General features: G+C 42.4%; 1 protein-coding gene across 1 annotated transcript; it reads right to left on the bottom strand.

Moving 5' to 3' along the window:
- Positions 1-43,335: 43,335 nt before the first annotated feature.
- Positions 43,336-50,778, bottom strand: LOC116583937. The gene is given in 5 exon segments (XM_032331958.1): positions 43,336-45,011; positions 45,084-45,754; positions 45,757-47,457; positions 47,460-48,530; positions 50,481-50,778. Coding segments are annotated over 5 exon segments (4,866 nt in total). The 3' UTR covers positions 43,336-43,886.
- Between the last annotated feature and the right edge of the window lie 21,311 nt (positions 50,779-72,089).

Genomic DNA, 72,089 nt, shown 5'->3' with positions numbered 1-72,089 from the left:
AAGCATATTAACAGAAAGGAAGGGAGATGGTCAGCACATTCCAATATTGTTGAGGACTACGTTATCCACTTTTGGCACAGAACAAATAATTCAGATGTAAAGGTGGTAAGTAATAACAGACGTCATCATGTTCTCTCTAGACCACCTGAACTTTGGGGAAACATGCATAAGATTGTGTCTCTGAGGACCATAAGAGAAGTTCTTACCAAAGGCTGATTGAGCATTGTCTATCACAGATCTTGTGCTGGAATCCAATGCCAGTCTTAATTAATAGAAGATAATTTAATTCCTATCAGGTGTACTTATGACCAGGAAGGTATGAAAATGGAAGGAAATCACTTACGAAATGGAAACACAGCCAGAAACTAATAGGTTGAAAACACAACACACTCCCATAATAGCTAGGAAGCAATGAAATAAAATCAGTAAATATCTTTAACAAAAGAAAGTAAAGAAATATTTAGGATGATACCAAAAAATTTTATTGGGGGGGGCAAGATGGCGGGGAAGTAGGAGGAGGTGCCTGTACCCTAACGTGAGCTGATTACCTACCAAAGAACTCTGATCACCCATGAAATCAGCCTGAGATCAGAATTATACATGTCTGGATCTCTACAGGGACAGAAGATGCCAGTGAGCAGGTACAGTGGAGTGGGAATGGCCGACTGAAATCGGAAGATAAACAAAAACCCAGAGGCACCGGTTGGAAAGTAATACTTCAATCCGAGACTGCCCTGCATCTGGGAACCAACATTAACTTGGAGACTTGTTGAAAGCACTCAAATAGAGCAAAGATCACGGGAGTGGAAATTGTGGGAATCAGGGCGGATGAGGACATGTGCTTAAGTCCCTTGTCCCAGGACAGCCTCCCCTGGTGATGAGCCAGAGAGAGTGAGGCAGAGAAACCAGGTCTTGGTCCCTAAGCCGCCAGCGCACCCGATAATGCGTGGGTTCTGGCTTCTATGAGGGGATGGGAGACACTACAAACAGCAGAATGTGGGAGCCCTGCTACAAAGCCTGAGATACGCACATCCCTCATCCTCCCCTGAGAGAGTAACAAAGGCGCTCTTTAGCGCATCTTTAAAGATGGCGCTCTTTAATCCGCACCATTGTTTCAGACCCTAAGACTCATGCCCCAATCTCTCCCCTGACAGAGGTGCGCAAAAGCCCAGCCTGGTGCTTTCGGACCTGCGCCCTGTTCTCAGTGCATGAGACATGCGCGTGACCCATAGCCTCCCCTGAAAGAGGTGCACGCAAGCTGGGTGCTCTTAGACCCAGAAAGACCAGGAATTCCCAGCCCAGGCCAGCAGGAAAATCTCAGTGTGCGATCGCTGCTTGGAACGTATTTGGCGGTCTGGAGCTCCCAAACTGCCGCCGCTGCTGTGGCTTTGGGTACAAGCAAAAGATCCTGCATCCCCAGGGACTACAACATGGATCCTGCTCTGCCAGCAGCAAAGGGGGAACTCATTTGGGATCTGCGGCCAGTCTGAGGCTTCTCTCTGAGGGGGAGGTCAGGGTGCAGTTTGTTTTCCTCTAAAACTACAACAATCATCAAAAGCGGTCAAGGTGAGAGAAAAAAAAAGTGAACAAACATAAAAACCGCGAGAGAACAAAAGCCTGAAAAAAACTTGTTTCCTCAGAGGACACGCCCTTCAGTGGGGCGGAAGGACTTAACTCAGGGAATGTCATTGACTGAAAACCCACGTGACAGGCCCCTCCCCCAGAAAACAAACCAAGAAAAAAAAAAAGACTGCAAGAGAATAACCACCACTACTTCATAGGACAACTTTTATTTTCAACTCATTCCCACTATTCTGGTATATATTTTTTATATAGATAATTTTTTAACCTATTTACCATCACAGTGAGCTGTCCAGTACATCAAATTCCATAATATCCTTCTACCTGAACTTTTTGATACATACACCTGTGTTTTTCTTTTACATTTCTATTTTTTTATTTTCTTTTTTAAATTGTAGTTTAGTTTAGTCTAGTTTATTCCTTTTTATTTTTATTTTCTAATATTAATATAGAGTTAAACTTCAAAGTAATCTCCTTTCCACAATCAATACTACCCCTATAGGTAAACCAATTTTTAATCCAGCTTTATCTTAAGAACGCTTAGTCTTTTAAAAAAGATATCAAGATACATCCAGGAAGAATCAAAACAACCTTCCTCGCCCACACTGAGAATTTATAACCACTCTTCCTTCTTTTACTTCCACTACTGTTTCTGTGTCTTTGTGTTTGTCCTGATGGTATATAAATCTTATACGTGAGGTTCTTTTTGACAAGGTTCTTCTTTCATTTGCATATCTATATATATATATATTTATCTCGTATTATATAATTTTTCCAGTCTTTTTGTTTGTTTTTGTTTATATACTTCATAAATCGTACACTGGGGCCCATTAGGGCTAAACCTTCTCTTTCATCTTCCCTTTCTTTCCTGTCTCTCTCTTTTTTCTTTTTCTTTTCTTTTGTCTCTCATTTGGGTGGGGAATCCTGATTGCTCAGAAGTGTTCCAGGGTGCACCTTGACTGCACCACGGTTAATATATTGAAATACATCTGTTTAGTCATCTCCCACTGAAATGAGTAAAATGAGTAATGCCCAACACAAGAAAAATACAGAGGATGGACCTTCTGCAACAGAGCTAATGGCTTTCAACATAGACAATATGTCGGAAAGAGAATTCAGGCTAACAATTATCCAGGCAATAGCTAGGTTGGAGAAAGCTATTGATGACCAAACAGAATTGATTAGAGCCGAGCTGAAAGCAACCAGACAGGATGTTCACAATGTTAGGGCGGAGCTTAAAGCTAACAGGGAGCAGGTTCACAAGGCTCTCAATGAGTTCCAATCTAATCTAAATTCTCTCAAAGCTAAGGTAACTGAGACAAAACATAGAATTAGTGATGTGGAGGACAAACAGATAGAATGAAAGGATCAGGAGGAAGCCTGGAACAAATAGCTTGAAACCAAGAAAACAGAATCAGGGAAATAAATGATGCCACGAAATGTTCCAACTTCAGAATTATAGGAATCCCTGAAGAGGAGGAGAAAGAAAGAAGTCTAGAAGATATAGTGGAACAAGTTCTTCACGAAAATTTTCCCAATCTCGCGAATGGAACCAGTGATCATGTACTAGAGGCAGAACAATCTCCACCCGAGATTATAGATTAAAAAAACTCCAAGGCACCTGAGAGTCAATTTGAGGAATCATAATTGTAGGTATAATCTCTTGAAAGCCGCTAGGACAAAGAGGCTCCTTACTTACAGAGGAAAGCCCATCAGAATAATGTCAGAACTGTCCACAAAGACCTAGCAAACCATAAAGGGCTGGCAAGATATATTCAGGTCATTAAATGAGAAGAACATGCAGCCAAGAATACTTTATCCAACAAGACTGACATTTAAAATGGATGGAGAGATAAAGAGCTTTCAAGACCGGCAAGGCTTCAAAGACTATGCAACCACCAAGCCGACACTGCAGGAAATACTAATGGAGGTTCTATAAAAGAGGTAAAATCCTAAGAATAGCATTGAAAAGAAATATAGAGGCAATCTACAAAAAGAAAGACTTCAAAGTTAACACGATGTCAATAATAATGTATCTATCAATAATCACTCTCAATGTGAATGGCCTCAATGCACTCATAAAAACACAGGGTTGCAGATTGGATAAAATGACAGGACCCATCCATATGTTGTCTACAAAAGACCAATTTTGAACCTAAAGATACACCCAGACTGAAAGTGAAGGGATGCAGAAGCATCTTTCATGGCAATGGGCCTCAAAAGAAGCTGGGGTAGCGATTCTCATATCAGATAAATTAGATTTAAATTAAAGACTGTAGTCAGAGATACATAAAGACACTACATAATTCGTAAAGGGACTATCCACCACGATGATCTAACAATTGTAAATATCTATGCACCCAATATGGGAGCAGCTAACTACATAAGAAAACTGTTAATCAAAATAAAGAATTTATATTGATATGAATACATTAATAGTAGGAGATATTAACACACCTTTCTCAGAAATAGACAGATCATCGAAGCAGAAAATCAATAAAGACGCAAGATCACTGAATGACACATTGGACCAGATGAACCTCATAGATATATACAGTACCTTCCACTCTAAAAAAAACAGAATACTCATTCTCCTCAAGTGCATATGGAACTTTCTCCAGAATAGACCACATACTGGGTCACAAATCAGGACTCACCTGATACCAAAAACTGAGATTATTCCCTGCATATTCTCAGATCACAATGCTTTGAAACTGGAGCTCAAACACAAGGAAAAGTTTGGAAGGAACTCAAATACCTGGAAGCTAAAGACCACCTTGCTTAAGAATGCTTGGATCAACCAGGAGATTAAAGAAAAACTGAAACAATTCTTGGAAACCAATGAGAATGAAGACACTTCGGTACGAAACCTATGGGATACAGCAAAGGCAGTTCTACGGGGGAAATACATAGCCATCCAAGCCTCCCTCAAAAAAAATTAAAAAAAAATCAAGAACACACCATCTTTCTGTACACCTTAAGGAACTGGGGAATCAACAACAATTCAAACCAACTTCACACATAAGAGGGGAAATGATCAAGATTAGAGCTGAGAGCAATGAGGTAGAAACCAGAGATACAGTAGAACATATAATTGAAACTAGAAGCTGTTTTTTTGAAAGAATTAATAATATTGATAAACCATTGACCCCACTAATCCAAAATAAAAGAGAGAGAGAAAGCCCCAATTCATAAAATTATGAATGAAAAGGGAGAGATTACAAGGAACACCAAGGAAGTAGAAACAATCATTAGAAGTTATTATCAACAGTTATATTTCAAAAAGCTAAGCAATCTCAATGAAATGGATTCATTCCTGGAAAACTATAAACCCCCAAAATTGAACGAGGAAGAAATTGACAACTTGAATAAACCCATAGCTAGTAACAAGATTGAAGCAGTGATCAAAAACCTCTCAAAAAACAAGAGCTCCTGACGTGACGGATTCCCTGGGGGAATTCTGCCAATCTTTCAAAAAGAAATAACATTTATACTCCTGAAGCTGTTTCAAAAAAATTAAAGTAGAAGTAAAACTTCCAGACTCTTTCTATGAAGCCAGCATTACCCTGAAACCCTTTGCCATTGGTAGGCAAAGACCCTACCAAAAAGGAGAATTTAAGACCAATATCACTGATGAATATGGATGCTAAGATTCTCAACAAGATCCTGGCAAACAGGATCCAACAGCACATTAAAAAGATTATCTGGGGCGCCTGGGTGGCTCAGTGGGTTAAAGTCTCTGCCTTCCTTTCAGGTCGTGATCCCAGGTTCCTGCTATTGAGCCACACATAGGGCTTTCTGCTCAGCGGGAAGCCTGCTTTCTCCTCTCTCTCTCTCTGCCTGACTCTCTGCCTACTTGTTATCTCTGTCTGTCAAATGAATAAATAAAATCTTTAAAAAATAAATAAAAAATAAAAATAAAAATATTATCCACCATGACCAAGTGGGATTCATCCCTTGGCTACAAGGATGGTTCAACATTTGCAAATCAATCAATGTGATACAGCAAATTAATATGAGAAGAGAGAAGAAGCACATGGTCCTCTCAATCAATGCTTTAAAAGCATTTGACAAAATCCAGCATCCATTCCTGATTAAAATTCTTCATAGTACAGGAATAGAGGTAACATTCGTGAACTTCATCAAATTTATCTATGAAAGACCCACAGAAAATATCCTCAATGGGAAAAAGCTTGAAGCCTTTTCGTTGAGATCAGGAACAAGACAAGGATGCCCACGCTCATCACTCTTGTTCAACATAGGATTAGAAGTACTAGGAATAGCAATCAGACAACAAAGAGAAATAAAAGGTATCCAAATTGGCAATGAAGAAGTCAAACTGTCTCTCTTCAAAGATGATATGATTCTTTATATGGAAAACCCAAATGACTCCACCCCCAAACTACTAGAACTCATACAGCAATTCAGCAATGTGGCAGGATACAAAGTCAATGTGCAGAAACCAGTGGCTTTCTTAAGACTAACATTGAAAATACAGAAAGGGAAATTAGAGAATCGATTCCATTTTCTATAGCACCAAGAACAATAAGATACCTGGGAGTAAACCTAACCAAAGAGGTAAAGGATCTATACTCGAGAAACTACAGAACACTCAGGAAAGAAATTGAAGAACTCACAAAAAGATGGAAGACCATTTCATGCTCTTGGATCTGAAGAATAAACATTGTTAAAATGTCAAAAATGCGTACAGCAATTTATACTTTTAATGCCATTCCAATAAATATTTCACCGGTATTCTTCAAAGAGCTGGAGCAAATAATCCAAAATTTCTATGGAATCAGAAGAGACCCCTAATCCATAAAGAAATTTAGAAAAATAAAAATAAAACTGAGGGCATCACGTTACCTGACTTCAAGCTTTATTACAAAGCTGTAATCACCAGGGCAGTGTGGTACTGGCTTAAAAACAGACACATAGACCATTGAAACAGAGTAGATAGCCCAGATTTGGACCCTCAACACTATGGTCAATTAATCTTTGACAAAACAGGAAAAAATATATAGTGAAAAAAAAACAGTTTCTTCAATAAATGGTGCTGTGAAAACTGGAGAGCTATATGTAGAAGAATGAAACTCGACCATTCTCTTACACCGTACACAAAGATAAAATCAAAATGAATAAAAGACATCAACATAAAACAGGAATCCATCAGAATCCTAGAGGAGATCATAGTCAGTAATCTCTTCGATATCAGCCACAACAACTTATTTCAAGATATGTCTCCAAAAACAATGGAAACAAATTCAAAGATGAACTTTGGGGACTTCATCAAAATCAAAAGCTTCTGCACAGCCAAAAAATAGTCAAGAAATCAAAGAGGCAACCCACGGAAAGGGAGAAGATATTTGCAAATGACAGTATAGACAAAAGGTTGATATCCAGGATCTATAAAGAATTCCTCAAGCTCAACACACACAAAACAGACAATCATATAGAAAAATGGGCAGAAGATATAAAAAGACAATTCTCCAATGAAGACATACAAATGGCTATCAGATACATGAAAAAATGTTCATCATCACTAGCCTTCAGGAAGATTCAAATTAAAACCACATTGAGATATCACCTTACACCAGCTAGAATGGCAAAAATTGGCAAGGCAGGAAACAACATGTGTTGGAGGGTATGTGAAGAAAGGGGAACCCTCTTACACTGTTGGTGGGAATGCAAGTTGGTGCAGCTTTTTTGGAGAACAGTATGACGATTCCTCAAGAAATTAAAAATAGCGCTTCCCTATGACCCTGCAATTGCACTACTGGGTATTTACCCCAGACATACTGTGAAAATAAGGTGTAGTGAAAAGAAGGTCCTTCTGTACCCCAATGTTTATAGCAGCAATGGCCATGGTCTCCAAACTGTGGAAAGAACCAAGTTGCCCTTCATTGGACGAATGGATAAGGAAAATGTGGTCCATATACACTATGGTTTATTATGCCTCCATCTGAAAGGATGAATACCCAACTTTGTAGCAACATGGATGAAACTGGAAGAGATTATGCTGAGTGAAATAAGTCAAGCAGGGCGCGCCTGGGTGGCTCAGTGGTTTAAAGCCTCTGCCTTCAGCTCAGGTCATGATCTCAAGGTCCTGGGATCATGCCCCACATCGGGCTCTCTGCTCAGCAGGGAGCCCACTTCCTCCTTTCTCTCTGCCTGCCTTTCTGCCTACATGTGATATCTGTCTGTCACATAAATAAATAAAATCTTTAAAAAAAAGAAATAAGTCAAGCAGAGAGAGTCAATTATATGGTTTCACTTATTTGTGGAGCATAATAAATAGCATGGAGGATATTGGGGGTTAGAGAGGAGAAGGGAGTTGGGGTAAATTGGAAGGGGAGGTGAATCATGAGAGACTATAGACTTTTAAAAACAATCTTAGGGGTTTCAAGTGGCGAGGGGGTGGGATGTTGTGGTACCAGGTGGTGGGTATTATAGAGGGAATGGACTGAATGGAGCAATGGGTGTGTTGAAAAAATAATGAATACTGTTATGCTGAAAAAAAAAAAAAGAATGCTTGTATCACCACACACAAAAATGGACTCCCAAAGGATGAAAGACCTCAATGCGAGAAAGTAATCCATCAATATCCTTGAGGAGAACAGAGGCAGCAACCTCTTTGACCTCAAGTGCAGCAAGTTCTTCCTAGGAGCATCGCAAAAGACAACAGAAGCAAGGAAATAAATGAATTATTGTGATTTCATCAAGATCAAAAGCTTTTGCACAGCAAAAGAAAGAGTGAACAAAACCAAAAGACAACTGACAGAATGGGAGATGATATTGAAAAAGACATACCAGATAAAGGGCTAGCATCCAATATCTATTAAGAGTTTGGCAAACTCAACACACAAAGAACAAATAATCCAATTATGAAATTGGAAGAGGACATGAACAGGTATTTCTGCAAAGAAGACATCCAGATGACCAAAATACAAATAAAAAATGCTCCACATCACTTGGCATCAGGGAAATACAAATCAAAACCACAAGGAGATACCACATCATACCAGTCAGTATGGCTAAAATTAACAATCAAGAAATGACAGACACTGGTGAGGATGCGGAGAGAGGGGAACTCTCCTGCACTGTTGTTGGGAATCCAAGCTTGTGCAACCACTCTGGAAAAGTGTGGAGGTTCCACAAAAAACTGAAAATAGAGCTAGCCTATGACACAGCAATTGCACTACTGGGTATATATCCTAAAGACACAAACGTGGTCCTCTGAAGAGGAACGTACACCTGAATATTTATAGCATCAAGGTGGACAATAGCCAAACTATGGAAATGAACCTAGATGTCCATCAGCAGATGAATGGATAAAATAGATGTGGTATATATACACAATAGAATACTATTCAGCCATCAACAGAAAATAAATCTTGCCATTTGCAATGACATGGATGGAACTTGAGGGTATTATGGTTAACAAAATAAGCCAATTGGAGAAAGACAACTATCATATTATCTCCTTGATATGAGGAAGTGGAGATGCAATGTGGGGGGCTTGGGTAGTAGGAAAAGAATAAATGAAAGAACATGGGATTGGGAGGGAGACAAACAATAAAAGACTCAATCTCAAAAACCAGACTGAGGGTTGCTGGGGGCAGAGGGGATGGGAGAGGGTGGTGGGGATATGGACATTGGGGAGGGTATATGGTATGATGGGTGCTGTGAAATGTGTTAACCTGGCGATTCACAAACCAGCACCACTGGGGATAAAAATAAGTTATATGTTTATTAAAAATTAATTAATTTAAATTTTTTAAAAAAATATAGAAATATTGAATCAACCAGGAGGTCAAAGAAGAACTGAAACAATCCATTGAAAACACATTGGTCCAAAACCTATGGGATACAGCAAAGGCGATCCTAAGGGAATACGTAGCTATCCAAGCCTCCCTCTACAAAATGGAAAAATGAAGAATACACCAGCTGTCTCTACACCATAAAGAACTGGAGAATCAACAACAAATAAAGCCAACTCCACACATAATAAGGAAAATAATCAATATTAGAACTGAGATCAATGAGGTAGAAACTAGAGATACAGTAGAACGTATCAATGAAACTAGAAGTTGGTTTTTTTTAAAGATTTTATTTATTTATTTGACAAAGAGAGATCACAAGTAGGCAGAGAGGCAGGCAGAGAGAGAGGAAGGGAAGCAGGCTCTCTGCTGAGCAGAGAGCCTGATGCGGGACTCGATCCCAGGACCCTGAGATCATGACCTGAGCCAAAGGCAGTGGCTCAACCCACTGAGCCACCCAGGCGCCCTAGAAGTTGGTTTTTTGAAAGAATCAATAAGATCGAGAAACCATTGGCCACACTAATCTTAAAGAAAATAGAGAAAGCCCAAATTAATAAAATTATGAGTGAAAAGGGAGAGATCACAACCAATACAAGGAAAGTAGAAACAATCATCAGAAGTTATTATCAACAGTTATATGCCAATAAGCTAAACAACCTAGACGAAATGCATGCATTCCTGGAAAATTATAAACACCCAAAATTGAACCAGGATGAAATTGACAACCTGAATAGACTGAAATCTAATAAGCAGATTAAAGCAGTGATCAAAAAGTTTTTAAAAAACAAGAGCCCAGCACCTATTGAGTCCCTTGGAAATGCTACCAAACTTTCAAAAAGAAATAACACCTATTATTCTGAAGTTGTATCAGAAAATTGAACCAGAAGGAAAACTTCCAGACTCTTCCTATGAAGCCAGCATTACCCTGATCCCCAAACCAGGCAAAGTCCCTACCAGAGGGGAGAATTTCACACCAATATCATTGATGAATATGGATGCTAAGATTCTCAACAAGATCCTAGCAAACAGGATCCAACAGCACATTAAAAAGATTATCTACCATGACCAGGTGGGATTCATCCCTAGGCAACAAGGATTGTTCAACATTCGCAAATCAATCAATGTGATAGAACAAATCAATAAGAGAAGAGAGAAGAACCACATGGTACTCTCAATTTATGAAGAAAAAACATTTGACAAAATCCTGCCTCCATTCCTGATCAAAATTCTTCGAAGTATAGAGACAGAGGGAACATTCCTGAACTTCATCAAATCTATCTATGAAAAACCCACAGCAAATATCATCCTCAATGGGAAAGAACTTGCAGCCTTCCCGTTGATATCAGGAACAAGACAAGGATGCCCACGCTCACCACTCTTGTTCAACATAGTATTAGAAGTCCTAGAAACGGCAATCAGACAACAACGAGAAATAAAAGGTATCCAAATTGGCACTAAAGAAGACAAGCTCTCTCTGTTTGCAGACGATATGATTTTTTATATGGAAAACCAAATGACTCCACCCCCAAACTACCAGATGTGATACAGCACTTCAGCAACGTTCCAGGATACAAAGTAAATGTATGGAAATCGGTGGCTTTCCAATGCACTAGCAATGAAAATACAGAAAAGCAGATTAGAGAATCAATCCCATTTACTATAGCATCAATAACCATAGGATACCTGGGAATAAACCTAACCAAAGAGGTAAAGGATCTGTACTTGAGGAACTACAGAACACTCATGAAAGATACTGAAGAAGACACAAAAACATGGAAAACCATTCCATGCTCTTGGATCAGAAAAATAAATATTGTTTGAATGTCTATACTGCCTTGAGCAATCTATACTTTTCATGCCATTCCGATAAAAATTCCCTGGTATTTTTCAAAGAACTGGAGCAAATAATTTTAAAATTTGTATGGAATTAGAAGAGACCCTGAATCCCTAAGGTAATCTTATAAAACAAACATAAAACTGCGGGAATCCCTTTACCTGATCTCGAGCATTACTACAAAGTTGTGATCACCAAGACAGTATGGTACTCTCCTAAAAACTGACACATAGACCAGTGGAACAAAGTAGAGAACCCAGATATGGACCCTCAGCTCTATGTTCAAATAATCTTCGACAAAACAGGGAAAATATACAGTGGAAAAAAGACAGTCTCTTCAATAAATGGTGCTGGAAACACTGGACAGCTATATGTAGAAGAATTAAACTCGACCATTCTTTTACACCCTACACAAAGATAAAATCAAAATGGATAAAAGACCTGAACGTTAAACAGGAATCCATCAGACTCCTAGAGGAGAATATAAGCAGTAACCTCTAACATCCACTTTCTGTCCCGCTCTAGTGGCCCTTTGTTGTCACATTGTTCATCCTCTCATGGTTCCATTAGAACATGCCCATCTTCCTAAAGAGGCACTGTTTGCTTATCGCTAGAAACAATTTGGGGGATGGTCATGAAAAGGTGAAGGCAGAATTGTGATGTCACATCTCCATTCAGTTCCCCAGAAGGTAGCTGCTCCACCCTGGGGGAATGCTCAAGGTTCTGTGACATTCGAATCTTTGCCTTGCTTCCTTTTGGAGATACACGTTGTCATACTTAAATGGGCATGAAAGTCTTTCAGATGGTTTCACTTGGGCTATGGTTTTCTTCCAACAAGCTCCATGCTTGCTCCTGTAGACTCCAAGTGCATGAGTCCATAGTGGGTTTCAGGTTCTCAGATGTAGGGTCTGCCCTTGGTGCTTGGTCACTTTTCAAGATTGGGAGACCATTTTGGCATGGTGCCTGGAGATGCTAGGTTTACTTGTGTTCTCACTCTTAGAGTCAAGACATGTCTTTGGCATGGCTCAGGTGTTCCCTGGCAGCTTTCCTTGGTGGCACTTTTCCTGGTCAGAAGCATCCTGATTGGGTGGGAGAACCATAGACATGTGTGGGGCATGGAGTTCCTCCCATGAGTCATTGTTTGACAACTTATTCTTTCTTGGCCAATAGTGGGTAAGACGGAATGGTGGATTATTGCCTTTCCCTGGAGTCCAGAGGGCTAGTGGTGACAGTCATGACCAAAGACTACAAACTGGCCACAGAGAAGGTGACACCACTCACTTTGCAACTGCCTTGGTGAGAGACCCAAGTGGCTCCCGCAGTTTGGGAGGGCTTGGGATCCTCTTGGCCCACCCAGGACTACTTCAGCCAAGAGTCGTAATCAGGCGTGTGTTGTGGAGGAGTGTTTGCTATGACCTCAAACCTTGGTGACATCACAGAAGTTGGTTTCACTGAAACATCAGTCCCTCTCTCATGACCTTTGAATTTTATGGCTTTATGTAGGAAGCCTGGGAAAGACAGAAGAAGAGCCCTCTGAGCCTGGTCAAGAACTCAGGTTGTATTGTGTGTTAATTTCCCTCTTCCCCTTTCTAGACAAAGAGAAAATAAAATTACTTTCAGTATACCATATTTTAGGCACACATTTCTCCAGAGACGGCAAGATATTCCTATTTCCACTGCAATTTCTAGGGATCTCAAGAAACAGTGAGGCCACTTGGGTATCATCAGCCTACTGTGAGATTTGTCATCCTGTGGGTGAGAGAGTCCTTTCTCAATGTCATTTCCTTATGGGTCAAGAAAGACTAAGGGACAGAAAGTCCCTTTTCTAGGAAAAATGTTAGGACATGGATGTATTGTGCTGTCTATGTGCACTTCTCCTAGTGTTTTGAAAAATGAGTCAAAAGGGATTAGGGCTCTGTATACCTGGTTTTACCCTAAACACCTTTGCAAAATCTTCAAGGAGAGTGACATTCTCCATTATAGCTAATCCTTAAGGAAGAGCTCTGGAAAGCACTCCTTGTCATCTTTAGTTAATTTTACCTGCTTTGGTAATGGGTATAGACATGTTGACCATGTCTCTTTAATCAGAAAAAAAGGAATGGCCTATATTTATGGCCTGCGATGCCCCTTTGAGCAGAACTGTGGATTGAGCTGCAATGCCCTTGAAAAGACTCATGGATAAAGAAGGTTGGTCCAAATTTGCAACAGAGTATTCCTCAGGCATTAAGGAGTATGAACACCTGGTACTTGCACTGACATGAATGTCACAGGACTGGGTGATGTGAAATGAAAAAGGCAAGCAGACCAAGGGAAATATCATAGGCTTCTCTCGTATATGCCCCAGGAGGAATAACATGTCCCTTTGTAGAAATAAGGGAAAGCTGAAGGGGAAGAAGTCTGAGGAGACAAACCAGGAGTCAACTCAGGACTCTGAGGAACCAAGCTTAGGGTTACAGAAAAGAGAGACATGCAGGGAATGAGGGAACTGGCTTATGGGTGTTGTGGTGTTGTGGCATATATTAAGAGGAGCACTAGGTCGTATTTGGAACTGAAGCATCCATAAATACTCTGTCAAAAAAGGATGAGGTCTTCTTCCTCAACATAACAAAAAATAAAAATAAAAACTAACTGTCCCTTTCCAAAGCAGGGGAGGACAGACAAAAAAAGTAAAGAATTATATTTTTATTATCTTTACTTATTAAAACGACATGGAACATGTTTCCTATAATGTATTGGGTTTTTATACTTGTAAAGTAGAGTCTCCCTGCCTCCTCCATTTCTGGAACCGATGTGAAGAAATGACATTGCCTTCATTAAATGTCTAGAAGAGTTGACCAGGAAAATGATTTGGACTTGACCTTCTGTTGTTGGGAGGTGTTTGATTACTGCCTCAAACACTTTAGTCACTACTAGAGAGCTCAGATTTTGTAGGGTTTCTGACCTAATCTTGGGAGTTGATATGTGTTGGAATTTATACTTTTCTCACGGTTCTTGGATTTGCTGGAATAATTGTTTAGAGGGGTATTTTAGGTTTTTTTTTTTTTCCTTTCTATCAGTTGTCATGTGGTCTCATACTCGCATCTATATGTCTCCCCATATAATCCAGGTAATGGCTCCTCCAGTTTGTTAAAGTTTTCAAAACTGACGTGTGAGTTCTCCTGAATTTTTCATATTGGTTTGTTTGTATTTTTTTTATTTCAATGATTATATGTATTATCTCATTTTTTATGTTCACTTTGAAATTCATTTCACCTTTTTCTAGTTCCTTATACCATCATTTAGGTTGCCTTTTTTTAGTGTTTTTAGTTTTTGGAAATAAACGCATTTAGCCCTATATTCTTTCCCCATAAAAAGTTTTGGCATCATCCCGTAAGTTTCTTTACTTTCCTTTGTTCAAGGTACTTTCTGATTTTCCTATTGATTGTCCTTCCTTGTCTCATTGCTAGTTCGGGAGTGTTTTCCACCTATTAGTGTCTGGCTGTGTTTCCCATTCATAAGTGATTTCTTTCCATTTTCATATCTTTGTGGTCATAAGTTAACAAGATAGGATTTGCATTCTCTTCTATTAAATACGACTGAATTTGGACTCCAGCACAGGCTCTCTTATAGATAATGTTAGGTCTGCCCTTGGGAAGAACTTCTCTTATGGTCCTCAGAGACACAACTTATGCATGTTTCTCCAAAGCTCAGGTGGTCTAGAGAGGCCATGATGATGTCTGTTATTCCTTACCACCTTTCCCTCCAGATGATCTGTCCTCTGCTGTAAGTGGATATCTTAGTCCCCAACAATATTGGAATGTGGTCCCCATCTCCTTTCCTTTCTGCTAATATGCTTCCAACATTTAGATACACCCACATTGGTGGTGTATATGTTGGCAATTCATCCAAGTTTCTGATGTTTGGATGCTGCATCAAGACAGAACACCTTCTGGTAATCTTTTGACTCTCAAAGGCATAAAATCTCTCTATCTGCCATAGGCAACATCACTTTGGCTCTCTTCTCCTTGCCAGTTTCATAACCTATGTCTTCCAAATTTCTCCACTTTCAAGCTATGTTATCTTTATAGTCGAAGGAAGTCTCCAATGGCCAACACAAGGTCAAGCTTTTTCGTTTTTGTTGTTTTCTTTTGGACCAACTTTGCCATTTTTTTAAAATTTTTATCATTCCGAAAATCAGTTTATAGGGATAGGAGAAGTTAGTCCTGAATACATTAACTAATTTTTGATACATAAGGAGTTAAATTTCTCTTTTTCATTGTTTTCTGACTTGGATTCTCTGTGCCTTTCCATTTTATGGTATTTTCTTTGGGGTATGCTTTCTTTGTCTGATCCTCACTTTCTCCCCATCTATTGTGTCTCTTTTCTGTGGTGTGTGTGTGTGTGTGTGTGTGTGTGTGTGTGTGTGTGTGTATGTTGTCTGTGTGTGTTTTATGTAATACTTATAATGAAATTTTAAGAGATAGGAAGTCAGTTGTTTACGGATAGCAATTGATATACCTTGAAAACTCACATTTGATCACTATCAGCCACACTTCCTGCGAAGAATGTCCCATTTAGTCCTCTTTTATAAACACATATTCTCAGTAAACTGCCTTCAAAAAAACAACAAATTATGGGTGCCTGGTTACAGTCGTATTGTTTGTGCTCTTTTCCACTGCTTTTTCTTATGTTCCTTGACTACCATGAGAGCGTAAAATTGTATGTTATTTGTCTTTCTGAGACTGATAGATGTGACACAGTCTGATGCTCTCCTCAACTCTGCCACATAAGGCTAGTGGCAAGAATTCATTCTTGCTTATGGCTGGGCAAAATTCTGTGGTGCTTTTGGAGGACAGTGAGATGCTAGTAGTCTCTGGAAACTCCAGTCTTCTCTTCATCCAGGAAAACAACTGGATGATTACCCCATCAAGTGCAACATGACAGAAATGGACCTTAAGCCTACAAAGCAAACTCCACAGCAAAAGAGAACAGAAGTCGCAGAGACTTTGGGAGAAGCCTGGAGACATGGCTTAGGGGAGACATGGGGAGTTTGTGCTTCAGAGGGCAGAGAGTCAATGCCAAGGACAAAGTCACAGGAGAGTTGAGCACAGTGGGAACTCACAGGAGCATGTTTCCCAATGCCAGTGGCCTTGACCTGCAGAGGGTCTGAATGACACAAGTTCTTGACAAAGAAGGGTCTTGAGTCTGGAGTTTTCAGATCATCAGGCTTAGAAGACATCCACTCGAGAGAACATTTTGTTTCTCCTGGAGAAGACACCAACACGGAACCAGGTGCAGACAGCCTGCAAACCATGATCAGACACAACTCCAGGATACACAGTGGGAAGATGGTGGGTTGTGGCAATGCATCCGTGAGAGGCAGTGTTCGTGGAAATGACTTGATGGGGGCACACGGAATTTTGGGCTCTCACACCAGTAGCATAAATACGGAGCTACAGGCCAAAGATAGGATGGTGAGGACATTAGCTGCTTAATCTGCAAACACCAAGTACTGACAGTGGAACACTGTGGGAACTGCCATCCTCAGTCCAAAATGCTTTGGCACAGGAGAACAGAATCTCCCTTGGGGACTAGAAGAAAGTGTATCCACATTCTTTCTCCTGATTACAGCATTCTATAGGCCTTTATTCTGTTATGTTGGTAGAAAGACTCCTTTCATAGGCACACCAGATCCCACCAAGCTAAACCTCACCATATTAAACCTGGACACCAAACACTCCAGATGGCAAGCAAGGAGAACCTCTGCACTGACTGGCTTCAAGGACAGGGGACAGGAACAACACAACAGCAGAGTGCATGCATGCCACACACATCAGAGACTACCTCAAGGGCCAGCCTTTCAGCACTCTGTGATCTAGTCATCCTAAAGAATTTACTCTCAGGGTATAAAACACAACAAGCTTTTCGAATAAAGAGAAGAAGAGAGAAACCTGGATCCAATGCAAAGAGGAAAGAATCATTGGACGCCGAGGAAGAAGAACAAGAAATGATCATGAACAGACCATCGAAGGGAAAATTCTACATGTAACACGCCTGATGGAAGATTGAAAGCATCAGTCAGGATACTCACTGTTCATCAGAAAAACATAGAAGACATCAGGGAGTCTCAAACCACAGAGAAAAAAGTGATTAAAATAATAAAATAAGGAGTCCCTGATGAAAAGATTGGAAGCAAACTAGATGCAAAGGCCAGGAAGCTGGCAGAAGCAGAGGATCAAATTAGTGATTTGGAAAACAATTATGGAGAATAAGAAAGCAAATCCAGAGAGAGAAGAAAGAATGATGGAAAATGACATTGAGCTTAGGGAAATCATTGACTAAAAGGAACAGAAGGAGGTGACAATTGTAGGAGAACTAGGAGTGAGAGAAAAAAGAGTGCTGAACATTTCTTAGAGAAATCAGATCTGAAAATGTCCCTGATCTAGGAGCAGAAACAGAGATCAGATTCAGAGGCACAGAGGTGTCCCATCTACGTCAACAGAAGCAGTGGAACGAAAGACGTAGTGTCATTCCCTCTTCAAAAGCTATTAAGGGAGGAATTCTCTTTACCCAAATATGCTCGGGAGAGTCCTTTGTCCATAGCCAAGTCACTGACTTCAAGACAACACTTTATAACAGCTCTCGAAGCAGGTCGGATAGAGAAAGCATCACCAGCCCAAGCCAAAATCCGTATTCCCTGCATTTCTGAACAATGACAGAGTAGTGGTTCTTTTCTAGAACTGGGATGTATTAAGAAGACAACGATTGGGTCCTGTGGTGTGTCCATCAATACAGAGGCGGCCTTCAGCTTAACTCAGGATCCCAGGGTCATGACATTGACACTGGTCTCATGTTCCCTGCTCAGGGGCAAGTCTACTTCTCCCTCTCCAGCTCCATCCCCTGACTGTGATCTCCTTTTCTTTCTGTCAACTACGTGCATGTCCATATTTGGTCAAAAACTAAAAACAAACAAACAAACAATAAAAACAGTGACAAGGATTGACAGGAGTCAGAGGATGGTTTATTCATTTTGAATTTAGTTCCCTATGGAATACAGCCAGGTACAGAGAACCTCCCAGAATCCTGAAATGCCAGATCATCGCTCTGAACTCCCTTGTTTATTCTGCTCTTCTTTGTCTTCCTGTATCTCCTCAACAACCTGTAGCATCTGCTCTCTGTCCCACTGTAGTGGCTTCTTTTTGTCACATTGTTTATCCACTGGATTCATTAGAACATGCCCATCTTCTGCATGAGGCACTGTTTGGTTATCGCATGAAAGCATTTGGGGGATGGTTATGAGGGTTAAGGCAGGCTTGTTCTGCCACATCTCCATTCAGTTCCTCAGAGGGTATATGATCCATCCTATGGGAATGCTCAAGGTTTTTTATTATTCGAATTCTCTTCCTTGCGTCCTTTTAGAGATATATGTTGTCATCCTGAAACGGGCATGAAAGTCTTTCAGATGGTTTCACTTGGGCTATGGTTCTCTTCCAACAAGCTCCACGCTTGCTCCTGTGCACTCCAAGTACATGAGTCCATAGTGGGCCTCAGGTTCTTGGGTGTAGGGTCTTCTCTTGGTGCTTGGTCACTTTTGAAGATTGGGAGGCCGTTTAGGCATGGTGTCTGGAGACGCTGGTGTTTCTCATGTCCTCACTGTTAAAGACTCCAGAGAGGTCTTTGGCATGGTTCCGGGTGTTCCCTGGGAACTTTCCTTGGCACTTATCCTTGGCAACTTCCTGGTCAGAAGCGCCCTGATTGGGTGGGAGGACCATAGACATGTGCGGGTCATGGAGTTCCTCCCCGAGTCCTTGTTTGACTCCTTATTTCTTGGCCAATCTTGGGTAAGATGGAATGGTGGATTCCTGCCTCTCTCCGGAGTCCAGAGGACTGGTGTAGACAGTCACGTCCAAAGACTATAAATTCGGCCATGGAGAAGGTAACACCAACTCACTTCCCAACTACCTTGGTGAGAGACCCATGTGGCTTCATCGGTTTGGGAGAGTTTGGGATCATCTTGGCCCACCCACGACTACTAGACCCAGCTCAGAGTAGTGATCAGGCGTGGGTTGAGGAGGAGTGATTTCTATGACCTCAAACCTTGGTGACATCACAGAAGTTGGCTTCACTGAAACAGGAGTCCTTCTCTCATGACCTTTGAGTCCTATGGCTTTAGGTAATAAGCCCATAGAAGGACAGAAAAAGAGCCCACTGAGATTGATTAAGAACTGAGGTTGTCTTGTGTGTTAATATCCACTTCCCCTTTCTAGACAAAGAGAAAAGAAAATGACGTTTAGTATACCATTCTTTAGGCCAACATTTCTCCAAAGTGGCAAGGTTCTCCTATTTCCTCTGAAATTTCTAGATATCTCAAGAAACAGTGAGGTCTCTTGGGTATCATCACCTCTCTGTGAAGTTTGACATTCTGTGGGTGAGAGAATCCTTTCTCAGTCTTTTTCTTATAGGTCAGGGAAGACTAAGGGACAGCAAGTCCCTATTCAAGTTAAAATGTTGGGGTATGGATGTATTGTGCTGTCTGTGTCCTCATCTCCTAGTGTTCTGAAACACGAGTCATAAGGGATAAGGAATCTGCCTGCCTGGTTTTACCTTAAACACCTTTGCAAAGGCTTTAAGGAGAGTGACATTCTGCATAATAGCTTAGCCTTATGGAAGAGCCCTGGACAGCATTCCTTGTCATCATTAGTTAACACTACCTGCTGTGGTAATGCGCATAGCCATGTTAACCAAGTCCTTCAATCAGAGGATAAACATGGCCTATATCGATGACCTGCAATGCCCACTCGAGCAGAACTGCAGATTGAGCCACAATGCCCTTGCAAAGACTAGTGGATAAAGAAGATGTGGTCCACATTTTCATCAGAGTATTCCTCAGCCATCAGGGAGGATGAATCCCTGGTACTTGCATTGATATGAATGCCACAGGACTGGATGATGCAAAATAAAAAAAGAGCAAGCATACAAAGAGAAATATCATATCTCTTCCCTCCTATGTGCCCCAGGAGGAATACCATGGCCCTTATTAGAAGGAAGTGAAAACTGAAAAGGAAGAAATCAGAGAAGGATACAAACCAGGAGTGACTCAGGACTCTGAGAATCATGCTGAGGGTTACAGAAAAGAGAGACATGCAGGGAATGAGGAACTGGCTAATGGGTTTTGAGGAGTTGTGGTATATATTAGGAGGAGCACTAGGTCATAAATGGAACTGAAGCATCCGTGAATTCTCTGTCAAAAATGGATGATGGATGATAGGCCTACCTCCTCAACATAACAAAAGATAAAAATAAAAACAAACTGGCCCTTTCCAATGCGGGTGAAGACAGAGAGAGAAAATGAATGAATTATATTTTTATTATCTTTACTTATTAAAAAGGCATGGAATATGTTACCTATAATGTTCTTATCTGAATTGGGTCTTTATGCTTGAAAATTAGAGTCTCCATGCCTCCTCCATTTCTGGAATCGATGAGAAGAAATGACATTGCCTTCATTAAATGTCTAGAAGAGTTGACCAGGAAAATGATTTGGACCTGACCTTCTGTTGTTGGGAGGTGTTTGATTACTGCTTCAAACGATTTAGTCACTACTAGAGAGCTCAGATTTTGTAGGGTTCCTGACCTAATCTTGGGAGTTGATATGTGTTGGAATTTATCCTTTTCTCACAGTTTTTTGATTCTCTGACATAATTGTGTAGAGGGGTCTTTCAGGTTTTTTTTTTTCCTATCAGTTGTCATGTGGTTTCATACTTTCAACTATATGCTTGTCTCTCCTTTAATCCAGGTAATGCCTCCTCCAGTTTGTTAAAGTTTTAAAAACTGATGTGAGAGTTCTCCTGGATTTTTCCTATTGGTTTGTCTGTATTTCTTTAATTTCAGTGATCATATGAATTTTCTACTTTTTTCTGTTCACGTTGAAGTTTGTTTCATCTTTTTCTAGTTTCTTATGCCTTCATTTAGGTTGCTTTTTTTGGTGGTTTTTTTTTAATTTTTTAAAATTTATTTTCAGCATAACAGTATTCATTGTTTTTGGTGTTTTTAATTTTTGGATATAAACACATTTAGCGTTATATTCTTTCCCCATAAAATGTTTTGGCATCATTCTATAAGATTTTATTTTTAACTTTTCTTTATTCAAGGTACTTTCTGATTTTCCTTTTGATTGTCCTTCCTTGACTCTTGCTAGTTCAGGAGTGTTGTGTTTTCCACCTATTAGTGTCTGGCTGTGTTTCCCATTCGTAAGTAACTTCTTTCCATTTTCATATCTTCGTGTCATAAGTTACAAGATAGGATTTGAATTCTCTTCTATTAATTATTACTGGATTTGGACTCCAGCACAAGATCTCTGATAGACAATATTAAGTGTGCCCTTGGGAAGAACTTCTCTTATGGTCCTCAGGGACATAATCTTATGCATGTTTCCCCAATGCTTGGGTGGTCTAGAGAGCCCATGATGACGTCTGTTATTCCTTACCACCTTTCCCTCTGGACTATCTCTCCTGTGCTGTAAGTGGATATTGTACTCTCCAACAATATTGGAATGAGGTCCCCATCTCCTTTCCTTTCTGTTAATATGCTTCCAACACTTAGATACACCCACGTTGGTGGTGTATATGTTGGTAATTCTTCTAAGTTTCTGATGTTTTGATGCTGCATCAAGTCAAAACACCTTCCGGTAATCTTTTGTATCTCGAAGACATAAAACCTCTCTATCTGCCATAGGTACCATCACTTTGGCTCTCTTCTACTTGCCAGTTGCATAACCTATGTCTTCCGCATTCCTTCACTTTCAAGCTATGTGTATCTTTATAGTCGAATGACATCTCCAATGGCCAACATAAGGTCAAGCTTGATTTTTTATTGTTGTTTTCTTTTTGAACTTTTTAATTTTTTTTTAATTTTCATCATTCCAAGAACTGGTTTATAGGGATATGAGAATTTAGTCCTGAATATGTTAACTAATTATTGATAAGTAAAGAGTTCACTTTCTCATTATGGTTGGTTTCTGACTTGGATTCTCTTTGCCTTTCCCCTTTATAGTATTTTCATTGGGTTTGCTTTCTTTAGTGGGATTCCTCACTTCTTCCCCATCTTTTGTGTGTCTTTTCTGTGCATGCGTGTGTGTGTGTGTGTGTGTGTGTGTTCACTCTGTGTTTCACATAACACTTAATTCTTTATTTTTATTTTTAATTTCTTTTCACCATCACAGTATTCATTCTTTTTGCACCACACCCCATGCTCCATAAATCCATGCCCTCTCTCATACCCATGAGCTGGTTCCTCCAACCTCCCAACCCTTACCCCTTAAAAACCCTCAGATTGTTTTTCAGAGTCCATAGTCTCCCATGATTTACTGCCCCTTCTAATCTCCCTCAACTCCCTTTACCTCTCCATCTCCCCTTGTCTACCATGACATTTGTTATGCACCACAAATAAGTGAAACCATATGATAATTGACTCTCTCTGCTTGACTTATTTCACTCAGCATAATCTCCTCCAGTCTCTTCCGTGTTGCTACAAAGGTTGGGTATTCATGCTTTCTGATGGAGATATAATACTCCATAGTGTACATGGACCACATCTTCCTTATCCATTCTTCTGTGGAAGGTCATCTTGGTTCCTTCCACAGTTTGGTGACCGTGGCCATTGCTGCTATAAACATTGAAGTACAGATGGCCCTTCTTTTCACTACATCTGTATCTTTGGCATAAATACACAATAGTGCAATGGCAGGGTCATAGAGAAGCTCTAATTTTAATTTATTGAGGAATCTACACACTGTTCTCCAAAGGGGCTTCACCAACTTGCACCTCCAACACTGTAAGAAGGTTCCCCTTTCTCCACATCCCCTCCAACACATGTTGTTTCCTGTTTTGTTAATTTTGGCCATTCTAACTGGTGTAAGGTCGTATCTCAATGTGGTTTTAATTTGAATCTCCTTGATGGCTAGTGATGATGAACATTTTTTCATGTATCTGATAGCCATTTGTATGTCTTCATTGGAGAAGTGTCTGTTCATATCTTCTGCCCCTTTTTTTTATATGATTGTCTGTTTGTATGTTTGAGTTTGAGGAGATCTTTATAGATCCTGGATATCAACCTTTTGTCTGTACTGTCATTTGCAAATATCTTCTCCCATTCCGTGGGTTGCCTCTTTTTTTTCTTGACTTTTTCCTTTCCTTTGCATAAGCTTTTGATCTTGATGAAGTCCCGTTCATGTTCACTTTCATTTCCTTTGCCTTTGGAGACATATCTTGAAAGAATTTGCTGTAGCTGATATCGAAAAGGTTCCCTTCTAGGATTATGATGTATTCTTGCCTCTCATTGAGGTATTTTATCCATTTTGACTTTATCTATGTGTAAGGTGTAAGAGAATAGTTGAGTTTCATTCTTCTGCATTAGCTGTCCAGTATTGCCAGCACCATTTATTGAAGAGACTGTTTTTTTTTCCCACTGTATATTTTTTTCCTGTTTTGTCAAAGATTATTTGACCATAGAGTTGAGGGTTCATATATGGGCTCTCTACTCTGTTCCACTGGTCTATGTGTCTGTTTTTATGTCTTTGAAGAATACTGATGGAATTTTGATCGGAGTGGCTTTGAAAGGATAGATTGCTCTAGCTGTATAGACATTTTCACAATGTTTATTCTTCTGATCCAAGAGCATGGAATGGTCTTCCATCTTTTTGTGTCTTCTTCAATTTCTTTCATGAGTGTCCTGTAGTTCCTCAAGTACAGTCCCTTTACCTGTTTGGTTAGGTTTATTCCCACATATCTTGTCGTTCTTGGTGCTATAGTAAATGGAATCGATTCTCTAATTTCCCTTTCTGTATTTTCATTGTTAGAGCATAAGAAAGCCACTGATTTCTGTACATTGACTTTGTATCCTGCCATGTTGCTGAATTGCTGTATGAGTTCAAGTAGTTTGGGGTGGAAACTTTTGCGTTTTTAATATAAGAATCATGTCATCTGTGAAGAGAGAGAGCTTCACTTCTTCATTGCCAATTTGGATACATTTTACTTCTCTTTGTTGTCTGATTGCTGTTTCTAGGACTTCTCATGTTATCTTGAACAAGGGTGGTGAGCGTGGGCATCCTTGTCATGTTCCTGATCTCAACAGGAAGGCTGCAAGCTTTTTCCCATTGTGGATGATATTTGCTGTGGGTTTTTCATAGATAGACTTGGTGAAGTTCAGGAATGTTCCCTCTATCCCTATACTTTGAAGTGTTTTAATTAGGAACGAACGCTGAATTTTTCAAATGCTTTTTCTGCATCAATTGAGAGAGCCATGTGGTTCTTCTCTCTTCTTTTATTAGTTATTTCTATCACTTTGATTGATTTTCGAATGTTGAACCATCCTTGTAGCCCTGGGATGAATCCCACCTGGTCATGGTGGGTAATCTTTTTAATGTGCTGTTGGATCCTGTTTGCTAGGATCTTGTTGAGAATCTTAGCATCCATATTTATCAGTGATATTTGTCTGAAATTCTCCTTTTTGGTAGGATCTTTGCCTGGTTTGGTGACCTGTGTAATGCTGGATTCATAGAAAGAGTCTGGAAGTATTCCTTCTGCTTCGATTTTTTGATACACCTTCAGGAGAATAGGTGTTATTTCTTCTTTGAAAGTTTGGTAAAATTACCCAGGAAATCTGTCAGGTCCTGGGCTCATGTTTTTTTGAAGGTTATTAATCACTGCTTCAATCTCATTATTATATATCAGTCTATTCATGTTGTTGATTTCTTCCTGGTTCAATTTTGGGAGTTTATAGTTTTACAGAAATGCATCCATTTCATGTAAGCTGCTTAGCTTATTGGCATATAACTGTTGATAATAACTTCTGATGATTGTTTTTACTTCTTTGGTGTTAGTTATGTTCTGTCCCTTTTCATTCATATTTTATTAATTTGGGCTTTTTCTCTTTTATTTTGGATTAGTGTGGCCAATGGTTTATTGATCTAATTGATTCTTTCAAAGAACCAGCTTCTAGTTCCATTGATACGTTCTACTGTATCTCTGATTACTACCTCATTGATCTCTGTTCTTATCTTAATTATTTTTATTTTCATTTGTGAGATTGGTTTGATTTGTTGTTGATTCTCCAGTTCCTTAAGTTGTAGAGACAGCTGGTGTATTCTGAATTTTTCAATTTTTGTGAGAAAGGCTTGGATGGCTATGTATTTCCCCCTTAGGAACGCCTTTGATGTATCCCATAGGTTTTGGACCAATGTGTCTTCATTCTCATTGGTTTCCATGTTCTTCTTTGATATCCTGGTTGATCCAAGCATTCTTAAGCAAGGTGGTCTTCAGATTCCAGATTTTGGAGTTTCTTCTGAAATTTTCCTTGTGATTGAACTCCGGTTTCTAAGCATTGTGATCTGAGAACATTCAGGGAATAATCTCAGTCCTTTGTTATTGGTTTTGTTCTAATTTGTGACCCAGTATGTGGTCTGCCCTTAGAAGGTTCCATGTGCACTTCAGAAAAATGAATATTTTGTTGTTTTAGCGTGGAATTTACTCTATATATTTATATGGTCCATCTGGTCCAAAGTGTCATTCAATGATCTTGTTTCTTTATTTATTCTCTGATTGAATGATCTATTTTTGAGAAAGGTGTGTTAAAATCTCCTATTTATGTATTCATATCGATGTGACTCTTTATCTTGACTAGCAGTTTTCTTATGTAATTGGTTGTTCCCATATTGGGGGAATAGATATTTACAATTGTTAGATAATCTAGGTGGCTATTCCCTTTAAGAATGATTTAGTGTCCTTCTGTATCTCTGACTATGGTCTTTAGTTCAAAACCTAATTTATCTGAAATGAGAATCGATACCCCGGCCTTCTTTTGAGGCCCATTGTCATGAACGATGCTTCTCCATCCCTTCATTTTTATTCTGGGTGTATCTTTAGGTTCAAAATGAGTGTCTTATAGACATCATATGGATGGGCCCTGTCATTTTATACATTCTGCAACCCTGTGTCATTTTATTGGTGCATTTAGGTCATTTACATTGAGAGTGATTATTGATAGATATGTTTTTATTGACATTGTGTAACCTTTGAAGTCATTCATTCTGTAGATTGTCTCTATATTTCTGATCAATGATATACTTAGGATTTTTCATCTTTTATAGAACCACCCCTTAATATTTCCTATAGTGTCAGCTATGAACACAACTGGAATATGACCATATCAACTGCAACGTTGTGGAAATTGACCTGAAGTTTCCAAATCAAATTCCACAGCAAAAGAGAAAAGAAGTCGCAGAGACTATGGAAGAATATTGGAGACATGGCTTAGGGAGATGTGCCAGTTGGTGTTTCAGAGGGCTGTGAGCCAATGGAAAAGACAAAGGCACAGGAGAGAGGAGAAAACAAACCAAACACACCATACCACAGGCAAGGAAAACATTTGCAGATGACGACCTTACGGTCAGGGGAAAGCCACAAATCAACAGCAGAGGACATGCATGCTACACACACCCGAGAATTAGTCAGGAGACAGCCCTTGGGCACTCCAAGATCTCTTCTTCCTAAAGATATTACCCTCAGAAAAGACAACAGAATGGGATTTGCAAATAAAGAGAAAAAGATAGAGACTTAGATCCAATGCAAATACGAAATAATCAATTGATGTAGAGGAAAAAGAATAAGAAATGATCAAGGCCAAGCAATCGAAGTGAAACCTCTAAATGTTACAAGCCCAATGGAGGATTGAAAGCAGCAGCCAGGATACTCGCTGTACATAGAAAAACACAGAACACATCAGGGAGTCTTGAACCACAGAGAGGGAACTGATAAAAAGTTGGGGAAAATTGGAATGAGAGGTGAACCATGAGAGACTATGGACTCTATAAAACAATCTGAGGGATTTGAAGTGGTGGTGGGGGTGGGAGGTTGAGGTACCAGGTGGTGGGTATTATAGAGGGCACGGATTGCATGGAGCACTGGGTGTGGTGAAAAATAATGAATACTGTTATGCTAAAAATTTTAAAAAAGACAATAAAACATAGGGTCATGGATGAAAAGATTGGTTGTAGACTGGATGCAATATCGAGGAAGCTGGCAGAAGCTGACGATCAAGTTTGTGACCTGGAAGTAAAATACTGGAAAATAAGGAAGCAAAGTCAAAGAGAGAAGGAAGAATAATGGTGTATGACAATGAGCTTAGGGAAGTCATCAACTCCAAGGAATGGAAAGAAGCGCCTATTCTAGGAGATCTAGGAGCAAGAGTAAAAATGCCAAGCATTTATTTGAGAAATCAGAGATAAAAATGTCTCTCATCTGGGAGCAGAAACAGAGATCCAAATTCAGAGGCACAGAGGACTCCAATCACCATCAACAGAAGCAGAACACCACAAGACATAGTGTAATTCCCCCTGCAAAAGATAGCAAGGGAGAAATTCTCTTTACTGAAATATGCATGGGAGAGTAGTGTGTCCATAGCCAAGTCACTGACTTCAAGATGAAAAGCTATACCAACCAGCTCTTGAAGCAGGTCGGATAGAGCAAGCAACAAGAGCCCAAGCCAAAATCCGTATCCACTGCATTTCTGAAAAATGACAGAGCAGTGGTTCTTGTATAGAACTCTGAGGTACTAAGAGGACAACAATTTGGTCCTCGGGTGTGTCCATCATTTCAGAGGCAGACTTCAGCTCAACTTATGATCTCAGGGCCATGTTGTCAACTCTGGTCTCAGGTTCCCTACTCAGCGGCAAGTCTCTTTCCCCTTCCCAGATCCACCCCCTCAATGTAATCTTCTGTCTCTGTCTCAAGTACGGGCATGTGTGTCATTTGACTAAAAAAACCAAAACAAAAACAAAACCAGTTTACAATGATTTACTGGGGCCAGAGGATGGTTTATTTAATTTGGACCTATATCCTTATTGAATGCAGGACATTCCACCATGCTAAAATGCCAGACCTAATCTCTGAGCTACATTTTTCATTCCCCTATTCTTTGTTCAAAGCGGTCTTCAGCTCACCTCATGATCCCAGGGTCTTGGCATCGTCTCTAGTCGCAGGTTCCATGCTCAGGGGCAAAAGAGGCTCTTCCTCTCCAGCTCCACCCCTTGACTGTGATCTCTCTATCTCTCTCTCTCTCTGTGAAATATGTGCATGTGCATTGTTTGACGAAAAACAAAAACAGGGTACAAGAATTGACTGGGGCCAAGGAATATTTTATTTAATTTGTACCTAGGTCCCTATGGAAGGCATATAGGCTCAGAGCATCTCCCATCATCCTAGAATGCAAGACTTTTCTCTGAGCTACCATGTTCATGCTCCTGTTTTGGTCTTCGTGGATCTCCTCACCAACCTGTAGCATTCACTTTCCGTCCCGCTTTAATGGGCTCTGGTTGACAAACTGTTCATCCTCTCCTGGCTCCTTTAAAACATGCCATCTTCTGCAAGAGGCACTGTTCAGTTATCGCATGAAACTATTTGGGGGATGGTCATGAGAGGGTTAAGGCAGGCTTGTGCTGCCACATCTCCATGCAGTTCCACAGAGGTTAGCTGCTCCAACATGTGGGAATGCTCAAGGTTCTTCGACATTTGAATCCTCTTCAATGCATCCTTTTGGAGATACAAATTGACATCCTGAAACGGGCACGAAAGTCTTTCAGATGGCTTCACTTGAGCTATGAATCTCTTCAAATAAGCTACACGCTTGCTCCTGTGGACTTCAAGCACATGAATCTGTCCTGGATCTAAGGGTTTAGGGTGTAGAATCTGCCTGTGGTGCGTGGTCAGTTTTAAAGAATGGGAGGCCATTTTGACATGATTTCTGGAGACGCTAGAAGTACTCATTTCCTCTCTGTTGAAGACTCCAGACAATATCTTTGTCATGGTTGTGGATGTTCCCCGTGAGCTTTCCTGGGGTGTCCCTTTTCCTGGCCAGAAGTGCCCTGATTGTAACATAGGACTATGCACGGATATACTCCCCTGTGGCTTTGTTTGAGGCCTGATTGTTTCTTGGCCTTTTGTGGCTAAGATCAATGGTGAGTTCTTGCCTTTTTTAAGAGTACAGAGGGCTGGTGCTGACAGTCATGAACAAAGACTACAAATTCGGCCATGGAGAAGGTGACACCAACTCACTTTGCAAACTGCCTTGATGAGAGACCCAGGCGGCACCAGTGGTTTGGGAGGTCTTGGGATCCTCTTTGTGCACCCATGACTACTCCAGCCAAGTGTAATGATCAGGCGTGGGTTGAGGAGGCATGGTTGCTATGACTTCAAAGCTTTGTGACATCACAGAAGCTGGATACACTGAAGCAGTAGTCCCTCTCTGATGAACATTGAGTCCTATGGCTTTAGGTAGAAAGCCCCAGGAAAAACAAAAAAAAAATGCTCTCTGAGACTGATCAAGAACTCGGGTTGTCTTGTGTGTTAAAGTCCCACTTCTTCTTTCTAAAAAAGGAGAAAGAAAATGATGTTTGGAATACCGTCCTTTAGGCCAGCATTTATCCAGAGATGGCAAGGATTTCCTACTTCCACTACAATTTGAAGAGATCTCAAGAAAAAGTGAGGCCTCTTGGGTATCAAAATCTCCCTGTTGTTTTTGTCATCTTGTGGGTGACAGAGTCCTTTCTCAGCATCTTTCCACTATGGGTCAATGATGACTAAGGGACGGAAAGTCCCTTTTCAAGTAACAATATTAGGACATGGATATATTGTGCACACTGTGTCCTTATCTCCTAGTGTTTGAAATGCTAGAGGGCTCTGTCTACCTGGTTTTCCCTTAAACACCTTTGCAAAGTCTTCAAGAAGAATGACATTCTGCAGCAGAGCTAACTATTAAGAAAGAGGCTTGGACAGCACCCATTGTCATCATTAGGTAACTCTACTTGTTGTGGCAATGTGTATAGATATACTGACCATGTCTCTTTAATCAGAGGAAAAGGAATGGCCTCTATGGATGGCCTGCAATGCTCACTCAAGCAGAACTGTGGATTGAGCTGCAATGCCTTTGCAAAGAATAGTGGATGAAGAAGGTGTGGTCCATATTGACATTAGAGTATTCCTCAGCCATCAAGGAGGATGAACCTCTGGTCCTTGCATTGACATGGATGCCTCAGGGCTGGGTGATGCAAAATGAAAAAGGCAAGCAGACAAAAGGAAATATCATATGGCTTCCCACAATATGTGCCTCGGGAGGAATACCTTGGCCCTTAGTAAAGGAAGCGAAAACTGAAGGGCAAGAAGTCAGAGAAGGAGACCCACCAGGAGTGACTCAGGACTCTGAGAACCAAGCTGACGGTTACAGAAAAGAGAACTGCTTAATGGGTGTTCAGGAGTTGTGGCATATATTAGGAGGTGCACTAGGTCGTACATACAACTAAAGCATCCTTGAGTACTCTGTCAAAAGCGGATGATGGATGGTAGGCAGGCTTTCTCCACAGAACAGCAACAACAACAATAACAGTTCGGAGGAAAACAAACTGGCCCTCTCAAAACCAAAGGAAGTCACAGGGAGAAAAGGAAAGAATTATATTTTTTATTATTCTCTTTCCTTATTGAAATGACATGGGATTTGTTTCCTAAAATGTCCTTGCCTGAATTGGGTCTTTATCCTAGTGAATTAGAGTCTACCCGCCTTTTCCATCTCTGGAATCGATGAGAGGACATGACAATGCCTTCGCTAAATCCCTAGGAGAGTGCGCCCAGGAAAATGTCTTGGACCTGGCCTTCTGTGTGTTGGCAGGTGTTTGATTGCTGCTTCAAACGCTTCAGTCACTACTAGAGAGCTGAGATTTTGTAGGTTTCCTGACCTAATCTTGGGAGCTTCCATGTGTCTGGGAATTTATCCTTTTCTCTCAGATCTTGGATATGCTAGCATAAATGTGTGGATGTGCCTCTTAGGTTATTCTTTTTTCCTTTCTACCAGTTGTCATGTGGTTTCATACTTTCAGCTGTGTGCTTGGCTCCCTGTTTTATGCCAGTAATGGCTTGTGCGGCTTGTTCATGTTTTCAAAACTGAAGTGTGAAATCTCCTGATTTTTTCTCCTATTGGTTTGTTTGTATTTCCTTCATTTTGATAATCCCATGTATGTTTTCAATGTATCTGTTAACTTTGGAGTTCGGTTATTCTTCATCTTGTTCCTTCAGTCGTCCAGTTAGGTGGCTTTCTTTTTGGTGTTTTTAAATGTTGGAAATGCATGCATTTCACCCTATATGGTTTCCCCATAAAATGTTTTGGCATCATCCCCTAAGTCTCTTGACATTCCTTTGTTCATGGCTCTTTGTGCGTTTCCTTTGGCCTTTCTTTCTTGCATTCATTGCTAGTTCGTGAGTGTGTTGTGTTTTCCAACTTTTCGTGTCTGGCTGTATTTCCAATTTGAAAGTGATATCTTCCTGTTTTCATACCTTCGTGATCATAAGTGCACAGGATAGGTTTTGACTTCTCTTCCATTAATTACGACATGGATTTGGACTCGAGCTCATGACCTGCGATAGACAAAGTTAGGTCTGCCATTGGGAAGAACATATCTTATTGTCCTCAGAGACGCAATCTTCCTCATGGATCCCCAAAGTTCAGGTGGTCTCGAGAGCCCATGTGGACGTCTGTTATTCCTTAGCACCTTTCCATCCAGATGATCTGTCCTGTGCTTAACGTGGATATCATAGTTCCCAACAATATTGGCTTGAAGTCCACATCTCCCTTCTTTTCTATTAATATGCTTCCAACATTTAGAAACACCCATATTGGTCGTTTATATGTTGGCAATTCTTCCAACTTTAGGATGTTTTGATGCTCCATCAAGACAAAGCAGCTTCCGGTAATCTTTTGTCTCTTGAAGGCATAAAATCTCTTTATCTGACATAGGCACAATCTCTTTGGCTCTTTTCTCCTTGCCAATTTCATAACCTATGTTTTCCCAATTCCATCACTTTCAAGCTATGTGTATTTTTATCGTCGAAGGAAATCTCCTATGTTCAACAGAAGGTCGAGCTTGTTTAGTTTTTTGTTTTGTTTTGTATTCTTGTGGAATTTTTTGCCTTTTTCTTTTTTTTCTTTTTTTTTTTTTTAATTTCATCCAGTCCAACAGTCTGTTTCCAGTGATGGGAGAATTCAGTCCTGAGTACTTTATATAATTAATGCTAGGTAAGAAGTTAAATTTCTCATTTTGGTTGGTTTCTGACTTGGATTCTCTGTGTCTTTCTCCTATATGGTATTTTCTTTGGGATTTGCTTCCTTTAGTGTGATTCCTCACTTCATCCCCATCTTTTGTGTGTCTTATCTGTGTGTGTGTCTGTATGTTGTCTGTGTGTGATTTACATAACACTTATAATTATATTTCAAGATAGGAAGTCGGTCTTTTATGGATAGCAATTCAATTTGACATGCCTTGAAGAACTCTCATTCCATCACATTTAGCCACTTTTCCTGCAAAGTATGTCACATTTTGTCCTATTTAACATGTATTCTCACAAACCTGCCTTCAACAAACACCAAATTTTGTGTGCTTATTTAGAATTGTATTGTTTGTCCCCTTTTCCCTTGCTTTTTCCCATTTCTCCTGACTACCAGGAGAGAGTGAAATCATCTGTTATTTGTCTTTCTGAGACTGATAGATGTGACGTAGCTCAATGCTCCCCACCACACTGCCACATGAGGCAAGTGGCAAGAATTCTTTTTTGCTTATGCCTTCATAAGAATCTGTGGTGCATTTAAGGACAGTGATATGGTATTAGTGTCTGAGATCTCCAGGCTTTTCTTCAGCCTTGAACACAACTGGAAGATGACTACATCAACTGCAACTTGGTGGAAATTGACCTGAAGCGACAAAATAAACTCTACAGCAAAAGAGAAAAGAAGTTGCAGAGAGTATGGAAGAAGACTGTAGACATGGCTCAGGAGAGATGTGAGTGGTTGGTGCGTCAGAGGCCATGAGTCGATGCAAATACAAAGCCCCAGGAGAGCGGAGAACAGTGGTAACCCACAAGGAGCATGTTTTCCAATGCCATTGGCTGTGACCAGCAAAGGTTCTTAATGGCACAATTTCTTGCAAACAAAGGGTGTTGAGTCCTGGAGATTTTAAATCAGTAGGCTTGGCAGACATCGACTCGAGAAAACACTCTTTTTCTCCTGGAGAGGACACCAACGAGCAACCAGGTGCAGACAGCATGGAAACCACGATCAAAGACAATACCAGGAGACACAGTGGAAATATGGTGGGTTCTGGCAGTGCATCATTGAGAGTCGTGGAGTTGACTCGATGGGGCACAAGAAATTTTGGGCTCTCGCACTAGCAGCATAAATATCGAACTAATGGCCAAAGATAGTGAGGACATTAGCTTTCTCACATACAAAAATGAAGTCCCAACCGTGGAGCACTTGGGGGACTGCCTTACTCAGTCCAAGTTGCTTAGTCTCAGGTGAACAGACTCCACCATAGGGGACTAGAAGAAAGTCCTGCCCACATGATCTCTCCTGACCAAAGCATGCTGCAGGCCTTCTTTCTGTTCATTTGGTTGAACATCTCCTTTCACAGGCAAAACAGAGCACACCCAGCTAAACCTCACCATATTCAGCCCAGAAAGCAAACACACCTAATGGCAGACAAGGGGAGTCTCTGCAGATGACTGCCTAAACATCACGGGACAGTCACAACACATCAACAGAGGGTATGCATGCAACACACATCTGAGACTCCCTAAAGGGCCAGCCCTTGGTCACTCCATGATATCTTCTTCCTAAAGACATTTCCTTCTGGGTAGAAAAGAGAATGGGCTTTTCCTAGAGAGATAATAAGATAGAGACCTAGATCCAAAGCAAAGATGGAAGAATCAGTTGATGTCGAGGAAACAAAATAAGAAATGATCATGGCCAAGCAATGAAGTAAAAAGTCTAAATATAACACGCCCGATGGAGGATTGAATGCAGCAGCCAGGATACTCTCTGTACATCAGAAAAAACACAAAACACATCAGGGAGTCTCAAACCACACAGATAAAAGTGATAAAAAAGTAAATAAAATATAAAGTTCCTGATGAAAAGATTGGTTGCAGACTGGATGAAATGTTGAGGAAGCTGGCAGAGGCAGACAATCAAATTGGGGAAGACAAATACTGGAAACTAAGGAAGCAAAGCCAGAGAGAGAAGGAGGAATGATGGAACATGACATGAGCTTAGCGAAGTCATCGACTCCAAGGAATTGAAAGAGGTGCCTATTCTAGAAAACCTAGGAGCAAGAGTATAAAGAAGGGCAACATTTCTTTGAGAAATCAGAGCTGAAAATGTCCCTCATATGGGAGTTGAAACAGAGATCCAGATTCAGAGGCACAGATGACTCCCATCACCATCAATAAAAGCAGAACACCACAAGACATAGTGTCGTTTCCTCTGCAAAAGCTAGCAAGGGAGGAATTCTCTTTACCCAAATATGTGTAAGAGTGTAGTGTGTCCATAGCCAAGTCACTGACTTCAAGATGACAAGTTATACCACCTCTCAAAGCAGGTCAGATAGAGCAAGCAACATCAGCCCAAGCCAAAATCCGTATCCCCTGCATTTCTGAAAAATGACAGAGCTGTGGTTCTTGTCTAGAACTCTGAGGTATTAAGAAGATAATGATTTGGTCCTTGGGTGAGTCCATCAGTTCAGAGGCAGACTTCAATTCAACTCATGATCCCAGGGCCATGACGTTGACTCTGATCTCAGGTTCCCAGCTCAGGGGCAAGTCAGCTTCTCCCTCTCCAGCAACACCCCCTGAGTGTGATCTTTCTGTCTCTCTCTATCAAGTATGTGCAATGTGTATTGTTAGGCTAAAAAAACAAAAACAAAAACAAAAACAAAACCAGTTTACAATAACTTACTGGGGTAAAGGATGGTTTATTTAATTTCAACATATATACCTATTGAATGCAGCACCTCCCACCATTCTAAATTGCCAGACTTCCACTCTGAGATCCATTGTTCATTCTCCTCTTTTGTCTTCCTGTACATTCTCACCAAACTGTAGCATCTGCTGTCTGTCAGGCTGCAATGGCCCTTTTTTGTCACATTGATCATCCTCTCCTGGCTCCAATAGAACATGCCCATATTCTGCAAGAGGCACTGTTTGCTTATCACATGAAATCATGTAGGGGATGGTTGAGAGGGTTAAGGCAGGCTTGTGCTGCCACATCTCCATTCAGTTCCCCAGAAGGTAATGGCACCATCCTGTGGGCATGCTCAAGGTTCTTCGACATTCAAATCCTCTTCAATGCGTCCTTATGGAGATACAAGTTGTCATCCTGAAATGGGCATGAAGGTCTTTCAGATGGCTTCACTTGGGCTATGGGTCTCTTCCAACATGCTCCATGTTTGCTCCTGTGGACTCCAAGTATATGAGTCCGCCCTGGACCTAAGTTTCTAGAGTATAGAGTCTGCGTTTGGTGCTTGGTCAGTTTTGAAGATTGGGAGGCCATTTTGGCCGATGTATGGAGACGCTCGAGGTACTCGTGTCCTTGCTGTTGAACACAAGACGTGTCTTTGGCAAGGTAGTGGGTGTTCCCTTTGAGCTTTCCTTGTGTGGCCTTTCCCTAGTCAAATGCGCCCTGATTAGGTGGGAGGATCATACACATGTGAGGGACATGGAGTTACTCCCCTGAGTCTTTGTTTGAGACCTGATTCTTTCTTGGCCTTTCGTGGGTAAGGTGGAATGGGGATTCTTGCCTTTCTCCAGAGTCCAGATAGCTGGTGCTGACTGTCAAGACAATAGACTATGAATTTGCTATTGGAGGAAGTAACACCTACTAGGTTTGCAAACTCCCTTGGTGAGAGACCCAGGTGGCTCCAGTGGTTAGGGAGGGCTTGGTATCTTCTTGGCCCACCCATGACTACTACTAGCCAAGTGTAGATCAGGCGTGGTTTGGGGACAAGTGGTTGCTAGGACATCAAACCTTTGTGACATCACAAAAGCTGGATTCACTAAAGCAGCAGTCCCATTCTCATGGCCCTTGTGTCCTATGGCTTTAGGTAGGAAGCACTGGAAAGGACAGAAAAAGACCCCTTGAGCACAATCTAGAATTCAGGTTGTCTTATGTGTTAATGTCCCACTTCCCCTTCTAGACAAAGAGAAAAGAAAATGACAGTCGGGATACAAACCCTTAGACCAATATTTCTCCATAGACGGCAAGGATTTCTTACTTCCACTGCAATTTCTAGAGATCTCAAGAAGCAGTGAGGCCTCGTGGGTATCATCAGCTCTCTGTGAGGTGTCAGTCCTTTCTCAGCATCTTTTCCCTATGGATCAGTGAAGACTAAGGGACAGAAAGTCCTTTTCAAGGAAAAATGTTAGGGCATGGATGTATTGTGCTATCTATGTTTTCATCTCCTACTGTGCGACAACACTAGTCATACGGGACTATGGCTCTGTCTACCTGCTTTTACCTTAAACACATTTGCAAAGCCTTCAAGGACATAGACATTCTGCATGAGAGCTAATGCTGAAGGAAGAGCCCTAGACAGAACTCCTTGTCATCATTAGTTAATGCTACCTGCTATGATAATAGGTACAGATATGTTGACTAATTCTCTTAAATCAGAGGAAATGAATGGTCTATATTGATGATCTGCAATGCTCACTTGACCAGAACTGTGGATTAAGCAGCAATGTCCTTGCAAAAACTAGTGGATAAAGAAGGTGTGGTGCATATTGGCAACAAAGTATCCCTCAGCCATCAGGAAGGATGAACCCCTGGTACTTACATTGACATGAATTTCGCAGGATTGGTGTTGAGAAATGAAAAAGGCAAGAAGACAAAGGGAAATTTCTTATGGCTTCCCTCCTATGTGCCCCAGGAAGAATACCATGTACCTTAGTAGAAGGAAGGGAAAACTGAAGGCGGCGAAGAGTAGGAGACAAACCAGGAGAAACTAAGGACTCTGAGAACCAAGTTGAGGGTACAGAAAAGAGAGACATGAAGGGAAGGAGGGAACTGGCTAATAGGTGTTGAGGAGTTGTGGCATATCTTAGGATGAATATTAGACAGTACATGGAACTAAAGCTTCAGCGAATTCTCTGTCATAGACATATGATAAATGATAGGATGGCTTCCTCAACAGGACAAACAAATAAAAAGAAAAACAATCTCGCCCTTTCAAAATCAGATGAAGACACAGAGATAAAAGAAAGAATTATATTTTCGTTATTGTTACTTATTAAAAAGGCATGGAATTTTTTCCCTATAGTGTCCCTATCTGAATTGGGTCTTTGTACTTGAAAAGAAGATTTTACCTGCCCCTCCATTTCTGGAATCAATGAAAAGAAATGGCATTGCCTTCATTAAATGTCTAGAAGTGTTGACCAGGAAAATGATTTGGATCTGACCTTCTGTGTGTTGGCAAGTGTTTGATTACTGCTTCAAACGATTTAGTCACTAATAGAGAGCTCAGATATTATAGGGTTTCTGACCTAATCTTGGGAGTTGATATGTCTTGGAATTTATCCTTTTCTCTTGTTCTTAGATTAGCTGGCATAATCTTTCTTTTAGTTTTTTCTTCCCTTTCCCTTTCTATCATTTGTCATGTGGTCTCATACATTCAGTTGTATGCTTGTCTCCCTATATTATCCAGGTAATGGTTACTCCAGCTTGTTAAAGTTTGTCAAAGTTCTCTTCTTCTTTTTCTAGTTCATTATGGCATCAAGTTAGGATGCTTTTTTTTTTTTTTTTGGTGTTTTTAATTTTGGTAAATACACACATTTAACCCTATATTCTTTCCCCATAAGATGTTTTGACATTATCCCATAAGTTTCTTTACTTTCCTTTGTTCAAGGTACTTTCTGATTTTCTTTCTTTGATTCATTGCTAGTTCTGGAGTGTGCTGTGTTTTCCACCTATGAGTGTCTGGCTGTGTTTCCATTTCGTAAGTGCTTTCTTTCTGTTTTCATACCTTCGTGGTCATAAGTATACAAGATATAAAAGATTTGAATTCTCATCCATTAATTATGACTTGATTTGGACTCCAACACACGATCTGTGATATACACAGTTAGGTCTGCCATTGGGAAAAACTTCTTTTATGGTTTTCTGAGACACAATCTTACGCATGTATCCCCAAAGTTCAGGTTGTCTAGACTGCACATGATGACGTCTGTTATTCCTTAACACCTTTCCATCCGGATGACCTGTCCTGTGCTGAAAGTGGATATCGTCGTCCCCAACAATATTGGATTGAGGTACCTATCACCCTTTCTTTCTGTTAATATGCTTCCAACATTTAGATACACCCATGTTGGTGGTGTATATATTGGCAATTCTTTCAAGTTTCTGATGTTTTGATGCTCCATCAAGACAAAACACCTTCCGGTAATCTTTTGTCTCTCGAAATCATTAAATCTCTCTGTCTGCCATAGGCACCATATCTTTGGCTCGCTTCTCCTTGCCAATTGCATAACCTATGTCTTCCCAATTCCTTCACGTTCAAGCTATATGTATCTTTATAGTTGAAGGAAATTCTATTCACAACATAATGTCTAGCTTCTTAAGTTTTTTTGTTTGTTTGTTTGTTTTCTTGTGGACCATTTTTGCCTTTTTTTTCAATTTTTTAAAAATTTTTATCTAGTCCAACAATCTGTATGTACTGAAGGGAGAATTTATCCTGAATGCTTGAACATTATTGATACGTAGGAGGTTAACTTTCTATTTTGGTTGGTTTTAGACTTGGATTCTCTGTGCCTTTCCCCTTTATGGTATTTTTTGGGGGGTTGTTTCCTTTAGTTAATTCCTCACTTCGTCTGCATTTTTTTATGTCTCTTTTGTGTGTGTGTGTGTGTGTGTGTGTGTGTATGATGTCTTTGTGTGTTCACGTAACACATGATTAAATTTAAAAAGATAGGAATTTGGTCTTTTATGGATAGAAATTCAATTGGATATGCCTTGAAAACTCACATTCCATCACTTTCAGCCACATTTCCTACAAAGAATGTCACCTTGTGTCCTTTTTAATAAACACGTATTCTCACAAACCTGCCTTCAAACAAACACCACATTTTGTGTGCCTGGTTAGAATTGTGTGGTTTTTCCCTCTTTCCTTTGGTTTTTCCTATGTCTCTTGAGTACCATGAGAGAGTGAAATCGTCTGTTATTTGTCTTTCTGAGACTGATAGATGTGACAAGGCCCAATGCTCTCCACAACACTGCCATATGAGGCAAGTGGGAAGAATTTATTCTTGCTTATGACTCAGTAAGAATCTGTGGTGAATTTGGAGGACAGTGAGATAATAGTAGTGTCTGAGAATTTCAGCCTTGTCTTCAGCCATGAACACAACTGGAAGATGACCACATCAACTGTACTTTGGTGGAAATTGACCTAAAGCCTACAAAGTAAACTCAACATCGAAAGAGAAAAGAAGTCACAGAGACTATGGGAGAAGATTGGAGACTTTGCTCAGGAGATATATGGGCGGTTGGTGCGTCAGAGGACAGTGAGCTAATGAATAAGACAAAGGCACAGGAAACAGAGCACACTGGGAACCCACAAGGAGCATGTTTCCCAATGCCATTGGCTCTGACCAGCAGAGGGTCTGAAGGGCACGAGTTCTTGCCAACAAAGGGCCATGAGGCCTGGAGATTTCAGATCAGTAGGCTCGGCAGACATAGATTTGAGAGAACACTGTGTTTCTCCTGCAGATGACACCAACTAGAACCAGGTGCACATAGCCTGGAAACCATGATCAGAGAAATACCAGGAGACACAGTGGGAAGAGAGGGGGTTGTGGCTGTGCATCCATAAGAGGGAGTGTTTGTGGAGCTTACTTGATGGGGGCACAAGAAATTTAGGGCTCTCGTGCCATCAGCATCAAAACCGAGCAACCTGCCCAAGACAGGACAATGAGAATATTAGATGCCTAAACTGCAAACACGAAATCCCAAATGTGGAACACTTGGAGAACTGCCTTCCTCAGTCCAAGTTGCTCTGGTCCAGGAGAACAGGCTCTCCCATGGGGGACTAGAAGAAAGTCCTGCCACCATGCTCTCTCCTGACCACAGCATTCTGCAGGTCTTCATGCTGTTGAGTTGGTTAAACGTCTCCTCTCACAGGCTCAAACGTCTCCTCTCACCAGAGCTCATGAAATTAAACCTCAGAATATTCAGCCCAGACAGCAAACACACCAAATGGTAGGCAAGGAGAGTCTATGATGATGACGGGCCTCAAGGGCAGTGGAAAACCACAACACAACAGCAAAGGGTATGCATATTACACACACACACCCGGGACTCTGACAAAGAGTCCAGTACTGGGACAAAGGCCAGACGTTGAGTACTCCATTATTTCCTCTTCCTAAAGAAATTACCCTTGGGCGCCTGGGTGGCTCAGTGGGTTAAGCCACTGCCTTCGGCTCAGGTCATGATCTCAGGGTCCTGGGATCGAGTCCTGCATCAGGCTCTCTGCTCGGCGGGGAGCCTGCTTCCCTCTCTCTCTCTCTGCCTGCCTCTCCATCAACTTGTGATTTCTCTCTGTCAAATAAATAAAGTCTTTAAAAAAAAAAAAGAAAAGAAATTACCCTCACAGTAGACAACGGAATGGACTTTTCAAATACAGAGAAGAATACAGACACCTAGATCCAATGCATAGATGGAAGAATCAATTGATTCTGAGGAAAAATATCAGGAAATGATCATGGCCAGGCAATCGGAGTGAAACTTCTACATATAAAACGCCCGTAGGAGGATTGAAAGCAGTGGCCAGGATACACCGTGTACATCAGAAAACACAGAAGATATCAAGGAGTCTCGAACCACAGTGTTAAAACTGATTATAATAAATAAATAAATAAGAGTTCCTTATGAAAAGATTGATAGCAGACTGGATGCAAAGTCTTGGAAGCTGGCAGAAGTAGAGGGTCTAATTCGTGACCTTGAAGAAAAAGACTGGAAAAAAAGGAAACAAATCCAAAGAGAGAGGAAGAATGATGGAACATGAAAATGAGCTTAGAGAAGTCTTTGATTCCAATGAATGGAAAGAGATGCCTATGTAGGTGAACTAGGAGTGAGAGAGCAATAGTCGGCTGAACATGTCTTTGAGAAATCAGAGCTGAAAATGTCCCTCATCTAGGAGCAGGAACAGAGATCCAGATTCAGAGGCACAGAGGCCACAGAAGCAGAGCACCACAAGACATAGTATCATTCCCTCTACAAAAGCTAGCAAGAGAGGAATTCTCTTTACCCAGATATGCATGGGAGAGTAGTTCGTCTGAAAGACCCTCACTCCGCACCCAAAAACCAGACACCACGTCTCCACTGGATGCAAGTCGCAAGAGGTGATTTATTGTTTACACAGGCGCCTGCGTTCACATCAGCCTCCTGTGGACTGAGCGTGCCAGGCTAAGCTAGGGAGCAGATTATATAGGGCAGGGTTGGGGTGGCGGGAAGCGAGCTTACAGAAGCAGATGCATGGCTACAGGGATCTGATTGGTTTATTTAAATCAAGCATAGTCAGGCGTTTCGTTCAAGGCAAGGACACAGCCGTTTGTTCTGGTGGGCCTTGCCTCAGCTCTCTGGAAAGTCCCAGGTACACTCTGTTCCTCATTTGTCTTCCCTTTTGACAGGCCGGTTGACCATAGACATCCTGGTATGTGTTGCCATCCGGCTATGGGGACAATAGGTTACTTAATCAAGCCTTCAGCAAGGGGAGAAGGGGGGGTTTGGGGACATCAGGTTACTTAAACAAGCCTTTAGCAAGGGGAGAGGGGTCTTTCATTCCCCCATTTTTCTATATCATGGATAGAATCTTATATCCATTCCCTTTGTTCATGAAGTAAGTCAATATGAGAGCCGGTCTGTTTAATTAGTTGATACTGCTGTGTCCGCACCATTGTCTGGATTACTGACAAGCGATCTTTCATGAACTGTACGAGTTTATTTAAGATGCAAGGGCCGATTGAAAGAATTAGTAGAAGTATAATAAGGGGCCCTAAAATGGTGGACAGTAACGTGGTGAACCAAGGAGATCGATTAAACCAACTTTCAAACCAGCCTTGTTGGGATTCAAAATCTTTTTTTCTTTGGGCTAGTCTTTCTCTGAGTTTATCCATGGTTTCTCTAATAATTCCAGTATGATCAGCATAAAAACAGCTTTCCTCCTTGAGGGCTGCGCATAATCCTCCTTCTTTTAAGAACAATAGGTCTAGTCCCCTCCTATTTTGTAGGACCACCTCGGAGAGGGAGGTTAAGGATTTTTCTAAGGCAGTAATTGATTTTTCTATAGCTTCTAAATCAGCAGTCATGGCAGCCTGCAAATGCATAAGCTGGTTGCTTTGGAGTAGGGCAGAAGTTCCCGTTCCGATACCTGCCGCTATTCCCCCAATTCCTAGTAATATGGCTAATGTTAGGGTAAGGGGTTCCCTTCAATATCTGTTTTTACCCTCATAGAAGTTGAGGATAGTCTCCTAACTGTGGTAGGTGATTCAAGGCCATAATTGGACTAATACACAGTAATCTGCGGTGGTATTTAGGAGTTGGGCAGAAATACAGGGAGTCAAGCTGGTGTTACATGCCCAATAGGTTCCGTTGGGGGCTTCTAAATAGTAGTTACTGGGAGTGATGGTAGTTGTCATGTTGCATAGTGTCTGATGGGAAGTTGGTATTTTGCCTAAACATAGTCCTTGACCTGATACTTCAGGGAGAGTTAACTTGTGGCTAGGAGTAGAGGAACAGGCAGTGGGGAGGGGAAGTATGATTGATGAAGTTAGCAGCTGTAGCTACACCTTCATAATAAGGGGGGCTAGACACTAGGCAGAGCCAACAATCCTTAGCAAGAATGGGATTAGAATAATTGAGGGCTTGGTACGCCCCTGTTATCAGGTTAAGGAGTCCATCTCCAGTACCAGGAGAAAGTCTGTCTGAAACCGATGGTATTGATGAAGAAGCATTGGGGGGGGGGGCTGTGCGAGGTGGGATGATGGTGACGGCGGGTGTTAGGCGGGGGCCCTTGGGATGAGGGTTAGGGGCTCTCTGATCTGGCAGGACCGGATTAGGCCCTATGGTGGCAGAGGGAGATTCTATAGAGAGTTTTATAGTAAATATGAGTCCCTCATAATAATTTTCTTTATAGAGTCTAAGGCCCCAGCTATACCCTTTTGTCCAGTGGACTGCTTTCTTTCCAGACTCTGTGAAGGTAATCTTAAGGGGGTGACACCATGCATTTTTACAGTGTTTTCCGTCGTTTTCTCAGTCCCAGAAATTTCCCACCTCATGGGAGTAGTTGGCTTTTACAGTGATGAAATCCCAATGCGAGATGGGTTTCCAATAGACATTACCTGTAGTTTCACATCCCCAGGCTGCGCAGTAGAAGTCACCAGGGCCTCCACATTTATAGGCCCGTCCACTAGCAGTATTACTTCTTGGCGCGGGGCAGACATAAAAGGGGAGTGCACTAAGTTTGTAGCGTCGTGGTCCGTTTCCACATCCCCCGTTAGGGGGCGACATTCCACTACTTGTAGAGGATGTCAGTGGATTTTGGGGATCATCGTGTTGACGTATGTCCCAAGACCCCATAGCCAGTTTACAGAGATCCAGATACAGGGTAGGCCACCATGTATTAGGGGTGTGCTGGGCCGTACTGGACCCGATAACTCTCCTCGTTTGGGAGAGAACCTGCCAGGTTAATTGCTTGGAGAGATGTGGACTGGTACCTTTGATAGGGGAAAGGAGAGAGAATAAGCAAAAGAATAGAACTAATGGCGAACGAGTCTTATCTTTAGTGGGTTTGGGGAGCGTTGGACGGTCCATTCCGAGTTCTGATGATGTTCGGTCTGTCCGTCCAGGTGTGCTGCCTTCACATGGGAGGCGTGGATCCAGGCTGCAATCCCGTCAACTTTTAGCGCCGTGGGCGTTGTTAGGAGCACCGTAGGAGGTCCTTTCCAGCGGGGTTCAAGGTTCGTGGCTTGATGCCTGTGGAACCAGACAGTATCCCCGATTTTGTAGGGATGGGGTCGCGACGGGATGTTAAGTTCTTCCTGGTAGGCTGCTGCCAGGGATTTCCAGACTTCTTGTTGCACCAGCTGCAAAGCTCGCAGATGGGCCTGTATGGAGGGGGAAGGGGAGTGAGTAGAGATATCTGCCTCAAAGAACGTGACAGCTGGAGGGGGAGCACCATAGAGGATTTCGAAAGGTGTCAGACCGTGAGGGCCAGGAGTGTTTCTGGCCCTATAGAGTGCTAGAGGCAGGAGCTGGACCCAATCTTTAGAGCCAGTTTCAAGCAGTAATTTAGATAGAGCCTCCTTGATGGTTCTATTCATTCTCTCTACTTGTCCTGAACTTTGGGGTCTGTAAGCACAATGTAATTTCCAATCGATCCCCAAAAGCTTGGCCACCGACTGACTTACCTGGGAGACAAAGGCAGGCCCATTGTCTGACCCCAGTACCTCAGGCATTCCATACCTTGTGAAAATCTCCTCCAATAACTTCTTAGCAACTATGTTGGCAGTCTCCTTCTTGGTGGGGAAGGTCTCTGCCCATCCTGAAAATGTGCCTAGAAAAACTAAGAGATATCTATATCCATACATGCCGGGTTTGATCTCGGTAAAGTCAATTTCCCAATGTGTGCCAGGGCGGTGACCGCGTACTCGGACTCCTGGTCCGATACAAGTTTTTCCAGGATTGACTTGGGCACACGCTGTGCAATTTGCGGTCGCTTGTCGAAGGAGGAAGTTTCATTTGGGGAAATAGTTTTCTAAATTGGCCCTATCCATTAAAGATTTCATTTTGTTTGCACTTAGGTGAGTCAGCCGATGGAGGTGATTTATTAGTTCCTTTGCCATTTTAATGGGCATTATGGCTTTTCCTTGATATTCCCATCGGTTTAGGGCCAGGTTGTAATTGGCCCCCAACCTCTGCATGATGTCTAAGTCGGTTTTTTCATAATTCCAAATGGGGGCGTCATTGGTTTCCTCTGTCTCAGTGAGGATGGTAACAGTCAATAGTTGAGGCCCTAAAGCTGCCCGTCGGGCTGCTTCGTCGGCCAAGCGATTTCCTTTGGCCTCTGGGCTATTTCCTTTTTGATGGCCTGGGCAGTGCATTATGCTCAGCTTTTTGGGAAGAAATAAGGCCTTTAGTAGGGCCAATATTTCAGTTTTATTTTTAACTTCTTTTCTGTCGGAGGTCAGTAGTCCTCTCCTCCGATAAATTTCCCCATGAATATGGGCGGTGGCAAAGGCGTATCTGCTATCTGTGTAAACATTAAGTATCTTACCTTCTGCCAGTTGGAAGGCCTGGGTTAAGGCGATTAGCTCTGCCCGTTGTGCTGAAGTGCCTCCTGGTAGTGCACTTGCCCACACAATTTGAGAGTCGGTCGTGATGGCGGCTCCTGCCCGTCGTTCTCCATCCTGCAGGTAGCTACTGCCATCCATGTACCAGGTCAGGTCCGCATCCTTCATGGGCTGGTCAGTTAGGTCAGGTCATGTCCCATGCGTTTCCACAAGGATCTGGTGGCAATCATGCAAGGGGGCTTCCCCAGGGGTGGGTAGGAGAGTTGCGGGGTTGAGAGTCACCACAGGTCCAAACTGGATTCTGTCTGTGTCCAGGAGGAGGGACTGATAGTAAGGCGAGCATTAGATAGCCAGCCGTCTGGGGGTTGGCGAATTAAAGATTCCACTGTGTGTGGAGCCAGGATTGTTAAAGACTGTCCCAAAGTCAATTTGGTTGCATCCTTCATTAGGACCGCTATGGCTGCTATCATTTTTATGCATGGTGGCCATCCTGCTGCCACGGGGTCTAACTTCTTAGAGAGGGAGGCGATAGGGCGTCTCCAAGGCCCTAGTCTTTGAGTTAGAACCCCCTTAGCAAACCCTTGCTTTTCATCGACAAACAGGTCAAAGGGTTTAGTTATGTCCAGCAGGCCTAACGCTGGGGACTTGAGGAGCGCTTGTTTAATATGATCGAATGCCTGCTGTTGTTGTTCTGTCCAGACGAAAGGGGCATTCTGCTTGGTCAAGGGGTACAGGGGAGCCGCTATTTCTGCAAACCCAGGGATCCATAGTCTACAGAATCCCGCCGTCCCTAGGAATTCCCGCAATTGCCTGTGGGTTTGGGGCGTTGGAATGCTGGATATAGTCTCTTTCTTTGTGGCCGTTAACCATCGCTGGCTGTTATGCAATTCATAACCCAGGTAGGTGACCTTAGTCTGGCAAATCTGGGCCTTCTTTGCGGATGCCCTATATCCCATTTGGCCAAGGGTTCGTAGGAGGTCCACAGTACCTGTTTGACAGTCCTCCTCATTTGTTGCTGCCAGTAAGATGTCATCGACATATTGGAGTAAGATCAGGGAGGGATGCCTTACCCGGAAATCAGCCAGGTCCTGGTGAAGGGCCCCATCGAATAACGTGGGGCTGTTCTTAAATCCTTGTGGCAGCCTTGTCCAGGTTAACTGACCTGAGATTCCCAATTCTGGGTCCTTCCACTCAATTGCAAAAATGGGTTGACTCTGGGGACTTAATCTCAAACAGAAGAAAGCGTCTTTTAGATCTAGGACGGTATACCAGGAGTGGGTCGGAGGCAAGGTGCTAAGTAGGTTATAAGGGTTAGGCACGGTAGGGTGGATGTCTTCTACTCGTTTATTGACCTCTCTTAGGTCCTGGACCAGCAGGTAGTCATTTGTACCAGGTTTCTTGACAGGTAATAGAGGAGTATTCCAGGGAGACCGACATGGGGCCAAAATGCCCTGGTCTAATAGCCGCTGTATGTGCGGTCTAATGCCTTGATAAGCCTCGTTAGACATAGGATATTGTCTAACATTGACAGGTATGGCTGTTGCCTTCAATTGTATATGAGTGGGGGGCTGCTGGATAGCTAATCCCATTCCTCCTGTTTCCGCCCAGGCATTTGGGTAGGATGAGAGCCAGGATTTTATGCCCCCCTTAGGTTGGGGGGCTTTTTCATGCAGTATATATTCTTCTTCTAATTGTAAGGTAAGTATGTGCAAAGGAGTCCCGTTGGGGCCGGTCACTGTGGGTCCCCTTGGTGCAAAATGGATCTGGGCTTTTAGTTTAGTCAATAGATCTCTCCACAGGAGTGGGTAGGGACAATCAGGCACGTGGAGGAACGAATGAGAAACTTTACCTGAGGCCAAATGTACTTTCCTTTCTGTGGTCCAATGGTATTGTTTCCCTCCGGTGGCCCCTTGAACCCATGCCGTCCGGTCACTCAATGGTCCTGGGGTTTTGGTTAAGACAGAATGTTGTGCCCCGGTATCTACCAAAAAGGTAATTGGTTGCCCCCCAACAGTTAGGGTTATCCTGGGCTCGGGGGGGGCTCCTGGCCCTAACATCCCTAGTCCTTTTCTAGGGCCATTAATCTTGTGACCTGTCTGATATTTTCCTTGGGGTTATGGGGTCTTTTTGGGCAGTCTTTGACCCAATGTCCTCTTTCTTTGCAATAGGCACATTGGTCTAGATCCACCCGAGGCTTTCTCTTGTCTCCTTCCTTGCCTGGCTTTCCTGTTTCTGACCCTTGATTGCCTTGCACTACGCCGGCCAAGATCTTGCTAAGTTCCTTATTTCGCTTACGCTCCCGTTTGTCTTCCTTTTCTTCAGCCTCCTTTCTTAGCCTTTCTTCCTTTTCTTCCTGAGTTTCTCTCTTATTATAATTTTTTTCTGCCTCCTTTAACAAATCTTGCAACGAGAAATCTTGTAAATTCTCCAGTCGCTGTAACTTATTTCTAATGTCTGGCGCTGACTGCCAAATGAATGCCATGGACACATTTCCTCTCTGTTCATGACTGTCAGGATCGAAGGGAGTATATCTACGATAAGCCTCCTTAAGTCTTTCTAGGAAAGCAGTTGGAGATTCTTCTGAGCCCTGAGTGACCTGTCTTACCTGAGCCAAATTGGTGGGGCGGTGCCCCGCATTATGGAGGGCTGCTATGAGTAACTGGCGATAAAGATTTAGGTGGGTCCTACCTTCAGCCGTGTTGAAATCCCAGTCAGGAAGGATCAAAGGAAAGGCGGCATCAATCACGTTCGGGAGTTGGGTAGGTCTTCCATCGTCTCCCAGAACATTTTTTCTGGCTTCCAGGAAAACTTTTTGTCTTTCCTCTGTAGTGAGAAGAGTCTGAAAGAGCTGCTGGCAATTATCCCATGTGGGTTGATGCATAATTAGAATGGACTCGATTAAAGCGGCCAAAGCTACGGGGTCCTGTGAGAAGGAAGGGTTATGATACTTCCAGTTATATAAGTCTGAGGCCGAGAAGGGCCAGTATTGAAGTTGATTGCCTGGGCCCCCCCCCTTGGCACAGGGGAAGAAGCTTGGAAGACCCCTCCTGTGCTGGTTCCTTGCAACTCCTAAGTCTTTCTGCCATTGGGGTGGTGAGGGGCGGCGTTCCTCTGCAGGTTATCAGGTTCTTCCTCAGATTCTGAGGAATTTGGTGTTTGTGCCGGTGGAGGGGGAGACTGGTGGGGGGGGTCCTCGGTTAAGAGGTCTATTAAGGGGGAGTCATCAGGAGGAAGAATCCTCTTTGGCTTAGGACGCCGGGAAGAGGCAGAATCACCTATTACAGGATATAAGTTGGAAGAAATAGGGGGTTTGGGAGGATTGGCAGGACATAGGGGAACAGGGGGAGCGGAAGGTATTGGGGAAGGGATAGAGTTTGGAAGGGGCTTAGGCTTTGGATGAGCGAAAGGAGAGACCCAGGGAGGGGGGTCATCAATTAGACTTTCCCAGACTACTATGTAAGGGACTTGGTCCGGATGGCCCTGGGGTCCTTGACTGAAGATCCGCTCCTTGACCTGTAAGATAACAGTGATGTTAAAGGTCCCATCTCTGGGACATCCAACATTAAAGGTGGGCCATTCAGAGGTACAGAGGGTCTGCCATTTTCTTCTTTTGATCTCCACTGACAGATTGTTAGCTCGGATCTGAACGTCTCTCCAGTGACCTAATGTGAGACTCAAGGGGGTGGTAATGGTCTGCCCCATTTTGTAGCCTTGGAAAGAAAGAAAAATTAATCACAGACACTTAAGACATTAATAGAACAATTTAGACATAGGAGACAAAAACAGATATCGCTGCGCGGCTTCGGTTCAAAACCGAAAGTACGGATTCGGACAGTCAGGAGGAACATAGAAGTTCTTCCGTGACTTACAGATGGCCCAAGATAATGGACCTTTTTAGATCCCCCGAGGCGTCCCCTGGGGTGGCAGGGGAGAAGTCTGTGTTCGTCAACTCCTTCTCAAGCTGCCCAAAATACAGAGCAACAACATTGTTTAAAACATAAAAACAGACAAACAGAGAGACAGGAACACAGATGCTGGCCAGCTTACCTCCCGGTGGGGATCGGTTGGAGTCTTTCTTTGGTGGGAGTCCAATTGATCTCGGTGGAACCTCCAAATGAAAAACCCTCACTCCGCACCCAAGAACCAGACACCACGTCTCCACTGGATGCAAGTCGCAAGAGGTGATTTATTGTTTACACAGGTGCCTGCGGACACATCAGCCTCCTGTGGACTGAGCGCGCCAGGCTAAGCTGGGGAGCAGATTATATAGGGCAGGGTTGGGTTGGCGGGAAGCGAGCTTACAGAAGCAGATGCATGGCTACAGGGATCTGATTGGTTTATTTAAATCAAGCATAGTCAGGCGTTGGGTTCAAGGCAAGGACACAGCCGTTTGTTCTGGTGGGCCTTGCCTCAGCTCTCTGGAAAGTCCCAGGTACACTCTGTTCCTCATTTGTCTTCCCTTTTGACAGGCTGGTTGACCATAGACATCCTGGTATGTGTTGCCATCTGGCTATGGGGACAATAGGTTACTTAATCAAGCCTTCAGCAAAGGGAGAGGGGTTTTTCAGTCCATAGCCAAGTCACTGACTTCAAGAGTACAAGCTAGACCAGCACTAGAAGAAGGTCAGATAGAGCAAGCAACACTAGCCCAAGCCAAAATCATTAACCCCTGCATTTCTGAACAATGATAGAGAAGTGGTTCTTGTGTAGAACTAGAAGGTATTAAGAAGAGAAAGACTGGGTCCCGGGGTGTGTCCATCAGTTCACAGGCGGCTTTCAGCTCAACTAATGATCCCAGGGTCATGGCATTGACTCTGGTCTCAGGTTCCCTGCTCAGGGGCAAGTCAGCTTCTCCCTCTCCATCTCCACCCCTTGACTGTGATCTCTGTCTCTTTCTGTCTCTGTCAAATACGTGCATGTACAGCATTTGACAAAAACCAAAAACAAAACCAGTGTACAAGGATTTACTGGTGCCAGAGGATGTTTTATTTAATTTGGACCTAGGTCCCTATGGAATGCAACCAGGTTTAGAGCACCTCCCACCATCTTAAAATGCCAGACCTTTGCTCTGAGCTCCCTTGTTCTTTCTCCAGTTCCATGTCTTCGTGGACTCCTCACCAACCTGTAGCAGCCACTGTCTGACCTGCTGTAATGGCCCCTTGTTGACCCATTGTTCATCCTCTTCTGGCTCCATTAGAACATGCCCATCTTTGGCAAGAGGCACTGTTTCCTTATCGCATGAAAAAATTTGGGGGATGGTCATGAGAGAGTTAAGGCAGGCTTGTGCTGCCACATCTCCCTTCAGTTGCCCAGAGGGTAGCAGCACCACCTTGTGGGCATTCTCAATGTTCTTCGACATTCGATCCTCTTCAATGTGTCTTTTTGGAGATACAAGTTGTCATCCTGACTCAGGCATGAAAGTCTTTCAGATGGCTTCACTTGGGCTATGGGTCTCTTCCAAATTGCTCCATGCTTGCTCCTGTAGACTCCAAGTATATGCATCTGTCCGGAACCTAAGGGTCTAGGATGTACAGTATGCCTTTGGGGACTTTTTTGAAGATTGGGAGGATGTTTTGGCTGATTTTTGGAGATACTGGAGGTACTTGTATCCTCGATGTTGAAGACTTCAGCCATGTATTTGGCATGGTTGTGGTGTTCCCTTTGAGCTTTCTTTGCGTGAACTTTCCCTAGTCAGAAGCACCCTGATTGGGTGGGAGGCACATACACATGTAAAGGACATGGAGTTCCTCCCCCGAGTCTTTGTCTGAGACATGATTCTTTCTTGGCCTTTCATGGGTAAGGTGGAATGGTGGATTCTTGCCTTTCTCCAGAATCCAGATGGCTGGTACTGACTGTCACGACAATGGACTACAAATTTGGCCATGGAGAAAGTAACACCAACTCGCTTCACAAACTGCCTTGGTTAGAGACCAGAGGCGGATCCAGAGGTTTGCGAGGGCTTGGGATCTTCTTGGCCCACCCACTACTACAGCCAAGTGTAGATCAGGCGTGGTTTTGGGAGGGATGGTTGCCAGGACTTCAAATGTTTGTGAAATCACAATAGCTGGCTTTACTAAATCAGCAGTCCTTCTCTCATGGCCATTGTGTCCTATGGCTTTAGGTAGGAAGCACCGGAAAGGACAGAAAAAGACCCCATTATCCTGATCAATAATTCAGGTTGGCTGTGTGTGTTCACATAACACTTATAATTAAATTTCAAGAGATAGGACGTTGGTCTTTTATAGATCGCAATTCAATTTGACATGCCTTGAAAGCTCACATTGCATCACTTTCAGCCACATTTCATACAAAGGATGTCACCATTTGTCCTCTTTAATAAACATGTATCCTCACAAAACTACCTTCAATCAAACACCAAATTGTGTGTTCCTGGTTAGAATGTGTGGTTTGTCCATTTTTCCCTTGCTTTTTCCCATGTCTCTTGAATACCATAAGAGAGTGAAATCATCTGTTATTTGTATTTCTGAGACTGATAGATGTGACACAGCCCAATGCTCTCCACAACACTACCCCATGATGCAAGTGGAAATAATTCATTCTTGCTTATGACTCGGTAACAATCTGTGGTGCCTTTGGAGGACAGTGAGATGGTAGTAGTGTCTGAGAACTCCAGGCTAGTTTTCAGCCATGAACACAACTGAAAGATGACCACATCAACTGCAACTTGGCAGAAATTGACCTAAAGCCTACAAAGTAAACTCCACAGCAAAATGGAAAAGAAGTTGCAGAGACTATGGGAGATGATTGGAGAGATAGCTCAGAAGAGACATGGTGGTTAGTGCGTCAGATGGCAGTGAACCAATGCAAAAGACAAAGGCACAGGAGAGCACAGCACACTGGGAATTCACAAGGATCATGTTTCTCAATGCCATAGGCTGTGACCAGCAGAGGGACTGAAGGGCACAAATTCTTGCCAACAAATGGTCTTGAGGCCTGGAGATTTCAGATCAGTAGGCTTGGCAGACATCGATTTGAGAGAACACTATGTTTCTACTGCAGAGAACACCAAGAGCCACCAGGTGCAGACAGCCAGGAAACCATGATCAGAGACAATACCAGGAGAGACAGTGGTAAGAGGGTGGGTTCGGGCAGTGCATCCATGAGAGGCAGTGTTCGTGGAGATGACTTGATTGGGACACAAATAATTTTATGCTCTCGCACAACCAGCATCAAGACTGAGCTACTGGCCAAAGACAGGACAGTGAGAACATTATCTGCCTAAACCGCAAACACGAAATCACAATCATGGAACACTTGGAGGACTGCCTTCCTCAGTCCAAGATGCTTAGTCCAAAGAGAACAGACTCTCCCACAGGGGACTAGAAGAATGCCCTGCCCACATGCTCTCTCCTGACCACAGCATGCTGTAGGCCTTCCTGCTGTTGAGTTGGTAAAGTCTCCTCTCACAGGCACACCAGAGCCTACCATGCTATATCTCAGCATATTCAGCCCAGACGGCAGCACACCAAACGGCAGGCAAGGAGAGCCTCTGCAGATGATGGGCCTCAAGGACAGGGGACAGCCACAACACAACAGCAAATAAGTAGCGTTGCATACACACACACACCCGAGACATTCTCAAGGGCCAGCCCTTGGGAATTCCATGATCTCTTCTTCCTAAAGGAGTTACCCACATGCTAGAAAACAGAATGGGCTTTTCAAATACAGAGAAGAAGACAGAGACCTAGATCCAAGGCAAAGATGGAAGAATCAGTTGATGCCCAGGAAAAAGAACAACAATATCATAGCCAGGCAATCAGAGTAAAACCTCTACATATAACACGCCCGATGGAGGATGAAAGCAGCAGTTATGATACTGCCAGTAAATCAGAAAACCCAGAATATATCATGTAGTCTCGAACCCAGAGATAAAACTGATAAAAATAAAATAATAAAAAATAAAGAGTTCCTGGTGAAAAGATTGATAGCAGACTGGATGAAAATCCTAGGAAGCTGGCAGAAGCTGATGATCCAATTAGTGCCCTGGAAGAAAAAAACTAAAAAATAAGGAAGTAATTCCAAAGAGAGAAGGAAGAATGATAGAACATGACAATGAGTTTAGGAAAGTCATTGACTCCAAGGAATGGAAAGAGGTGACTGTTGTAGGAGAAATAGGAGTGAGAGAAGAAAAGAGGGCTGAACATGGATTTGAGAAATCAGGGCTGAAAATGTCCCTCTTCGGGGAGCAGAAACAGAGATTCTGATTCAGAATGACAAAGGACTCCCATCGCCATCCACAGAAGCAGAGCACCACGAGACATAGTGTAATTCCCCCTGCAAAAGATAGCAATGAAGGAATTCTCTTTACCCAAATATGCGTGGGAGAGTAGTTTGTCCATAGCCAAGTCACTGACTTCACGAGGACAAGGTAGACCAGCTCTCGAAGCTGGTCGGATAGCTCAAGCAACACTAGACCAAACCAAAATCCGTATCCCCTCCATTTCTGAACAATGACAGAGCAGCGGTCCTTGTCTCGAACTAGGAGGTATACAGAAGGCAAATGTTGGGCCCCACTGTTTGTCCATCATTTAAGAGGCGGCCTTCAGCTCAACTCATGTACCCGGGGTCATGGCATCGACTCTGGTCTCAGGTTCCCTGCTCAGGGGCAAGTCAGCTTCTCCCTCTCAAGCTCCACCCCCTGAATGTGATCTTTCTGTCTCTCTGTCAAAAACGTGCATGTGCATCTTTTGACAAAAAAACAACAAAATCAGTATACAAGGATTGAACGGGGACAGAGGATTTGTTTTTTTTTTTTAATTTGGACCTAATTCCCTATGGAAGATAGGCAGTTTCAGAGCATCTCCCACCACCCTAAAATGCCAGACCTTCGCTCTGAGCTCCCTTGTTCATTCTGCTATTCTTTCTCTTCCTGGATCTCCTAACCAACCTATAGCATCTGCTGTCCTTGCGCTGTAGTGACCCCTTGTTGACACATTGTTCATCCTCTCCTGGACTCCATTAGAAAATGCCCATCTTCTGCAAGAAGCACCATTTGCTTACCACATGAAACCGTGTGGGGGATGGTCATGAGAGGGTTAAGGCAGGCTTGTGCTGCCACATCTCCATGCAGTTCCCCAGAGGGTAGTTGCTCCACCCTGTGGGAATGCTCAAGGTTCTTCCACATTTGAATCCTCTTCAATGAATACTTTTGAAGATACAAGTTTTCATCCTGAAATGGGCACGAAAGTCTTTCAGATGGCTTCACTTGGGCTATGGTCTCTTCCAACATGTTCCATGCTTTCTCCTGTGGTCTCCAAGAACATGAGTCCGTCCTGGTCTAGGGTGTAGAGTCTGCCTTTGGATTTTGGTCAGTTTTGAAGATTGGGAGGCCATTTTGGCACAATTTCTGGAGACGCTTGAGGTACTCGTGTCCTCGCTGTTGAAGACTCCAGACATGCCATTCACACAGTTGCAGGTGATCACTTTGAGCTTTCCTTAGGTGGCCCTTTTCCTGGTCAGATGGGCCGTGAATGGGTAGGAGGGCCTTACCCATATGCTAAGGAGCAGATCCCCCCCCCCCGAGGCGTTGTTTGGGGAGTGATTGTTTCTTGGCCTTTTCTGGCTAAGATGGAATGGTGGATTCTTGCCTTCCTCTGGAGTACAGAGGGTTGGGGCTGACAGTCACGACCAAGTGCACAAATTTGGCCATGGAGAAGGTGACACCGACTCTCTTCCCAAACTGCCTTGATGAGATACCCAGCTGGCTCCAGGGGTATGGGAGGGCTTGGGAACCTCTTGGCCCACCCATGACAATTCCAGCCAAGTGTATGGATCAGGCCTGGGTTGATGAGCAGTGGTTGATATGACCTCAAAGCTTTGTGACATCACATGAGCTGGCTTCACTGAAGCAGCAGTCCCTCTCTCATGACCTTTGAGTCCTATGGCATTAGGTAGGAAGCCCCAGGAATGACAGAAAAAGAGCCCTCTTAGCCTGGTGGAGAACTCAGGTTTTCTTGTGTGTTAATGTCCTTCTTTCCCTTTCTAGACAAAGAGAAGAGAAAACGACATTCAGTATGCCTTATTTAGGCCAACATTTCCCCAGAGACAGCAAGGTTTTCCTATTTCTACTACAATTTCTAGAGATCTCCAGAAACAGTTAGGCCTCGTGAGTATCAACAGCTCTCCATAAGGATTGTCATCCTGTGGGTGAGAGAGTCCTTTCTCAGCGTCTTTTCCCTATGGGTCAGTGATGATGAAGGGACGGAAAGTCTCTTTTCAAGAAAAAAGGTTAGGGCATGGATATATTGTGCTGTCTGTGTCCTCATCTCCTAGTGTTCTGAAACCGGAGTCATAAGGGATTAGGGCTCTGTCTACCTGGTTTTCCCTTAAACACTTCTGCAAAGTCTTCAAGAAGATTGACATTCTGCATCAGAGCTAACTCTTAAGGAAGGGGCCTGGCCAGCACCCACTGCCATCATAGTTAACTCTACTTGTTATGGTAACGGGTATAGATATGTTGACCAAGTCTATTTAGTCACAGGAAAAGGGACGGCCTATGTCCATGGCCTGCAATGCCCACTCGAGCAGAACTGTGGATTGACCTGCAATGCCTTTGCAAAGACTAGTGGATAATGAAGGAGTGGTCCATATTGGCAACAGAGTATTCCTCAGCCATCAGGGAGGATGAACCCCTGGTGCTTGCATTGACATGAATGTCCCATGACTGGGTGATGCAAAATGAAAAAAGGCAAGCAGAGAAAGGGAAATATCATGTGTATTCTTTCATATGTGCCCCAGGAGGAATATCATGGCCCTTAGTAAAGGAAAACTGAAGTCGAAGAAGTCAGAGAAGGAGACAAACCAGGAGTGACTCAGGACTCTGAGAACCAAGCTGAGGGTTACAGAAAAGAGAGACATGCAGGGTATGATGCAACTGCTTACTTGGTGTTCAGGAGTTGTGGCATATATTAGGAGGAGCACTAGGTTTTATATGGAACTAAAGCATCCGGGAATACTCTGTCAAAAACAGATGATGGATGATAGGCGGGCTTTCTCAACACAACAAAACAATGAAAAGAAAAACAATCTGGCCCTTTCAAAACCAGATGAAGACACAGAAAGAAAAGGAAAGATTTATATTTTTATTATCTTTAATTATTGAAATGGCATGGAATTTGTTTCCTAAAATGTCCTTATCTGAATTGGGTCTTTATACTTGTAAATTAGACTCTACCCCCTCTTCCATTACTGGAGTCGATGAGAAAAAATGACATTTTCTTCACTAAATGTCTAGACGAGTTGCCCAGGAAAATGATTTGAACCTGGCCTTCTGTGTTGGCAGGTGTTTGATTACTGCTTCAAACGCTTTAGTCACTACTCGAGAACTGAGATTTTGTAGGTTTCCTGACCTAATCATGGGAGTTGATATGTATCTTGGAATTTATCCTTTTCTCTCAGTCCCTGGATTTGATAGCATAATTATGTAGATGGGAATTTTAGATTATGTTTTTTCCTTTCTATCAGTTGTCTTGTGGTTTCATATTTTGAGCTGTGTACTTGTCTCCCCTCTTTATATAGGTAATGGCTCCTCCAGTTTGTTGACTTTTTCAAATTTGACGTTTGAGTTCTCCTGATTTTTTCCTATTGGTTTGTTTGTATTTCCTTTATTTCGGTAATCATATGTATTATTTAATATTTTCTGTTAAGTTTGGAGTTCGGTATTCTTCTTGTTCCTTATGGCGTCCAGTTAGGTTGCTTCTTTTTGGTGTTTTTAATTATTAGAAATACACACATTTAACCCTATATTGTTTCCCCATAAAATGTTTTGGCATCATCCCATAAGTGTCTTGACTTTCCTAGGTCCATTGCACTTTCTGGTTTTCCTTTGATTTCCTTTCTTTGATTCAAGAATAGTTCATGAGTGTGTTGTGTTTTCCACATATTAGTGTCTGGCTGGGTTTCCCACTCGTAAGTGATTTCTTTCCATTTTCATACCTTCGTGGTCATAAGTATACAATATAGGATTTGAGTTCTCTTCTATTAATTATGACGGGATTTGGACTCCAGTACAGGATCTCTGATAGACAAAGTTAGGTCTGTCCTTGGGAAGAACATCTCTTATGGTCCTCAGAGACAAAATCTTATGCATGTATCCCCAAAGCTCAGGTTGTCTAGACAGCACATGTTGACATCTATTATTCCTTACCACCTTTCCATCCAGATAATCTGTCCTGTGTTTAAAGTGGATATCATAGTCCACAACAATATTGGATTGAGGTCCCCCTCTCCCTTCTTTCTGTTCATATGCTTCCAACATACACCCATGTTGGTGGTTTATATGTTGGCAATCCTTCCAATTTTCTAATGTCTTATGCTCCATCAAGACAAAACAACTTCCAGGAATCTTTTGTCTCTCGAAGGTATAAAATCTCTCTAGCTGCCATAGGCACAATCACTTTGGCTCTCTTCTCCTTGCCAATTGAACTACCTATGTGTTGCCAATTTCTTCACTTTCAAAGTATATGTATCTTTATAGTCGAAGGAAATCTCTATTCACAACATAAGGTCAAGCTTGTTAAGTTTCTGTTGTTTTCTTGTGGACCATTTTTTTTGTTGTTGTCGTTTAAAATTTTCATGCAGTCCAACAATCTGTTTGTACTGACAGGAGAATTTATCCTGAATACCTGAACTAATAATTGAAAGGTAGGAGGTTACCTTTTTATTTTGGTTGGTTTCTGACTTGGGTTCTCTGTACGTTTCCCCTTTATGGTATTTGTTGGGGGGGTTTGCTTCCTTTAGTGCGATTCCTCACTATGTCCTCATCTTTCGTGTGTCTCCTTTGTGTGTGTGTGTGTGTGTGTGTGTGTGTGTGTCTGTATGTTGTCTGTGTGTGTTCACATAACACTTATAATTAAATTTCAAGAGATAGAAAGTTGGTCTTTGATGGAGAGCAATTCAATTTGACACGACTTGAAACCTCACATTACATCACTTTCAGCCACATTTCCTACAAAGAGTGTCACCTTTTGCCCTCTTTAATAAACACGTATTGTCACAAACCTACCTTCAAATAAACACCAAATTTTGTGTGACAGGTTAGTATTATGTTGTTTGTCCCTTTTTCCCTTGCTTTTTCCCATGTCTCTTGAATACCATGAGAGGGGGAAATCGTCTGTTATTTGTCTTTCTGAGACTGAGAGATGTGACGCAGCCCAGTGTTCTCCACAACACTGCCCCATGAGGCAAGTGTCAAGAATTCATTCTTGCTTATGCCTCGGTAAGAATCTGTGGTTCCTTGGGAGGACAGTAAGAAGGTAGTAGTGTCTGAGAACTCCAGGCTAGTCTTCAGCCATGAACACAACTGGAAGATGACCACATCAACTGAAACTTGGTGGAAATGGACCTGAAGCCTACAAAGTAAACTCCACAGCAAAAGAAAAAAGAAGTGGCAGAGACTAAGGAAGAAGAATGGAGACATGACTCAGGAGAGATGCGGGTAATTGGTGCATCAGAGACCAGTGAGCCAATGCAAAAGACAAAGGCACAGGAGAGTGGAGCACACTAGGAATCCACAAAGAGCATGTTTCCCAAAGCCATGGGTTTTTCCCAAAGCCAAACCCTCAGCAGAGGGTCTGAATGGCATAAGTTCTTGCCATCATGAGGCCTGAAGAATTCAGATCAGCAGGTTGGGCAGACATCGATTTGAGAGAACACTGTGTTTCTCCTTTACAGGACTCCAACAAGCAACAATGTGCAGACAGCCTGGAAACCATGATCAGAGACAATACTAGGAGACACAGTGGGAAGATGGTGGGTTCTGGAAGTGCATCCGTGAAAGGCAGTTTGCGTGGAGATGTCTCAATGGGGACATAATAAATTTTGGGCTCTCACACCAGCAGGATCAAGACCGAACTACTGGCCAAAGACACGTAGATGAGGACATTAGCTGCCTACCCTGCAAACACGAAATCCCAAACGTGGAACCCTTGGGGGATTGCCTTCCTCAGTCCAAGTTACTCTGTCACAGGAGAACAGACTCTCCCGTAGGGGACTAGAAGAAAGCCCTGCCCACATGCTCTCTCCTGAACCAGAATTCTGCAGGCCTGCGTTCTGTTGAGTTGCTTGAATGTCTCCTCTCACAGGCACACCAGAGCCCACCAATCTAAAACTCAGCATATTCAACTCAGACCCCAAACACGCCAAATGGCAGGCAAGAAGAGCCTCTGCTGATGACTGGCCTCAAGGAGAGTGGAAAGACACAACACAACAGCAGAGCACAGGGATGCCACACACACAAACCCGAGATTCCCTCAATGTCCCGCAATTGGGTACTCCATAATCTCTTCTTCCTAAAGAAATTACCCTCAGGCTAGAAAACAGAATGGGTTTTTGAATACAGAGAAGAAGACAGAGTCGTAGATCCAATGAAAGATGGAAGAATCAATTGAGACCGAGGAAAAAGAACAAGAAATGATCATGGCCAGGCAATTGCAGTGAAACCTCTACATATAACACGCCCAATGGAGAATAGAAAGCAGTGGCCAGGATACTCTGTGTACATCAGAAAACACAGAAGATATCAGGGAGTCTCAAACCACAGAGATATTTGATAAAAATGAAATAAAAGATAATAAAGTGTTCTTGATGAAAAGATTGGTAGCAGAATGCGTGCAAAGTCCAGTAAGCTGACAGAAGCAGAGGATCCAATGAATGACCTGGAAAAAAAAAGACTAGAAAATAAGGAAGCAAATCCAAAGAGAGAAGGAAGAATGATGGAACATGACAAAGAGCTTAGGGAAGTCATTGACTCCAAGGAATGGAAAGCGGTGCATATTGTAGGTGAACTAGGAGTGAGAGGAAAAAAAGGGAGCTTATCATTTCTTTGAGAAATCAGAGCTGAAATTTTCTCTCTTCTGGGATTAGACACAAAGATCCAGATTCAGAGGCACAGAGGACTCCCATCACGATCAACAGAAACAGAGCATCACAAGTCATAGTGTCTTTCCCCCTGCAAAAGCTAGCAAGGGAGGAATTCCCTTTACTGAAATATGCGTGGGAGATTAGTGTGTCCATAGCCAAGTCACTGACTTTAAAAAGGACAAGCTATACCATCTCTCGGAGCACGTCGGATAGTTCAAGCAACACTAGCCTTAGCCAAAATATTTATCCCCTGCATTTCTGAACAATGATAAAGAAGTGATTTTTGTGTAGAACTAGTAGGTATTAAGAAGAGGAAGACTGGATCCCGGGGTGTGTCCATCAGTTCACAGGCGGCCTTCAACTCAAGTCATGATCCCAGGTTCATGGCATTGACTCTGGTCTCAGGTTCCCTGCTCAGGGGCAAGTCACCTTCTCCCTCTTCAGCTCCACCCCTTGACTGTGATCTCTCTCTCTCTCTCTTTTTGTCAAATACGTGCAAGTGCATCGTTTGAAGAAAAACAAAAACAAAACCAGTATACTAGGATTGACTGCTACCAGAGGATGTTTTATTTAATTTGGACCTAGGTCCCTATGGAATGCAGCCAGGTACAGAGCACCTCCCACCATCCTAATATGCCAGACCTTCACTATGAGCCCCCTTGTTTATTCTCCAGTTTTTTGTCTTCCTGGATTCCTCACCAACCTGTAGCAGCCACTGTTTGACCCATTGTAATGGCCCCTTGTTGACCCATTGTTCATCCTCTCCTGGCTCCATTAGAACATGCCCATCTTCTGCAAGAGGCACTGTTTCCTTATCACATGAAACCATTTGGGGGATGGTCATGAGAGGGTTAAAGCAGGCTTGTGCTGCCACATCTCCCTTCAGTTCACCAGAGGGTAGGGGCACCACACTGTGCGCATGCTCAAGGTTCTTCGACATTCTAATCCTCTTCAATGTGTCCATTTGCAGATACAAGCTGTCATCCTGAAATGGGCAAGGAAGTCTTTCAGATGGCTTAACTTGAGCTATGGGTCCTTTCCAACATGCTCCTTGCTTACTCCTGTGGACTCAAATTACATAGGTCGGTCCTGGACCTAAGGGTCCAGGGAGTAGAATCTGCGTATGGTGCTTGATCAGTTTTGGAGATTGGGAGAGAGTTTTGGATGATTTCTGGAGACGCTCGAGGTTCCATATCCTGACTGTTGAAGATGCCAGACATGTCTTTAGCATGGTTACAGGTGTTCCCTTTGACCATCCTTGGGTGGCCTTTCCCTATTGAGAAGAGCCCTGATTGGGTGGGAGGACAATACACATGTGAGGGACATGGAGTTACTCCCCTGAGTCTTTGTTGGAGACCTGATTATTTCTTGGCCTTTCGTGGGTAAGGTGGAATGGTGGATCCTTGCCTTTCTCCAGATTCCAGTAGGCAGGTGCTGACTGTCATGACAGTAGGCTATAAATTTGGCCTTGGAGGAAGTAATACCAACTCACATTGCAAACTGCCTTGGTGAGAGATGCAGGCAGCTCCAGCGGTTTGGGAGGGCTTGGGATCTTCTTAGCCCAGCCATGACTACTATAGCCAAGTGTAGATTAGGTGTGGTTTGGGGAGGAGTGGTTGCTAGGACCTCAAATCTTTGTGACATCACAAAAGCTGGCTTTACTGAAGCAGCATTCCCTCTCTCATGGACTTTGTGTCCAATCGCTTTAGGTAGGAAGCACCAGGAAGGATAGAAAAAGACCCCATAAGCCATATCAAGAATTCAGGTTGTCTTATGTGTTAATGTCACACTTCCCCTTTAAAACAAACAAAGAGAAAAGTAAATGACATTCGGGATACCATCCCTTAGACCAATATTTCTCCATAGACAGCGAGGATTTCCTATTTCCACTGCAATTTCTAGAGATCTCAAGAAACAGTGAGGCCTCTTGGGTATCATCAGCTCTGTGTGAGGTTTGTTATGCTGTGGATGAGAAAGTCCTTTCTCAGCCTCTTTTCCCTATGGGTCAGTGAAGACTAAGGGACAGAAAGTCCCGTTTCAAGGAAAAATGTTAGGGCATGGATGTATTGTGCTATCTGTGTTTTCATCTCCAACTGTTCTAAAATATTAGTCCTAAGAGATTATGGCTCTGTCTACCTGCTTTTACCTTAAACACCTTTGCAAAGGCTTCAAGGAGCATGACATTCTGCATGTGAGTTAACGCTGAAGGAAGAGCCCTGGACAGCACTCCTTGTCATCATCAGTTAATGATACCTGCTGTGGTAATAGGTACAGCCATGCTGACTTATTTTCTTAAATCAGAGGAAAAGGAATGTTCTATATTGATGACCTGCAATGCCCACTCGAGCTGAACTGTGGATTGAGCTGCAATGTTCTTGCAAAAACTAGTGGATAAAGAAGGTTTGGTTCATATTGACAACAGAGTACCCCTCAGCCATCAGGGAGAATGAACCCCTGGTACTTGCATTGACATTAATTTTACAGGACTGGGTGTTGAGAAATGAAAAAGGCAAGGAGACAAAGGGGAATTTCTTATGGCTTCCCTCCTATGTACCCCAGGAGGAATACCATAGCCCTTAGTAGAAGGAAGGGAAAACTGGAAGGGGTGAAGAGAAGGAGACAAACCAGGAATGACTCAGGACTCTGAGAACCAACCTGAGCATTACAGAAAGAAAGACATGCAGGGAATGAGGGAACTGGTGAATGGGTGTTGAGGAGTGTGGCATATCTTGGGATGAAAACTAGACCGTATATGTAACTAAAGCTTCAGTGAATTCTCCGTCATAAACATATGATGGATGATAGGATGGCTTCCTCAACAGAACAGAACAAATAAAAAGAAAAACAATCTGGCCCTTTAAAAAGCAGATGAAGACACAGAGAGAAAAAGAAAGGATTGCATTTTTATTATTTACTCATTAAAAAAGGCATGTAATTTGTTCCTATAATGTCCTTCTCTGAATTGGGTCTTTATACTGGAAAAGTAGAGTCTACCCGCCACCTCTACTTCTGGAATTGATGAGAAGAAAAGACATTGCCTTCAATAAATGTCTAGATGTGTTGACCAGGATCGTTTGATTTTCATCCCTCCTTCTGTGTGTGGGCAGGTGTTTGATAAGTGCTTCAAACAATTTGTCACTAATAGAGAGCTCAGATATTGTACGGTTTCTGACCTAATCTTGGGAGTTGATATTTTTCTTGGAATTTATCCTTTTCTCTTGTACTTAGATTTGCTGGCATAATTTGTAGAGGAGTCTTTTAGGTTTTTTTTTTTCCCTTTCTATAAGTTGTCATGTGGTCTCCTGCTTTCAGCTATATGCTTGTCTCCCTGTATTATCCAGGTCATGGCTCCTCCAGTTTGTTAAAGTTCTTTTCTTCTTTTTCTAGTTCCTTATGGCATCAAGTTAGGTTGCCTTTTTTTTTTTTTTTTTGGTGTTTTTACACATATTTATCCCTATATTTTTTCACCATAAGATTTTTTAATATCATCCCATAAGTTTCTTTACTTTCCTTTGTTCAAGGTACTTTCTGATTTTCTTTCTTTCATTCATTGCTAGTTCAGGAGTGTGTTTTGATTTTCACCTATTCGTGTCTGGCATTATTTCACTTTCATAAGTGATTTTTTCCCCATTTTCATACATTCGTGGTCATAAGTATACAAGGTATGATGTGAATTCTCTTCCATTAATAAAATGATTTGGACTCCAGCACACGATCTTTGGTAGACAAAGTTAGGTCTGCATTTGGGAACAACTGATAGTCCCCAACAATATTGGATTGAGGTCCCCATGTACCTTCCTTTCTGTTAATATGCTTCCAACATTTAGATACACCATGTTGGTGGTGTATATGTTAGCAATTCTTCCAAGTTTCTGATATTTTGATATTCCATCAAGACAAAACACCTTCCGGTAATCTTTTGTCTCTTGAATGCATAAAATCTCTCTATCTTCCATAGGCGCCATCTCTTTGGCTCTCTTCTCCTTGCCAATTGCATAATCTCTATTTGCAACATAAGATCGAACTTCTTAAGTTTTGTTTTCTTGTGGACCATTTTTGTCGTTTCTTTCTTTTTTTTCTTTCTTTTTTTTTTTTTTTTTAAATTTTCATCCAGTCCAACAACTGTTTGTACTGACGGGAGAATTAATCTTGAATACTTGAACTAATTATTGATAGGTAGGAGGTTAACTTTCTATTTTGGTTGGTTTCTGACTGTGATTCTCTATGCCTTTCCTTTATATGGTATTTTTTGGGGGTTTGCTTCCTTTAGTGTGATTCTTCACTTCGTCCTCATCTTTTGTGTGTCTCCTTTGTGTGTGTTTGTGGGTGTGTATGTTCTCTGTGTGTGTTCACATAACACTTATAATGAAATTTCAAGAGATAGGAAGTTGGTCTTTTATGGAGAGCAATTGATTTGACATGACTTGAAATCTCACATTCCATCACTTTCAAAGACATTTCTTACAAAGAATGTCATCTTTTGTCCTCTTTGATAAACACATATTCTCACAAACCTGCCTTCAAACAAACACCACATTTTGTGTGCCTGGTTAGAATCGTGTGGTTTGTCCCTTTTTCCCTTGCTTTTTTCCATGTCTCTTGACTACCATGAGAGAGTGAAACCGTATGTTATTTGTCTTTTGAACTGATAGATATGACTTAGCCCAATGCTCTCCACAACACTGACACATGAGGCAAGTGACAAGAATTCATTCTTGCTTATGCCTCAGGAAGTATCTGTGGTGCCTTGGGAGGACAGTGAAATGGTAGTAGTGTCTGAGAAGTCCAAGCTAGTCTTCAGTGAGGAACACAACTGGAGGATGACCGCATCAACTGTACCTTGGCAGAAATTGACCTGAGGCCTAAAAAGTAAACTCCACAGCAAAAGAGAAAATAAGTGGAAGAGACTATGAGAGAAAATTGGAGACATGGCTCAGAAGAGACATGGGTGGTTGGTGCATCAGAGGCCAGTAAGCCAATAGAAAAGACAAAGGCACAGGAGACTGGAGCACATTGGGAACCCACAAGGAGCATGTTTCCCAAAGCCATTGGCTGTGACCAGCAGAGGGTCTGAATGGCACAAGCTCTTGCCAACAAAGGTTCATGAGGTCTGGAGATTTCAGATCAGCATGATGGGCAGACATTGACTTGAGAGAACAATGTGTTTCTCCTGAAGAGGACACCAATAAGCAACCAGGTGCAGACAGCCTGGAAACCATGATCAGAGACAATACCAGGAGAGACAGTGGGAAGATGGTGGGTTCTGGCAGTGCATCGGTGAGAGGCAGTGTTCACAGAGATGACTGGAAGGGGGCACAAGAAATTTTGGACTCTATCACCAGCAGCATCAAGACTGAGCTACTGACCAAAGATAGGATGGTGAGGACATTAGCTTCTTAACCTGCAAATACCAAAATCCCAACCATGGAACACTTGGGGGACTACCATCCTCAGTCCAAGTTGCTTTGTTACAGGTGAACAGACTCTCCTGTAGGGGACAAGAAGAAAGCCCTGCCCACATGCTTTCTCCCTGACCACTGCATGCCACAGGCCTTCATTCTATTGAGTGGTTTGAACATCTCCTTTTACAGCACACCAGAGCCCACCAAGCTAAACCTCAGCATATTGAGCCCAGACACCAAACATTCCAAATGTCAGGCAAGGAGAGCCTTTACAGATGATGGGCCTCAAGGACAGGGGAAATACTCAACACAACAGCAGGGGGCATGCATGCCACACACACACACACACCCAAGACTCCCTAAAATGCCAGCAGTTGGATACTCCATGATCTCTTCTTCCTAAAGATGTTAACCTCAGGCTAAAAAACAGAATAGACTTTTCGAATACAGAGAAGAAGACAGAGATCTAGATCCAATGCAAATATGGAAGAATCAATTGATGCTGAGAACAAAGAACAGAAAATTATCATGGCCTGGTAATCCGAGTGAAACCTCTACATATAACACACCCGATGGAGGATAGAAAGTGTCCAGGATACTCCTTGTACATCAGAAAACACAGAAGATATCAGGGAGTCTTGAACCACAGATATAAAACTGATACAAATAAAATAAAAAATAAAGAGTTTTTGATAAAAAGATTGGTAGCAGACTGGATATAAAGTCCAGCAAAGTGGCAGAAGCAGAGGATCCAAAGAGTGACCTGGAAGAAAAAGACTTTAAAATAAGGAAGCAAGTCCAAAGAGAAAAGGAAGAATGATCAAAATGACAAAGAGCTTAGGAAGTTATTGACTCCAAAGAATGGAAAGAGGTGCCTATTGTAGGAGAACTAGGCATGAGAGAAAAAAAAAGAAGGCTGAACATATCTTTGAGAAATCAGAGGTTAAAATGCCTTTCATCTGGGAGTGGAAACAGAGATCCAGATTCAGAGGCACAGAAGACTCCCATCACTATCCACAGAAGCAGAGCACCACAAGACATAGTGTCATTCCCCCTCAAAAGCTAGCAATGAAGAAATTGTCTTTATTCAAATATGCATGGGAGAGTAGTTTGTCCATAGCCAAGTTAATGACTTTAAGAGAACAAGCTATACCAGCTGTCGAAGAAGGTCGGATACCTCAAGCAACACCAGTCCAATCCAAAATCCGTATCACCTACATTTCTGAAGAGTAACAATGAAGCACTTGTTGTCTAGAACTATCAGCAATGCAGAAGACAAAGAATGGGTCCCGGGGTGTGTCCATCAGTTCAGAGGCGGCCTTTAGCTCAACTCATGGTCCCAGGGTCATGGCATCTACTCTGGTCTCAGATTCCTTGCTCTGGGAAAAGTCTGCCACCCCCTCTCCAGATCCATCCCCTGACTGTGATCTCTCTGTCTGTATCTGTGTCAAATACGTGCATGTGCATCATTTGATTAAAAGCAAAAACAAAACCAGTGCAAAAAACCAAAATGCACAAGCATTATGATGAAAATTTAAGATTACCAGAGAACAAGCTCAACAAATTGTTAAATCATGTCAAACCTGTCCAACATTTTATATGCCACCATCTTATTCAATTAATCCCCGCGGACTAACTCCTAATTCTCTTTGGCAGATGGATATTACTTTATATAAACCCTTTGGTCTGTTATCATATTTGCATATATCTATGGACACCTTTTCAGGATATATTTTTGCTACCGCACATTCAGGAGAAGCTTTTACTGATGTGCAAAATCATTTATTTCAGGCATTTGCACACCTGGGTCGTCCTAAAACCATTAAGACTGACAATGGCTCTACATACACTTCTACGGCCTTTCAAAATTTCTACTGTTCTACTTTCCACAATGCTCATTCTACAGTATTCCATATAATTCTACAGGTCAAGCCATTGTGAAACAAAGTCATGCTAGTCTCAAAAATGCTCTGAAAAAGTTAAAAGAGGGGGAGATCTCACAGGGTAAACTTAAATATACACCTCATGTTTATTTATCTCTAGCTTTATATGTTTTAAATTATTTGAATGTAGATGCTGTGGAGAAGACTGCAGCCGAGCGCTTCTGGACTCCAGATTTCTCACCACTTCCATATGCCAAGTGGAAGGATCCCCTCACTCACATGTGGCGTGGGCCCGATCTGTCCTTAGGAGGGGTCAGGGTTTTGTTTGTATTTTTCCACAAGATGAGGTAGCACCGCACTGGCTCTTGGCAAGATGAGTGCGATTTCTCCCTGAAAAAGAGGAAGGTGGCCAAACTTCAGCTGAGTTAGCCCAGGAGATAATGTCCTAGACATCAAGCAACACATACTTTGGACACCATGAGAGCCCTTTCTTCTCTGGCTGTGGCGTTAGTAAAATCTGCAGATAAGTCTGTTACCCCAACCAATTTGTTCTTAGCATTCCTTGCTTTGTTAACTGCTGCCTCAGAGGCTCGCCCTTATTGGGCCTACATGCCCGATCCACCTACTTTTCAGGCGGTTACTTGGAGTTACCTGTCTCCAAGGATCCAGACAATTTTTACCTGGGCTTTTGGAGGCATAAGTGATACTGTCTCACCTGATACTTCTGCTCATGAATTTAATTGGATGGGCCTCACCTCAGGACTTCCCATTTGTTTTCAGTTTCCCAGAAATAATCAACAACCAGTATATGGGTGCCTGACTGCTTCTAACTCCTTGCATACTTTAAAATACTTAGAAGGTTTCACCATGAGTTATGATGAGAAGGCAGAGACTTTCATAGCTAAGCCAGGAGCTAAGGAAGAACATTGGACCCTGCTGGAGGTACAATCAGGAAATTTGCCCATTTATCTGGTTGTCGGGATGAGTCCTTTAGATCATCCTTATTGTGCTACTTCTAGTACCTGGCACACCAATTCACCTCCTTGGGTAGAATGTTTGCAGAGACTTCCACAGGTTCTTACTTCCCATTGTATCACTGATGTTTCTATTACTGATTGGTCTAAGAGCAAAAATCTTAACTCCCAAAGGTCTCGGACTGCTGGTATTGATTCTCTTAATGTTCATATTAATGCTATCCCTGATAGCATGTTTTCTACACCACAGGGTATGTTTCATCCAAAGCTTTGAAAGCTTGTGGCTGCTATGGGATCTGTTACCACAGGTGCACCTCTGTCTGATATTACCCAGCAACTGGAAAGCTGACAAAGAGCTTGTGTCACTCGACCATCCTATTGGTTGTTGGGGCAGGAATAATATCAAGATATACAGTTAATGGAACTATTATGTACAAGCTTCGCTGTCCTCACTGTATATTGACTAATTGTTTGCCTGCTTTCAGTTTACATAGGTCTGATTGGCCTACAATGTTATTTTTATTTATGCAGCTGCCTTATGTTTTGTTGCCTGTAGAAGTTACAGGACCTTGGTATGCTAACTATGGATATCAGTTCGCTTTGGAATTAGAAAAACAGTTAAAGCAATCACGTTGATTTGTCAGGTTACTTATAACAGGTATTACAGCTTGAGTTTACCTAATAGCCACAGCCACTTTCTCTTTTTTGGCATTATCTCAGAGCCTTCACACTGCAAAACATGCTAATACTCTTTCTTGAAATATATCTCATGCTTTATCCACTCAGGAGACCATCTAGAGAAAGATATTGAGTAGACTAGATGGCCTTAAAAAAGCTGTAGAATATTTGGGATATCAATTATCTTTGCTCTGGACTCAAATGTCATTGATATGTCATGGAGGATATCATGGAGGATATGTGTTACGCCCTTACCCGCGGGTAACCACTTCTGCGAAAATGTTCAGAGACATTTGTGTGGCATCTGGCATCATACCAATTTGAGCCTGGACCTGGCTGAGCTACAAATGCAGATGAATGCCAGCAGAAAATCACACTTAGACATTATAGACACTTCTAATATTGCTAAACAATACCTGAAAACCCTCAGAAAGTTTAACCCTGGGAATATTTTACAACATTCCTTTTGGCTATTCTGTATATTGCTCATTTTAATTATACTAATTGCAATCATATGGTGTTGTATGTGTAATAGGTGGAACAGGTTGGCTGCTTTAACACAGGGACAAATCTATTTTCTACATTAAACACAAATAGGTGGAAAGGTTGGGGGTCTCGTGCCTAGAAGGTGTTAATCCAAAGGAGCAACAGTTCTTGCAAACCTCTTCAACCGAGGACCTTCACAGGTGGCGAGCTAGAGTGCCACCCTGTCTCCCTGGTGATTGTTATGAGAACATTATGAGGTGTGGCTTGTTGCCATTGAAGCTGCTGTCTCAAGACTAAGCTAATAAGGCTCCTGCATTCTGTGAATATTGAGTTATGGCCTAAGTGTCCAAACCACGAAGGTCAAGGCTGTCTGATATCTCTATATAGCCAGAGAGTAGCCAGCTACTCTCAGGCCAAAATAGAAACTAGCACCTTATGTTGTACATAAGATGTACAGGAGGTGATTCCCTTACTGTGTGTTATAAATCAGAGCTCTGAAAAATAAACTTTGGCACTTGCTTGTCATGTTCGCCTTTGTCCCTCCTGTTTCCACATTCCCTTTCTTCATTCTCCTATTCAACCCTGCTTCCTCTTATCACGCCAGCCGCGACAATCAGGACAAAACTCGTTCCGGTAATATTTTGTCTCTCAAAGCCATAAAAATTCTCTATCTGCCATAGAAACAATCACTTTGTCTCTCTTCTTGCCAATTGCATAACCTATGTCTTCCCAATTTCTTACCTTTCAAGTTCAATGTATCTTTAGAGTCGAAGGAAATCTCATATGGGCAAAAGAAGGTAGAGCTTTAGTATTTGTTGTTTACTTGTGGACCATTTTTGCCTTTTTTTAAAAAAATTTCATCCAGTCCAACAATCTGTTTGCAGTGACGGAAGACTTTAGCCCTGAATACCTGAATGAATTATTGATATGTAAGAAATTATCTTTCTCATTTTGGTTGGTTTCTGCCTTGGATTCTCTGTGCCTTTCCCCTTTATGGTATTTTCTTTGGGGTTTGCTTCCTTTAATGTGATTCCTCACTTTTTCCCCCATCTTTTGCATGTCTTATCTTTGTGTGTGTGTGTGTGTGTGTGTGTGTGTGTGTGTGTGTGTTTGGAGTGTTTGACGTAACACTTCTAATGAAATTTCAAGAGGTAGGAGTCGGTCTTTATGGATAACAATTCACTTTGACATGCCTTGAAAACTCACAAACCATTACTTTCAGCCACATTTCCTACAAAAAAATGTCATCTTTTTTACTCTTTGATAAACACGTATTCTCAGAAACCTGCCTTCAAACAAACATCACATTTTGTGTGCCTGGTTAGAGTCTTATTGTTTGTCCCATTTGCCTTGCTTTTGCATATATCACTTGACTACCATGAGAGAGTGAAATCGTATGTTATTTGTCTTTCTGAGACTGATAGATGTGACATAGCCCAATGCTGTCCACAACACTGCCACATGAGGCAAGTGGGAAGAATTCATTCTTGTTTATACCTCAGTAAGAATCTGCCATGCCTTTGGAGGACAGTGAGATGGTAGTAATGTCTCAGAACTCCAGGCTTGTCTTCAGCTATGAACACAACTGGAAGATGACCACATCAACTGCACCTTGGTGGAAATTGACCTGAAGCCTACAAAGTAAACTCCACAGCAAAAGAGAGAAGAGATCACAGAGACTTGGGAGAATATTAAAGACATGGCACAGGGGAGACGTGGTCGATTGTTGCGTCAGAGGCCAGTGAGCCAATGCAAAAAACAAAGGCATAGGAGAGCGGAGCACACTGGGAACCCACAAGGAGCATGTTGCCCAAGGCCATTGGTCGTGACCCGCAGAGGGTCTGAAGGGCACGAGTTCTTGCCAACAAAGGGTCTTGAGTCCTGGAGATTTCAAATCAGCAGGCTTGGCAGGCATCGATTTGAGAGAACACTGTATTTCTCCTGCAGAGGACACCAACAAGCAACCAGGTGCAGACAGCCAGGAAACCACAATCAGAGACAATACCAGGAGACACAGTGGGATGATCGTGGGTTCTGGCAGTGCATCCATGAGAGGCAATGTCAATGGAGATGACTCGACGGGGCACAATAAAATTTTGGGCTCTCACAACAGCAGCAGCATCAAGAGTTAGCTACTGGCCAAAGACAGGACAGTGAGGACATTAGATGCCTAACCTGAAAACACTAAATCCATACCATAGAACACTTGGGGGACTATCTGCTGCAGTACAAGTTGCTCTGTCCCAGAACAGACTCTCACATAGGTGACTAGAAGAAAGTCCTGCCCACATGCTCTCTCCTGACCACAGTATTCTGCAGGCCTTTGTTCTGTTGAATTGGTTGAACGTCTCCTTTCACAGGAACACC

This window comes from Mustela erminea, chromosome Y, assembly GCF_009829155.1.
Source record: "Mustela erminea isolate mMusErm1 chromosome Y, mMusErm1.Pri, whole genome shotgun sequence".
NCBI lineage: Eukaryota > Metazoa > Chordata > Mammalia > Carnivora > Mustelidae > Mustela > Mustela erminea.
This window is presented reverse-complemented; position numbering and strand designations above follow the sequence as displayed.